Raw genomic sequence first — 69,930 nt, 5'->3', positions numbered from 1 at the left:
TCCTCCAGACAGCTCTTGGTGCCTCTCCAGAGCTAAGCACAGCCTGGGGACCGAATTCTCCCAGTTCCAAGTGCTTGCCCCGGCCTTGCTGCCCTGTGGGGTGGGCGATGCCAGATCCCTCTCACTGCCAGCAGCACCCAGCTCACCCTCTGGGAGCACCACGAAATTCCCTGGGACTGGAGCAGAGTTCCCACGTCCAAACAAAGGGCTCGGGAAGCGGGAGTTGGTGCGGCTCGGAGTGTTGGCTGTGAGCTGGAAACTTTAGACTCTGCGATATAATGAGTCAGATTCTCATTTCTGTTAATAACCCACAGCACTGTTCTGGCAGGGTCACCCAGTAATAAATCAAATGGGAATTCATTCCCGTTTGGAAGCTCTTCCTCACTGCCAGAATGCTGCAAGGAGGTGGGGCTGCAGCAGAAATATGAACCTGGCCTGGAGAGACTTTTTCTACCCCTCCAAGGGAGCCATCAGCCTTGGGATTCACTCACGGGGTTTGTTTGCTCCATCTCTCCATCTGGCAGCTCAGGAAATGTGCTGTGTGAGCCAGAAATATCAGAAAATCACAGAAAAATAGGGATGGAAGTCCTCAGTCTATTCCCAGGGCTGGGAGAGCTAATGAATCATACCTGGAGGGGTTTTGAGAGCCTTTTGTCTGGCCTGTTCCTAAAGATCTCCCAAGACCTCACTCTCTCCAAGCAACCTGGCCCAGAGCTCAGCTGTTCTTACACTCATGTCCACCACTAAGATTCCCTGCTGATATTTAGGACCAGGACGTTCAGTCTGAGCTGTCAGGACTTGGAAAATCAACCATTCCCACCCTCCTTCCCACAGCCTTGCTGGTTTTGAGGAAATGCCACCTTGCCCTGTCTTGACGTTCCCTTTTTCATATGGAAAAACCGATTATTTCAGTTTTTTCCCCTCAGAAGCGACAATTTTTTAGCTCCTAAAACATGGGCAGAAGTGACTGGGAACCCCAGGAATGCATCTGCAGTTGGAGGGATCTGGATGCACTCCTGACATTCCAGCGGCGCTGGGAAATCCCTCCCCGCCCGCAGCAGCACACGCAAAACAATTTTTGCCGTTGCTGTTGGAAGAACTTGGTGAGAGCCAGGTCTGGGTAACCCCAGAGAGCCAGGATTATCCCATTCCAATCAAAACCAATGGGAAAAGGCCCAGAAACTGGACTAGCAGCGACCCAGGGATCAGGAAGCCCCACGGACCTGACGAGGGATGTCCGCGCCCTCTGCCGATTGTGATGCCAGTGTGGAATATTCCCGCTTGCCACCAATCCCAAGCTTTTCCCAACTCATAGATCCACCTGCTGGAGGACCAAAGCTGTTGGCATCACCCCTGGCTGGCCAAAGCCGGACTCACCAGGCCGTTGCAGTTGCTGATGGCCACCTTGGAGCTGAGGTACTGGTCCTGCAGGTGGCCGGCGTAGTGGCAGTCCTCGTGGAAGTCGTGCTGCCAGTCCATGCCATCCCGCTTCCAGTACTCCACGGTGAAGTGCTCGGCCAGCAGGTTGGAGTGCAGGGTCAGGTTGAGCAGGAACTGGGTGTGGTGGGCAGAGACTTTGTAGAAGACCTGCTGCTCCGAGGGCTCGTAGGGCAGGGAGCGCCGAGGCCGCGGCTTCAGCTGCCGGCGCATGTCGAAGGTGAGGAAGTCCCCGTTCTGGTCCACTTGGATGGGGAAGGCGATCTCATAGTGATCCAGGCTGGAGAGGAATTCCTCTGGGGAGGGAAGGACATGCATGGGAATGATGCACGTGGGGATGGCAGCCCGCTGAGGGAGTTGGACACCCAGCAATGCCAGCCCGAGCACGGCCACAGCCAGCGCAGGGTCCTGCCACAGCATTCCAAAAATTGGCATCTCAAGGCTCTGCCCAGCCTGAAGGATCCTTGGGATATTCCCCAACCCTGCAGCCTACAGAGCCTTGGGATAGCAGTTTTTGGAATGCAACTTTTTCCTCTGCGGGTGATGGAGAGGAACAGCCTGGCCCAAAGGGCCTTTCAGGACACCCCGACTGTGGCTCTGGACCTGGACTATCCCAAATCCTTCCATCTCCACTGGGCAGAGGGAATACAGGTTGTGCAGAGTCCAGCTCAGAGCTTTGGGGGGTTATCTGGACCCGGATCCTTCCAGGAACAGACCCAGCAATGAGGGCTCTTCAACAGGAGGCAGAAGGAGCCTTGGGCTGACAGTGGCTCAGGAGAAAAGTCTCCTGTGGGTTCCTTGGGACATCTGCAGCTGCTGACTCTGAGAACACAAAACCAGCACCACCCCAACCCCTCCATCAGAGCTGCAGGGGCCACAGGGACACAAAGTCACTGAAATACCAACCAAAATAGGAGAGAGGGCAACCAGAATTCCCCAAGCCGTGCTGAAAATGACTAGGAGTGGAAGTCAGACACCCCAAATCCCCAGTCACAGATGTCTGTGACCCCATCCTGCCTTCCCAGCTCCCTGGATGGGTTTTTATCAGCTCAGCCTGGCTCAGCAGCTCCTCTGGGGAGCTCCCTTGAGCTCTGATCGTGTGCGGTGCCACCCAGGCTGTGACGAGGGCACTGTCCCCAGCCCCTCCACCGGCTGTCCAACAAACTGGCACCCTCCTTTTGGCAAAAACTCCTCCTTTTCAAAGGAAAATGTCCCAGGGGCTGCCAGATTGGATCTGAGCAGAGCTCTGGCTGTGTCTGACAGCCCTCAGCCCCGGAGGCTGGGGCTGAAGATGGGAAATATCTGTCTGCTGGAGCTCCTCCTGAACCCCTCGTGCCTGGAGGGTTTGAGCCTCCTGAGCCCTCATGGGAGGGGATTTTCCCTCTGTTCCCTCTGGAAAAGTCTTCCTGTGCTTTTTGCATCCCATTTGTTGTTGTTTCCTGAGAAAACAGGAGGGGCTGGGCTGTTCCGGGGAACTTTGCCTGGCTCCACAGCCCCCACCTGCAAAGCCTTCCCGGCCATCAGAAACTCGGCCAGCTCCAAACTGCACCCTCCCCACAGGGCAGCACTGCCGAGTTTCCTTTCCCTCTGTTTTCCAGTGGGGGAGCCTGACAGAGTGCTTTCCTCGGCCACCAGGAACGGGGCAGCCCTTCCACCCTCTGGGGTGAGGGGTGAGCTCCCATCTTTGCTGACCATAAACACTCCTGGCTCCTCTGCTTTGCCAGAATTAATGATTAGGTTTTTAACTTCCAGCTTTCCCTGCATCCCAGCACCTCCCTGTGATGGGGCCGGGCAAACAAGGGCGACTTTTTGCACTTAGAAATGACTTCAGGCTTGGAAAAATTTGCTGTCGGAAGTGTTTTGTTTTCCTTTTTGCCTCTCTGCAGTCCATGTGGGCTTGGAAAAGAGTGAATCAGAGGGTGGTTTGTGCTTGCTGTGGCTACAAAGGGCCTGGGACTCTGGGCTGGAGGCTCTATCCTGACCTGAACGGTGCTTCCAGGAGGAAAAACGTGTCCGGAGCCTGAGGGTGAGGTGGTGTGTGAGAACCTGGTGCTGGTGTAGGGTGGGCACTGGATCTCCTCAGGGATGTCCCTCTGGACACTGAGGCACGGGAAGAGCCCAAGAGCAGTGCCCTGCATCACCAAAATGGTTTGGGAAGTGGTGCTGTGGAGTGGGAATGCCACACATGGAAAAAATAATCATGGAATAGAATCATGGAATGGTTTGGGTGGGAAGGGACTTTCAGAGTTCATCCAATTCCACCCCTGCCATGGGCAGGGACACCTTCCACTATCCCAGGCTGCTCCAAGCCTCATCCAGCCTGGCCTTGGACACTGCCAGGGATCCAGGGGTAGCCACAGCTGCTCTGGGAATTCTATCCCATCCCCTCCCCACCCTCCCAGGTGGGATATTCTTTCCCAATATCCCACCTCAATGTGACATTCCCAATATCCAGCGTCACACGTGTGACGGCTCTGCTGACAGCCTCGTGTCATGTGGACAACAAAGGGAGACTGTCCAGTGCCACAGCTGCCTCCTTCCTCTGCCCTAAAAGATCAGTCCAGGCTCCAAGAGATTTGGATCTCTCCCTCCCTAACCCCGCATGATCCTCCCAACATCCCACATATTCCCAATCCCTGCATTTCCTCACCCCTGCCTTGCTCATGCTCCCCCTATTCCAGCCCACAGCCCTTCCCTCCTGTGCCCTCTGCCCCTCAGGCACTTCCCACTCCATGAGCAGCTCCTGGCCCGGGCTCTGCCCAGCAGGGTCTGCGCTGCAGATAAGCCCTGGTGTTGCCAGAGCCCTGTCAGACCACTGGGAAGGGAGGCCATAAAAAGCCTTTCTCCAGAGAAGCCCGCTCGTGGCTGGGCAGGATGCTGGGTACCCCCGGGGGAGCACAGGGAGAGAGCAGGGGGGAAAGCTGGGAAGGAGGAGGGGTGGTCTGGGGAGAGAGGCACCCCAGGGTCCCACTGCCGGTGGCAATGGAGCAGGGATGGCACAGGGAGGGAAAGGAGCAGAGGGGGAGCTGAGCAAAAAGGGGAGAGAGAAGGGGAAATGGAGGAGGGAGGGTTTGTTCCTCTCTCATGAGCTGCTCGGAGCATGGGAAGGAAGCAGAAGCAGGCTGTGGTGCTGGCACCAAAGGGAGTGAGGGGCTGGCAGAGCCCCAGCTGCAGCCCAGACAGGATTCCCGAGGGATGGCTGTGGAGATGCTCTGGGATCCCCTGGTCCAGGCTGCCCTGGCACCGTGGCAACCTCACTGCATCCTCCAGGGGCCCTTTGTTCAGCCGTGAGCTGGGAACAGCGGGATGAGCCCCACCCGATGCTCTGTGAAATAGGAACGTCTGATCCATCCCCACAGTTACACCAAGGTCCTGCAGGAATTCCCTTTGGATTAAAACCCACCCAGCACTGTGAGCATGAGCTGAATCCTCGGTCAGCTCCCAGAATCCTGCAATGGTTTGGGTTGGAAGGGACCTTAAAGCTCATCGAGTCCCACCCCTGCCATGGCAGGGACACCTTCCACTGCCCCAGGCTGCTCCAAGCCCCAATGTCCAGCCTGGCCTTGGGCACTGCCAGGGATCCAGGGGCAGCCACAGCTCCTCTGGGAAAGTTGTTCCAACGATTCCAGCTGCTCCCTGAGCTGTTACGAGCTGCACCCTGAGTGTCCAGGCTACCTCTGAACCTCTCTGCTGCCTTGGACAGCCCTTCAGCACCAGGCTGCTGCTCCCCACAAAGATAAATTAGAGCTCAGGGCTGACACCTTAATCTCCCTCCTGCACAAACCAAACACGCTGATGTGGAGTGGTGCACGTGGGGCACGGGAATCCCGCTCCAGAGCGGCCTGCGGCCAGTGCCTGGGGTCGGGGATAACACTGCCCTTCGATCTCCAGCTGCTCCCAGGAGATAACAGCGCCTCACCCTCTCCAGAGGGCGTTGCGGGGATTAGGAACTGTCCCAGCAGCCGGGGAGAGGCGTTGGGTGACATCAACAGCCTGACGCCAAAACCAGCGCTCTGCCAGCAAGAGGGGCCCCTGGGGCAGCAGGGACTGGGCAGGGACAGGGACCGGGTGGGGGACAGGACTGGGCAGGGGCAGGGATTGGGCAGGGACAGGCACTGGGCAGGGACAGGGATTGGGCAGGGACAGGCACTGGGCAGGGACAGGCTGCAGCCCTGGCATGGGATGGGTGCTCCCAGCACACCACATCCACCCCATGGCACCACATCCCAACAACTCCACGGGCTGGGCCCCATCCCCAGAGCTGCTCAGGGCCTGCTCTAGGGGAGCACAGGTTAATCCCTGTTAATCCCGGGTTTAATGGAGCTGTGTCACCCCATGGAGAGGGGGGTCCCGGTGCTGGGAGCTGGGATGGGGCCGATCCCACAGCGTGTCCCAGTGGGGCTGCACATGGAGCAGAGCGTGAACTGATGGGCACGGGAGCCCCAGAGCGGCCCCACAGGCACTGCCAGAGCCTGTGGAGAGCAGCAGCAGGAACTGGGTGTCCTTCAGATCCCGACCTGCCTGGAGAACGTGCCCGGCTCCCAGCTGGGGCTGGCTGCTCTGCTGGTGCTGCCTGCCCGGGATGCTGAGGGGCTCTGGCTGCTTTTGTCCCTGTTCCCAGCTCTGCTTCTGCAGCCAGCTCATGGCCCTGGGCACCACGGCCGCTCACCAGCCCAGGAATGCCACCGGCTGTGGCCCTGCCAGGGCTGATCTGGGCACGTGAGGGGTGCAGGGTTACAGCTGTGTGACACTGCCAAGGTTTGAACAGCTTGCATGGATAAATCCCCTGCTCCAGGGCTCGCTCCTCGCACCTCTCTCTGGTGCCTGGTGGCAGAGTTCACGCTGCTTCTTAAGGAATAATCCTACAAATATTGCCATTGATCAGTTTAACTCCCCTTTGTTGTCTGTGAGGGTGGTTTGTACTCCAGGTTGGGCCCAAGGCTCCCCCCTTCCCTCCTAACCTGAAATAAAATCAGGTGCAAAAGCACAAAGCTCTGGACAAGAGACCCACATTCCCCTGTCCTCGCAGTCCTGAGTGCGACTCTGTGTAAACGCGAGTCCTTCAGACACAGACACACGAGACGGGCACAGACACACTGAAAAAACGCGTGCACAAACCAACAAACCAACCCTGCTCCTCCCGCAGCACGTTCCTGTCCGGGCTCAGCTGGGCAGAGGGTTTGGGTGCTCCAGCACCATCCTCCAGCCTTGGACATGCCCAGGACCAGGCACACACTGTGCTCCTCCCAGCACAGCCTCTGATCTCCCGGGGATGTGCTGCTCCCCAGAACGGACCCATCCCCTGCTGCCACCACAGCTCCTTCCTTCCCAAGCCCGTCACAGCTCCGGCCTTGCACTGACCCCGCCGCTCTGAATTCCTCCAAAAGCCACTGAGTGCAACACCTGAGAGCAAAACACCTCCATTCCTTGGGGGCTGGCAGAGAACCTCGGCCAGGGGGGCGGGAGGAGCTGGGCAGGATTAGCGCTGGAGGTGTCTCCACTGCTCCCAAAGTCCCTCCCAGGCCAGCAGCAGTGTGGTGGATCCAGCTCCCTTTCCCATGGGTGGATCCAGCAAGGGTGGATCCAGTGTTCCTCTCCCCACAGGGAATCCAATTCTTCTCCCCATGGGTGGATCCAGCTCCTTTTCCCCATGGCTGGATCAAGCTCTTCTCCCCACAAGTGGATCCAGCTCCCCTCCCCAGAAGTGAATCCAACTCCCCTGTCCATGGATGGATCCAGCTCCCCATCCCATCCCATCCCATCCCATCCCACCCCACCCCACCCGTACCTTGTGACTGGAAGGAGTAGCCAGGGAAGGTGCCCACAGCCAGGCCGAGGGTGACCGTCCAGGTGAGGAGCCTCCAAGCTGTGGCCATGGTCAGCGCCGCTCGCGTCGGAGCAGGGAGATCTGTGCCGGCTGGGAGGGCGCTGTCCCCACATGTCTCTCCCTCGGCCACCCCTTATGTCCAGAGAGGAGTCCCGGGTCCCTCCGCAGGCATCCTCGGCCGCTCCGTGCTCTCCCGAGGCTGGCGGGGTGTGGGCAGTGCCAGGCCAGCACTGAGTGGTCAGCACGGGCTCATCCCCGGCACCGGCATTGCCCCTGCGGGTGAAAGGTGGGGATGAGTGAAGGGATGGAGGAGAAGGGCATGAAGCGGGCAGGGGAATGAGGAAAGCTGGATCCTGGAGGAGGCAGGAGTGGGATGGAAGGAAAGGAGAAGAGGAGGAAAGGATGGGAGACATTTGAGCATGAATTAACCCCATCGGCTCCTGCTCTGCAGACACTGCACTCCCAGGGGTTCTCCCAGCTGGGATCTATCAGGTACCTGCGGAATGGAGCTCGGGATCAGTGGGAATCCTCGAGGAAGCGCAGCCCCGAGAGTGCCTTGGGTTACTCGATCCCTTAAAGAGAGCAGGAAACAACAGCCTTGGCAGGGGGGTGGTGAGCAGCAACCCAGAAATCCCCTCTGCGGTTTCCCCGGATTTCAAACACACTTCAAGGACTGTCATTGCACTGAGGGGAGAGATCTGAGTGTACTGGCTGAGCCTAAAAAAGTGATGGAAAACAAAGGACCCATTCAGGGAACTCACCCTCAACCCCGTCCACAAACGGATCCCAAGATTCCAATGGCATTTGTTCTTTAAAACGCTTTGCTGATTGCTCCGGTGAAAGATTCCTGGCTGGCAGAGAATTCCCACTCAGTCTGAGGCCATTACACCAAACTCACATCCTGCTGGGGGCTTGCACAAAACCTGTGGGGTTTTGTTCCTGTCCAGCCATTCCATGAGTATGGGACGAGTGCAGCACATCCCCCACCTCCCGGAGAATCCCAAATATCCCAGCAGTGGTGCAGCCCCACAGCCAAACACAAACCTCCCCACAGAGGGGACAGATAAAGATCTGCAGCAGTGGTGCTGGAGCAGGGCTGGGAAAGGCAGGATGAGCTCCCTGAGAAAGGCAGGATGAGCTCCCAAGCCTGGGAAGAGGCTGGTGATGGGAGGAGGGTGCTCTTTGCAAAGGTGTCAACAGCCAGGGCCTGTGTGTGGTCCTCATCCCAGTAAGGAAACGCTTGGAATAACATCCTTAACCCCTGCCTTGCTCTGCTCTGGGGTGGTTTAAACAGCCAAGGCTGGGCTGGGCAGAGCTCAGGGCAAGGGATCCAGGTCCTCCTGGGATCTGCTGTGCTCCCCTTCGTGTCCTTATGGGAATCTGAATCCCTGAAAGTGAATTCCTGCTCCTGTTTTCCCATCGTTTCTGTGCCATTTGTGCTGCAGGGGCTCGGAGTGACACCCAGCACAAGCCAGAGGTGGCACAGGGGAGGGACAAATCCAGGAGATCATTCCTGCCCCAAATTTATCATGGAAATCACAGAATGGGTTGGGTTGGGAGGGACCTTAAAGCTCATCTCATTCCACAAGGGCAGGGACACCTTCCACCATCCCAGGCTGCTCCAAGCCCTGTCCAGCCGGGCCTCGGACACTTCCAGGGATCCAGGGGCAGCCACAGCTGCTCTGGGCAAACTCACAGGGAAGGATTTCTTCTTAAAATCTCATCTAAATCTCCCCTCCTTCAGTTTAAAGCCATTAACCTAAATCAATGATTTTTTTCCCTACTAGGCAGAAATGGTGGCAGACGAAACATGCAGCTTTAAACACAACTTGGAGTTGCATAACTTAAAGATTAGGATTTTTCACTGCTCATTTACAGTTAATAATGGCCAAAGATCCTCGGTGAGGCCTCGGCCTGGACTCCCCGGTCCCATCTGGGGCCACTTGCCAGGTTTTCCTCTGCAAAGCCCGGACACAGCATGATGGTGGCCTCCAAAATTGTGCATCCTGCGAGTGGCCCTGAGAATAAACTGCCCGAGGGAAAACTCCCACCTTGAGGGGGGGGAAAACTCCCACCTTGAGCTGCTCCTTTTCCCTGGGACAGGTAACGGGAAGCAGGGAGTGGGGGGAAGAGGCTTGGGGCAGGAATTCTGCCCCGTTGCACCTCACACGAGGACGCTGAGATCTGGTGACAGCATCACCTGTGGTGCCATCCCTGGGTCATGGTAGGTGGGGGCTGCTCTGTGCCCGCTCCCAGCTGCAGGAATTGGGCTGGAAAAGGGAGAAGTTGAAAGCAAAGCCCTCTCCTAGGTCAGCATTTTTCGGCATCTCCCTAAAGCTCGAGATTCCAGCTCTTAAATCCTGTCACGGCTCCAAAGCCCACGGAGCTCAGTTCAAGTGTATTTTCTCCTGGGCTTCACAGCGCTGATTTCCCTTGTTTTCCAGCTGTCGAACCCTTTCCCTCCAGGCTCTCGTTGCTTCCGTGCTCCCCCCGCCTCTCCATGACCCTCGGCGGTGCCCCCGTGTCCCCTGTGCCCTTCCCGGCTGCTCAGCATCCCCCGGAACAGCGGGAGCCGCCGGCGCCAGGAGCCCGCAGCCTTGACCTTGGGGGAAGGAGGCGCGTTCGGAGCAGCACAAGCCGGGAATTACAGCTGCAAAATTCCTGCGGGCCGGGCCGGGGGAAGGGCCCGGCCGCGATCCCTCCCTGCAGGCAGCGGGGAAAACACGGCCCCTTCCCGGCGGTGCTTCATTCCCAAACCCCGAGCAGCAGGAGAAGCAGCCGGAGGAAGGAGCAGAGAGCCGGAGGAGCGCTGGTGCTTCCATCCCTATCAACTTTTCCATAACCTCACTCCGCAGCTTCGCTCCGCGGCCGGACAACCCCGAGGATCGCGGAGCCCCGGCGGGACACGGGAGGGGGGGTCCCACGGGCCGGGCTGGGCGAGCTCGGGGACAGCTCGGGGACACGGGGTGACCTCTCCGGTCTCGTGCCTCCGTCGCTTGGGCCGCTTCCGATTTGCTCCTTCCCAAGGAATTCGTTGTCCTTGGCAGGCTCGGCTCGGGCTGACGCTGCCGGCTCCCGGTGCCAAGGTGGCTTTGGCCGCGTGAACCCGAGGGACGCAGGCGACGGTGCCACCGCAGCGGCCGGGTCACCTCGGCCACCCCAAAAGCCCGCGGGAGGGAAGGGGCTGGGGAAGGGGGGGGGTGGGGGGGGGGCTGTAAAATCCCAGCTGGAATGAAGCGCAAAGAGAAGAGAAGAAAGAGCGAGGCGGATGGCAACTGTTCCTCATTTCAGCCGCGGCGCTGCAGACAAAATTCCCTGGAAGCTCGGCTGCCTGGCCGGCTCCAGAGGCAGCGCCAGGGGAAGGTAATAGGAAGCAGATGGGCGCTGCTCGGGGCCAAGAGGAAGGTTCAAGGTGCCTCCTAGTGCAGAGAAGAGGAATTTAACTGCTTTTAAAGATGCAGGGCCCGGCGGCTTCCAGGTTTCTCATCCAACTTTTGCAAATTATGAGCTCAGGTGTCCTTTTCCCTTTTTTTTAAAATTTTTTTTTTGAGGGAGAAATAAATACAAACACAGATTTCTGCTTCCAGCTTGCCCGGGGGGGAGGGAATACTTGCAGTGCACCCCCTGCCAGGCCTTCCACTGACAGCTTCCAGGCATGGGAGCACTGGGAGAACTGGGAGCAGTGGAGAAGTGAGAGCAGCACCCCAGTGGGAGCGTTGGGAACAGTGGGAAAGCAGTGGGAGCAGGACCCCACAGCTGCACCAGCCCAAAGGCATTTCTGGGCTGTGTTATTTTAAGGAATGAAAGCCTCGAGGTTATTTTATCCTTCTGTAAAACAGGGAATTGTCACCACCCCATAACCACACTGGGGCTATCGGGGTTATCGTGGTGCCACATCCCACAGATTGCTCCCTTTTCGGCCCTGGATGCCCCCTGAGCCTCCCAAGGGGCTGAGCAGCACCTCAGCCCCACAGCAGCCCTGGCAGCCCCTACAAACGGCACCACAGGGATTTCTGCTCCTCCGGCCGCTCCAGGCTGGGAGTTGTTCCACCAGGTCAGAGTTTATCTCTGGGGGGAAGAGCTGTGAGCACCGGGCTGGCTCCACAGGCCTCATTTTCTATGGAATCCAAATTAAACACAGCAGGGACTGCAGGGATCTGTGGCCCAGGGGCTGTGCCAGTGCAGTGAGGGCACTTGGCAGCAGCAGCACCAGGGTTTTCAGGCTTTCCTACCACCCACACAGGTCCCCTGCCACACACTGCTGCTGGGGTCCCAGCTGCCCCCCAGGGCACACAACAGCCCCTTAGTGCAGGTAGCTCCTGGATGCTGATCCCAAAGTCACCTGACACAACAGTCCCCTTGTCACCTGTGGTCACTGTTTCATGGAGGGCCTCAGGTTTTGGCTGCAAACGCTCAGCTGGAATTGACCTTCATCCTTCCAGTGAAGGAAATTTTCCTCATATCCAAGCTGAACATCTCCTGGGGCAACTTGAAGCTGTGTCCTCTCCTCCTGTCCCTGTTCCCTGGGAGCAGAGCCCGACCCCCACCCCAGCTGCCCCCTCCTGTCAGGGAGTTGTGCAGAGCCACAAGGTCCCCCCTGAGCCTCCTTTGCTCCAGGCTGAGCCCCTTTCCCAGCTCCTTCAGCCGCTCCTGGGGCTCCAGAATCACAGAATCAAAGATTTGTGCATAGAACCATGGAATATCCTGAGCTGGAAGGGATCCTCAGGGATGATCAGTGCAGCCCCTGGCCCTGCACAGACACCCCAACAACCCCAGCCTGGGCATCCCTGAGAGCGCTGTCCAAACGCTCCTGCAGCTCTGGCAGCCTCGGGGCCGGGCCCATTCCCTGGGGAGCCTGGGCAGTGCCCAGCAGCCTCGGGGGGAAGAACCTTTCCCTGAGCTCCATGGCCAGCCCTGACCCAGCTCCAGCCGTTCCCTGGGCTCCTGTCCCTGTCCCAGAGCAGAGCTCAGCCCCTGCCCCTCCGCCTCCCCTCGGGAGGAGCTGCAGCCCCCAGGAGCCTCCCCTCAGTCTCCTCTGCTGCAGCTGAACGAGCCAAGTGCCCTCAGCCGCTCCTCAGACCTTCCCCAGCTCCGTGTCCCTCCTTTGGACACTCTCCAACAGCTTTGGACCCTTCTGATCTTGTGGTGCCCAGAGTGCCCCCAGCACTGGAGGTGAGGCTGCCCCAGTGCAGAGCAGAGCGGGACAATCCCTCCCTGGCCCGGGCCATGTTTGAGCCCTTCTCATTCTCTCCGCATCCCTGCTCCTCCTCCCCCCTCTCTGCACACCCCAGGGCCCGGCAGGGACAGGTCCCTCAGAGTTTGTGATGCATTTCTGTGTTTGCTGCTGGCTGGGGGGGTCTCGCCCGCTGCACTCCCCGGGGCCGTGGGTGTTCCGTGCGTGCTCAGCCACCTCCCAGCTCCCTGCTCCCGGCTGCTGGCAGGTTCCTGCACGTTCCTGAGGACGGCATAAACAGCCCCGCTCCCCCCACCAGGCTGCTCCTCCCGCGGCACGGGGTGAGCACGTGGGGGATGCAAAGCTGTCCGAGAGACCTCCCCGGCTTCCAGCAGGAGGAGAACGTCCTGATATTCCCGACAAAACATTTGGCTGGGCTGCCAAGTGGAAAACATGCTGAGCTGCAGATGGCAGAAGTCTTCCCGCAGTCATCTTGCCAGCACGACAGGACTTCCACTGGGAAGTCATTTCTCAGCTGTAGGGGTTAAACCCACAGAAATCAGCATTTTTGCTGCCAGGAGCATCTGCAAGCTGCGAGCAAGGGGTTAAAGTCACAGGTCTGCAGAACACAAAACAAGAATTTGAGCCATAATCTGCTTTGCTGCTCCAAGCGTGGCCTCTCTGGGGCCACGGCGAGTGAAGAATTAGAAACACGGAGTTATCCCTGTTCCCAGAACGCTGCAGCCTCCAGCCCTGGGATGGTTCCTGCCTGCCCAGCCACCCTCTGGCTGCCCTGCCACCCCTCTGCTCGCCCCTGACACCAATCCCCCCCTGTGCAATGCCAAGGGCTCTGCCTGTCCCTTCCCTGCCGGCACCCTCGGGGCTGGGAGGGGGCCCAGGGCGCTCAGTGCAGCCCCCTTGGCTCGCTCGGGTTGATTCACCTCGCCCCAAGAGCCGTTCTTTGCACTCCCCAGTGACTGCGGGTCCGATTTCAGCCCCCCAGGAGGGGAGATGCCGTTCTCACACCGTTCAAATCACATCCGACCCCATCCAAAGGCGCTCCCCAGCAACGCGGGAAATCCAGACTGACACTACCAGTGTGACCCTGCAAGCTGAGGGGTCTGACCCGGGGTCTCTGTCCCCCTGCCAGCACCCCGGTGCCAGCCTCGGTGCCAGGGGCATTCCCTCCCTGCCTTTGAACCACCAGATCCCTCTTGCAGGCTCTCCGTGGTGCTCCACACCCGGCCCTGCTGTGCTCTGGCCGGGCACACCCTGCATCCCTTTGTACAGCGACTTCACGGGGCTTTGGGCTCGCTCCAGCACTGTGTGGGAGGAGGGTTTCTTTCAAAAACACGAGAATTGTTTCACAGTCAAATCTATGCAGTGCAATCGTGGTGAGGAAAGGACTGAATTCCCCCTCACTCCTCTCCAAAATCTTTAATTTTGCCAGCAAAGGGGCAAAAGAAGCCCGTGCCAAAGGCAGGGCAGTGAGAGGAGAGCTGGGAGCAGCGACCTTGCTCTGACACCGCCTGCTTGGCTTTCTGGAAATCCTATCCCTGTGTTACATAAGGATCTGGCCCTATCTGGAACGCCGGGGTCATTGCACTTCTCCAAGTGTGGTAAAATGCTCGGAGGTCCTCAGCAGGAAAGCAGCAGGGAAGTGCCAGCTCCGATCCTCCTCGGGATGGGGAGCTGGGCCCGGGGCAGGGCTCAGCCCTGCTGGAGCTGCCAAATTCCAGCCGGGTGGAAGGTGGGCACTGAGATTCCCAGTGCTCCCATCCTGGGACTCCCTCTGCTCTAGGGAGAGGACTCCACCAAGCAGGTCCACTCTCAGACGGGACTTATGCAAGAGTTTGGAGCCGCTCCATGTGACCCAGACTTGCTGGCACTCTGCCACTGCTCTCCTCGCTGGCTCCAGCCAGGCACAGAGCGGCGGGATTAGAAAGAGCCCAGGCAGTCATTAACTGGGTGCCAGTCATTAACGGAGTGCCAGCCAATAACTGAGGGTGCAAGTCATTAACTTACACCAGGGAGTGCCAGTCATTAACTGAGGGTGCAAGTCATTAACGGAGTGCCAGCCATTAACCGAGTGCATCGCCCGTCACACAGGGCCCTGCCAGTGACACACACATGTCCCAGGAGTGTAGGGACACACGTGTCACCCACACACAGCCAGGGCACTGCTGCAGCTGCCTGTCCGCGTGGGGATAGGGATATGTGGGGTTTGAATGTGGATTAAAAATGGATATACGTTATCTGCGTGTGATAACACCTTATCAGCATGGGGATACATGTTATCTGCATGTGGATAGACGTTATCTGCACATGGATAACGTTACCTGCACGTTGATACATGTTATCTGCATGTGGACACACACACCCCACCTGCAGACAGGTCTGATGCCCACACCTGCCTTGTGCTGCCATCCCGTTCCTGTGGAGATTCCATGCCCAAATGCCATTTTTGTACGCGGCATCTCCATGGCCGCCTCTGCCTCCATGAAATGCTCCCTCTCTGTGGGGTTCAGCACAGCTAGAAGAGAATCCAGAGCTCAGTCCAGAGCTCAGTCCAGAGCTCCATCCAGAACTCAATCCAGAACTCAGTCCGGAACTCCGTCCAGAACTCCATCCAGAGCTCCATCCAGAGCTCCATCCAGAGCTCCATCCAAAGCTCCATCCAGAGCTCCATCCAAAGCTCCATCCAAAGCTCCATCCAGAGCTCCATCCAGAGCTCCATCCAAAGCTCCATCCAGAGCTCCATCCAAAGCTCCGTCCAGAACTTCATCCAGAGCTCCATCCAGAGCTCCGTCCAGAACTCCATCCAGAGCTCCATCCAAAGCTCCATCCAGAGCTCCATCCAAAGCTCCATCCAGAGCTCCATCCAGAGCTCCATCCAAAGCTCCATCCAGAGCTCCATCCAAAGCTCCGTCCAGAACTCCATCCAGAGCTCCATCCAAAGCTCTGTCCAGAACTCCATCCAGAGCTCCATCCAAAGCTCCATCCAGAGCTCCATCCAAAGCTCCATCCAGAGCTCCATCCAGAGCTCCATCCAAAGCTCCATCCAAAGCTCCATCCAGAGCTCCATCCAGAGCTCCATCCAGAGCTCCCGGGCCTGTGCACGGGCAGCTCTCCCTGTGCACCTGCTGCTCCTCCCCGCACGGAGCGGCACCAGGGCTCTGCCAGGAAAGCGCCCCAGGCTCTGGGAAAGGCCGGGAGCGCTCACACCTCGGAGCGGGCAGGGAAGCAGACACCGACCCAGCCACCTGCACCCTGGCACGGCTGGCTCTCCTCTCCATCCCGGCACGGCTGGCTCTCCTCTCCATCCCAGCAGGGCTGGCTCCCGCAGCTGCCCTCCAGCAGTCCCGGTGCTTACACAACCCACCCCCGCACTGCGCCGAGCCCCGGGATTGCACAAACACCCTCGTGTGCCAACACCGAGCTCTGCTCACCTGCAGAACCCCCCCGGCCCTCTCCAGGCGGGAGCTGCTCCGTGCTGGGAGTCCCAGCTGAGGCAGGAGCGTGGTTTATGTGGTTTGTGCAGCTGTCACAGCTCTCCCACGCCAAGTGTTGCACCTGCAGTTTGGCTCTTCGTCAGCCAGGCTGTAGGACAGGGCCATACCCCAATCACAGAATGGTTTGGGTGAGAAGGGACCTTAAAGCTCATTTAGTTCCACCCCCTGCCATGGCAGGGACACCTTCCACTGTCCCAGAGTGCTCCAAGCCTCAATGTCCAGCCTGGCCTTGGGCACTGCCAGGGATCCAGGGGCAGCCCCAGCTGCTCTGGGCACCCTGTGCCAGGGCCTGCCCACCCTCACAGTCGACAAAGATGTGTCTGGTTATCAGACTGGACGTGCTACAGGGGAGGGTAAAGTCCCCCACAGCCGCTGTCACCAGGTGCCGCACCTTGTGCCCCCACAGTCTCAGGCTGGAGTTGGAGAACTCCATTGAACTTCCCCAGAAAAGCCTCTGAGCAGAGCTGTGAGAAGCACTGATGGACCTGCAGTGAGCCCAGGGCTCAGCAGCTCCTTCTGTCACTGTCCCAGCACAGACTCATCCAGCAGTGGCCCAGTCCTGGCCAGGGGGACGGATCCACAGCATGGCCCAGCTCTAGCTCCTTGGGCTGAGCTGGTCCTGCCAGGCTGAATCAAGGAATAAGTGAGGTTGGAAGGGACATGAGGGGGTCTCTGGTCCCATCCCACTCTCAGAACTGGGTTACCTTTGATGTTGGATCAGGACCACCCAGCCCAGGCTGTGCCACGGGGTCACAGGCATGGCTCGGAGGAAATGCAGGGAGCTGTGGAGAGGGACCCTAAAGCAGCAAAGCCAGTTTGGACCTCCCTGTCCTTCAGGAAACCAGGACCAGTCAGAGAAGTGACATCATGGTGACACAGAGAATGTTCCTTCCACAGCAGGACAAACCAAGAGTGATTTGGTGACAGCCAAGGGAACAGTGGGTGCAGGACCCCGGGGGTCCCCTTGGTGCAGGGCAGTGACCCTGACAGAAGCACCCACAGCCCCAGGACAGGTCACCCCATGCCAGGGGAGCCCTGCAGGGACAGGGATGCCTCCTGTGGGATGAAGCCTTGCAGAACGCTTCGGCTGTGGAATCCCTCCAGCCCTGCCAGACCTGCAGATCATGTCCAGGCTCTGGCTCCTTGGGAGCTCCGGGACTCTGCTGGGCAGAGTTTTTGGGCCCTTTTCCCCTCCCTGTAGGTTCTTTACTCAGGGAAACACAGATGGTGTGGCCCAGATGCAGCTCCTTCCTCCATGGCCAGGGAATGAAGAGTCCCTAACCCTGACAGGACTGAACTCATCCTTTGCACTTTCATTTTGGTCAAAAACCACTTCCCACCGAGGTCACAAATCCCACAGGAGGAGGCGAGGAGTTCACTTGCCAGTTTAGCTCAGTTGGGACCAACATTTAGGAGTGATTGAGTTCAAGAAGATTTGCAGGACTGCACAGGAATAGATTCATTTTAACTCATTTTTCCTTTTAAATTAAGCTACCATGGAAGAGTAGGAAACCCAATATTGGTAATGGATGATAAACAGAAGTGTAAAGCTGTGCATATCCCACCCTTGGAAGTGTCCAAGGCCCGGCTGGACAGGGCTTGGAGCAATCTGGGATAGTGGAAGGTGTCCCTGCCCATGGGAGAGGGGGAAACTGAATGAGCTATAAGGTCCCTTCCAACCCAAACCATTCCATGATTCCATGAGAGACACTGAGCAGTCAGACATGGAATATCCCAAGCATTTCCCAGCCTGGGAGGATGCAGAAGGTGAGAGAGGAGCAGCAATGGTGCTGCTGGATGGAGACCCTGCACTTCACACGTGCGCTGATGTTGCTCCGCTGAAGTCGGACGGAGCTAAAATATTCCGGCAGTTTCCCAGTGGAGACTCCCCCAATCCTTCAGTTGGCTGCAGACTTCATTGAAGGCCCTCACAGTAACCAAGGTGGGAAAACTGGCTTGGATGGTGTCCCTTTAAACCTCCCTCAGTGCTGGAAAACAAGGCTGTATCCAGGCTGGTGCTTGTCCACGTGTCTCACTCCCCAGTCGCCGCATGAGTTCCGACCTGCTCACAGATTCCCGGGAAATGTTTGTAACTCCTCGCCCTGCAAACATTTCCTGCAGTGGTGGGGTCAAGCGAAGACCTCTGTGCCTTGTGTGTCTTCAGCACATCTGAGCTGCCATCACCCAGCGATTGTTTCTGAAAACGTGACGAGTTTGGTCCCAATTCTGTTTGTTTCAAGCTCATTTTGTGTTAACTCAAGACCGAGGCAGGACAGGACGTGACAAACACATCCTGCGGTGCTCCTGGCTCAGAAGGAATTAATTGCTGGAAACTTGGCCAGAAAAGTGGGGTTTGGAGCCGGGGGTTTCAGATAAGCTGGAGATAAGGGTTTGCATGGGATCATCCCTGGGTGCATCCTGCGCTGAGGGCCTTTCATGCAGCTGCTCCTTCGGGAAGCGGAGCCCAGGCTGTCCCTGGACCAGGATTTCATGGAATGGTGAGAACAGCAGCTCCTCCCCAGCAGTCCCTGGGTGGCCTGAAGCCATGGGTGATAAGAGAGCCTCTCATGTTTCAGGTTTGAGGAGCAGACACTGTTTATGTTGAGCAGCAGCACCTTCCTCCCCTCGGGGCTCCTCTTCATCCCCTCCGCGGCTGCTCAGGCCCGGCTTATCGGGGCCTCCCTGTGCCAAAGGAAACAGCTCGGCCCCCCCAGCCTTATCCGGGCAGAGCTGATTTGCAGGAGATGACAGCACCTTTCCCATTCCACCGCAGGAGCAGCCGCTTGGGGAATGCAGCTGGAGCCGCCCCAAGAGGCGCCGGGAGGTTTTTGGGATGGCAGGAGGAGGAGGGGAGCAGAGGGTGCTGCCCTGGGGCGAAGCAGGAACAGCGGGAGGCTGAGGATGGAGCAACTGGAGCACTCAGCACGTTCCATATATGGAGAAACTTTGGGAACAACCTCCCAAGAACTGGAGGAAGCCTCACCGATGGAGGCATCTCGGAACAGTCCAGGCAAGGCTGTTCCCAACACAGGGAACATCCCGGCGCTGGGAATCACCTGGGCGTCCCACAGAGCATTTTGGGAGACTAGAGGGGAACAAAGACTTCCCAACCCCCTCCTGCCATGCCCAGCCGTGCCCTGCATCCCACCCTGGCACCGCTGGGCGCTGCTAAGGAGAATAAGACCGAGCACGACCAGAACTAGAGCTCTGGTGGGACCGAGCCGTGTCCAGCACCGGGGATATCGGCAGGGACTGGGGCAGGAACACAAACGCCCCCTGAGGTTTGCATCTTGACCACAAAACAAAGTCCCCAAAAATGGGCCTCGGTGTGCAATGTTACATTTTGCTGCAGAGGGTACCTGCCCCCGGCGCAGCTCCGCACTTCCCTCTTGGTTGATTCTTCCCCTCTGGCAGATATTTGCCAAGGTTATTTTATAAACTCCTCTCTATTTATAGCCCAGCTCCTTCAGCTCTAATGAGATAATCTTCTGGCATCTCACCATCACTAATATTTACTTTGATGTTTAAAATAACATCTTCTGAGGGATTGATTTATCTTTAAAAAAAAATTTAAAAAAACACCTTTAAAACATAATCAAAGCAAAGAAAGAAATGAGTGGAGCAGTGGGGCCGAGCGCCTGGGGATGCACAAGGAGTCGGTGACACTGCAACTTTTTCAGGGCAGACTCTTTATAAATCCTCTGAGCACATCAGGAGGGAGAGAGGCATTGGCAGCTCCTGAAGATGGAGAGAGAGACAGGGAAAGAGGGAGAGAGAGCGCGGGCTGTGTTTATTCTCAGGAATGAAGGCAGCGAGGAACGCTTCATTCTGCAGCGGGGCTCGGAGCTGCTGCTCTCTGTAACTGAGAGCTTCGCCCCGGGCAGCCCAGCAGAGGAGATTTGGGGTTTAGAGCAGCAAACATTCGATCCCTGGGTTAATGCAATTAAAAAAGTGCAGCCGAGAGGGGCTGGGGGAGGCGGGGGAGCAGCGCACGAGATCCCGGCTCCTGCTGCCTGCAGCCACTTTGAAACACAAGCCTGCGTTTTTATGGAAACTCTGAATGTTGGGGAAGGGTGAACATGGTTTTCATTCTCATAAATGTTTTTCCAGCGTGCAAGGCTCTCCGGGCTCATTCCTTCTCCAGGGAGACGGTTCTGATTTCAAAGAACATTCGCGTTCCCTCCACCCCAGACCACCCCACTCCAACCTCAAAGAGTCTCCTCTGGTAAAATTATTTTAAAGAGCGTTTTACCTTTTCGAGTGCTTTCCCTTCTTTCTTCTTTTTTTTTTTTTTTCCCTCTTTTAATTCCTTCAGCTTCTCTCTCTCTCTCTCTCTCTTTTTTCTCTTCTTTTCCCAGCAGCAGCCAAAAGCTCCTCTCTCCCCCTCAGCCCTGCGCGTGTCAGAAAGTTTCCAGGCTGAGGGTTTGTGTCGCCTTCCTCAAGAACCTTCTTCTGTCAGACCCAGGCAGAGCTGGAGCTGGAGCCTTTGCTAAAAAGTCTCCTTTCAGGAAGTGAGCAGTAATAAGAGAGCGGCTCGGAGGCAGCACATGGATAGGGGCTGCTCGAGAAAAAAAAAAAAAAGAAAGAAAGAGGGAGAAAAAAAAAAACAACAAACCAACAACTTTGCTCAGGAATTTTGCCAGGATTATCCAAAAGAGAAAAAAAAAAAAAAAAGGAAAAAAGAAAAAAAATCCCCAAACCCACAAGGCTGGAAAAGTCCCGCCCTGACTGCTGACATCAGTGCAGAAGGCAGGTCTTGGCTGAAAGAGTATAAAACTAATCAGCCTTTCTGTGGAGGAGCAGGGAGGGAGCTCGGGGCAGCCCTGGAGGCGATGCCGGCGGCTCCCCGGTGGATAAAACATCCCAGGAAAAGCCATAAGCAGAGAGCCCGTGCTGATAGTGCGGACAAAGCAGATAAAGCAAGCCAGGATTGGTTTTGGTTTGGTTCCCCCCCCCAACAACAAACACCACCCCCATCCTTCATTTTAACCGGAGCTTTCCAAATGCTTTTAAAAACCCAGGGAGTGTGTGAGGAAATGGCCTGAAAGGCAGCCGTGCTCACAGCAATGGCAGGGATTGGCTTTGAATCGAAAAAAAGCCCTCAAGAACTCGCCGATGTTTTCAGAAGTCCCTTCCCTCTGCAGTTACATCATTCGGGCCCCGCTGGCTCCGCTGATCCCGGCATTCTCCTGTCCTGCTGCCACCGTGGAGTGTCCCACCGAGGACAACCCACCTCCAAAGTGGAGAATAAGCACTGGAAATAACCAAATGCTGCTTCTTTCCAAACAACCCCCGCGCAGGACACCTCAGAGATCAGCAACAATGAAAGGCAGGAGCTCATTTCCTCCTCCCTTCTGAAGGCGGCTCTGGGATTCCAAAGCTGAGGAGAGAGAATTACCTGGCAGTGCCGCAAATGTTGGAAAAAGGAGACTTTCCGAGCTGCCCTGCTTTTCCCTGGGAAGAGAGAGGGGCCCTGGGGAAAGGATGGAAGCTCCAGGGTGTGGATGGACCCCCAGCCTGAGCCCTCTCTGGGGACAGAGCAACCCCAAAACCACCCCGGAGGTGCCTTTTCTTCCAGGAGGATTTGAATGAACAGTTAAGGGGTGCGAAGTTGCCAGGGGGAGATGTAACATATATAAATATATTATCTATATGTATTAAAGCAAACTCCCTGAACCTGAGACCCCGGCAGGGGATTGCAGGGGGGCTCCGGGGCAGTGAGAGGGGATTTGCACCCCTGGGCAGTTGGCGTGGATGCCAGGACAGCCCCTGCAGCCTCGTGTCCTGCCGTGACCCTTCCAGGCACTGCCAGCGCCAAAGCCACGGGAGCTCCTGGCCACGGTCCCTGGTGCCACCCAGGCTGCCCCTGCACCAGCCTGCAGCCACCAGACCGTGAGATGGGGATGGAGAAAGAAAAAAGCCTCAAAGGCCTGGCCAGCTCCATGTCCTGATGGGATGCTGGCCTGAAAAAAACAAACCAAAGGGATGAAGGAAAAAGCAAGAAGCTGTGGTATTTTTGTGGCAGATCCTCCTGGATCCTCTGCTGTCAGCAAAGCAGGATGAACCTGAGAAGGAGTTGTGCCAGCCGTAATTCATGTTCTGCCATGAGTTTGTTTAAAGCCTTTTTTTGAAGCCCTCTGAATGCCCCTCCTAGGATGGAGCAGCAGCAGGAGGTGCCCAGGAGGGACCTCCTGAGTCCCCCAGCATTTTGTGCTGCCTGGAAGGTTTCCTGATCCGAATAGCCCTGAAAAAACAAGGAAAACATCCTTTGCTCCCAGGAGGAGCTGGCTGAGGGTGGGAGATCACAGTCCCCAGCTCCACTCCAGCCACTCTCTCTGTCCAGACTGGAAAGGGCTGGCTCTGCTCTGGAAAACTGAGTTCAAAGGGACTGGGATTGATTGCTGGGCTGGATTTTGGGCCAGTTCCCTGGCTGGGTGGACAGAGTGGTTTCCTTCCTCCCCAGGCCACGCTGGCCATTGTCTGAGCCCCCAGAGCACACCCAGAAAAGAGCAACTGAACAAAATATTTGGGGTTTAATTGAATGGTGCTGCTGCTGGCCAAGGGAAGACTAATTGCTGCGAGCGTGGCCCGGTGCCATTCCAGGGGTGTTCTGTCTGCTGGAGCTGGTCTCAAACACACTCAGCATGGAACGAACAGGGACTGAGGGGCAGATTCCCAGTTTTCCTTCCCCGGAGAGTGGCTCTGTTCTGCCAGACCCTTTGGAAAACTTCTTTTCCGTTGATTTGCAGAATTTCCAGTCCCTCCTGGGTGGTAAATACAGAGTTAGAGACTCCTGACTTAAAAGGCAAATTCCCCCAACCCAACACTGCTCTGAGAACCCTCAGATTTGCACCAGACCAGCTCCAAAACCGGGCTTTACTCCAGTCTTGACCTGTCTCTGAGGAGGGGATGGAGCTGCACAACCCTCACAAGCCAAGACCTCCATCACCTGCACAAATCCTGGAAAACAGGGAATGGTAAAAAGACTAGAGGCTCACAGCAAAGAGGAGGAGGTGATAAATAGCATAAAGAATAGGAATTTTCAGTCCCTAAGGTCGCTAGAAAGTTTATTTTCCAGATGAGTTTGTTATCAGAAACCGCCTGAAAATCTGCCTGAAAAAATGGTTTTGCAGGCAAGAAACAACCCCCAAATTTCATCTCCAAAATCACCTAGCTCCTTCCTCCCCCTAGGATGAGGAGACGATGCTGAATTTCCAGCAGATATTTGAAATCCTCGCTGTCTGGGGCGGGGGGATGGAGAGGAGCGTGCCTGGCTCCGGGAGCAGCCCGGGGACACTGCACCCTCCTGTGGCTGCACGGAGCGCGCCGGGTCCGGCCGGGATGCTGGGATCCCTCGGGGATGCTGGAAACACCCTGGGATGACGGAAACCCCACTGGGATGATGGAAACCCTCCGGGATGCTGGAATCCCTGCTGGGATGATGGGAACCCTGCCAGGATGATGGAAATGCCGGGGGGATGATGGAAACCCCACTGGGATGATCAAAACCCTGCCAGGATGATGGAAACCCCATTGGGATGATGGAACCCCCATTGGGATGATGGAAACCCTGCTGAGATGATGGAAACCCCGCTGAGATGATGGAAACCCTGCTGGGATGCTGGGAACCCTGCCAGGATGATGGAAACCCCATTGGGATGATGGAAACCCCAGGGGGGTGATGGAAACCGTGACAGGATGATGGGAACCTTCCGGGATGATGGAAACCCCACTGGGATGATGGAAACCCCGGGGGGATGATGGAAACCCCCTGGGATGATGGAAACCCCACTGGGATGATGGAAACCCAACTGGGATGCTGGAAACCCCGTTGGGATGACGGAAACCTCACCAGGATGATGGAATCCCTGCTGGGATGATGGGAACCCTGCCAGGATGATGGAAATGCCGGGGGGATGATGGAAACCCCACTGGGATGATCAAAACCCTGCCAGGATGATGGAAACCCCATTGGGATGATGTAAACACCCTGGGATGATGGAACCCTGCCAGGATGATGGGAACCTTCCAGGATGATGGAAACCCCACTGGGATGCTGGAAACTCCGGGAGGATGATGGAAACCTCACCAAGGATGATGGAAACCCCATTGGGATGCTGGAAACCCCCTGGGATGATAGAAACCCCCTGGGATGATGGAAACACCCTGGGATGACGGAAATCCCCTGGGATGATCAAAACCCTGCTGGGATGATGGAAACCCCATTGGGATGATGGAAGCACCATGGCATGATGGAAACCCTGCTGAGATGGTGGAAACACCCTGGGATGATGGAAACCCTGCTGGGATGATGGCCTGAACCCCAGGGAAGCACAAAGACCGACACTTCCAGGCTGATTTGGCGCTTCCCGGTGGTGCTGGATGACGCCCAACGCATCCACCCCGCACGGCACCGAGGCCAGGCCTCATTTGAAGGCTTGAAAAGGCTGCAGACTCCGTCCCAGCTGCCATTAGGACGCACAGGGAACGGTGCTGAGGCGTGATGGGGTAATTCTGTGTAAGCATTCTGTACATAAAATGAAATATTCTCCCTCCCTTGCTATGTCTGAACTGCAGGGCCTGGGCAGAGTTCCCAGCTCTGGCTCTACATCACAGCCTGGCCCCAAGTCCATGTTGGGACAAGCTCCTTGGCCACAGACTCACCCTTTTTATGGCTGTTCAGCACCCAACACAACAAAGCTCCATTCAGCCCTTCAGCTACTGCAGCAATAAACAAAGTGCTCGGCTTTGTTTGGAGCCCAGAGGCTGCAGGTTGAGAACCTTCGGGCGAAACAAGAGGGGTTTTTTTTCGACCGGGACACAGACATGTGAACTAATTGCCCAACAGTAAAGCTGGGCTTAATTAGTCCCAGGTGTTAAATAAAATAGGGTCGGTGTTTCCCAAACGTGTAACGCCGGCTGGAAGGAGCCACAGGCTTTGAGAGCGGAGCCATCAAGAAGTGATTGTCCAGATCGTTGTGCCTGATCCCAGAATTTTGTGGGGATTTTGGGGCAAAGGACAAACATTCAGGTGGGTTTTGCTGAGGGCGCTGCAGGGGAGGGGTGTTGGGGTGCTGCATTTTCCCCTCAGGATCTCACCTTGTCCTTGGAAAAAGCTTTGTTGTGGATTTCTGGGTAAATGTCGTGAACAGCTCCAGGTGAAAATGTAAACAAAGGGCTCCTGGGGGGATTCGGCAACGACATTCCGTGGGGCAGAGGGATGCTCAGGGACACCTTGTACTCTGCCAATCCAACCTTATTCCCAAATTCTTTTATTCCAGTCAATCCTGAGCATCACTAAGCTCATCCTGCTGGGATCAGGGCCTTCCTTAGTCCTGACTTCTACAGTACAATTTTCTGCCAGAAAAAGCAAAAAACTTTGGGATTGTCCTTGGGACACTTTGTCCTTGGGACACCTCTTTGCATTCAGCAGGAATTAGTCGTGGCCAGGTTGGAGCATCCTGATCCGGTGGGAGATGTCCCTGCCCCATGGCAGGGGGTTGGAACAAGATGGGCTTTAAGGTTCCTTTCCAACCCAAAGCATTCCATGATTCTGTGGTGCTGCAGCCTTTCTCCAAGGCTGGCCCTTGTCCCTGTACCCATCAGTTCCAGGACAGGTGGCAGCGAGATGGGGATGAAACATGGGGATTTTTCCTTCTGGAAAGGGAGACCTGGCCCTGAGGAGCAGCTGGAAACCCTGCAAAACATAAACACCCTTTGGTGGCACTGGAGCTGGACGGTCCCCAGCCCAGCTGTCAGTGGTGGGACCAAAGCTGGATGGTTCCCAGCCCAGCTGTCAGTGGTGGCACTGGAGATGGAATGTCCCCCAGCCCTGCTATCGATGGTGGCACTGGAGATGGAAGGTCCCCAGCCCAGCTGACAACATTCTGGCCACTCTGGCACTACAAAGAGCTGATCACTGAAATAGGGAGGAGAACCAGGCCATGAGAGGCTTCTTGGGTTCCTGAGCCAGCTCTGGTCCATCAGAGCTCCCAAGTAGGCCTTCACAGAGGGCCTTTCTCAGTAGCTCCTGGCTTGGATGTGGAAAATCCAAAGAAATTCAGTTTTCCTTACTCCTCCATGATTTCCAAGAGGCACAGCCTGGTGTGATAACGGCTCTGACAGGAGTGGGCAGCCAGGGGGGGGTCGGGCTCTGCTCCCAGGGAACAGGGACAGGATGGAGGAAATGGCCCCAAGCTGTGCCAGGGGAGGCTCAGGGTGGACATCAGGAGGAATTTCTCCATGGAAAGGGTGGTCAGGCCTTGGCAGGGGCTGCCCAGGGAGGTTTAGAGTGCCCATCCCTGGAGGTGCCCAAGGAAGGCCTGGAAGTGGCACTCAGTGCTCTGGGCTGGGGACAAGGTGGGGATGTGGCACAGCTTGGACTCGATGATCTCAGAGGGCTTTTCCAGCCCAGCTGATTCTGTGATCCTGTGGCAAAGACCCTCATGCACAGAGATTCCCTTCCCACCAACATCTGCTTGGTTGGAGCTGCTCAAGAAGAGAACTTCGCTCCCCAAGCAATGTCTCCCCCTAAAACATTCATTTAAACAACAACAGCTCCTCACCACCTCCCTCTGATCTGTTCTCTTCCACAGCAGACCCCTGCCCTGGCACGGGGAAGATCTCAGAGCTCTTTCACTCCTCAGAGCAGCACAGCTTTTGTTTGATCTCCTTTCCTTTCCTGTGAAACAAGGAAATAGGGTCACATTTCAGAGAAACCCAGCTAGAGGTGGTTTGCGAATGCCGGAGCTCTCACTGGATGCTGCGGCCTCTTCTTTCCCAAAATCGGCACAACCCTCACTCAACAGAGATTATTTTCCCTCTTTTTTCCTTTCCTGCTTCCCAGCTGCTGTAGGGGAGCCCCTGAAGCCGCTGTGTTCCTCAGCAGAGCAGGTAAGAGGCACTTTTTGATCACTGCTGGTGTCTTGGGTGGCGGTTCTGTCATGGCTGCTCTGCTCCCTGCCCGGTGCCTTTCTGCAGCACCAGGGGGTTCGGAGGGAGGATCCCGTGAAATGTTGGCGTTAAGATTCCAGATTAATTCCTCACGTGACCTTTCTCTTCCCACTGATCACTCCACTGGAAAAAAACGGACTTGAGTTGGGGGCATCACGTCCTTTTGGAGGCTGAGGGGGTTTAGACGGGTCAGAAGATGAGGGGATGATGGCTCGTGGTCCAACATTCTTGGCCAGCCATCCCCGTCCCTTTGCCTCTGGACATGGCATCAGAACTCTGGAAGCTTCTCTTTAAACTTCCTGCAGGCCTCAGAGGCACCGTGGAAAGGTTTAGGGTCTCAGTGGCAGTGTAGGAAGGGTTAGGGTCTCGGTGGCAGTGTGGGAAGGTTTAGGGTCTCGGTGGCAATGTGGGAGGATTTAGGATACCTGGCACCTGCTGGATAATGCTCCAAACACTCCGGAGCACTTCAGGGATTTGCTGCTGGCCATCCTTACAACAAACAAAAATCCAGAGGCAAAGTCACTTTTATTTCCTTGGATTTCTTTGGCATCTCCTCTGCTGCTACTCGGTGAAAACAGGCACAGCTCCAAATCAGCCCAAACACAGTCTGGGGTGTTAGGGAATAACCTGGGACAAGGGAAAGGTGGGTTTGAACCTCAGAAAACCTTTGCTATCCATTAGACTGGGAATAAACCCCACAGGGACACCAGGAAAGCCCATCCCAGGGAAGAACTGGAGAAGGGATCAGGCTCCTCACTGGCAGGGGGTGAGCAGAGGGATCTGTGGGGCTGTGCTTCCTGATTTATTTATTTATGATTCTGCTGTTTTCAATCCCTCGTCCTCCTTTTCCCTCCTGGGAAGAGGGACCCAATTCTCTGGAAAATTTTCTTATGCTGCCAGGAATGGGGTTTCCTAAAGAAATGTGGGTGATGCCATGGTAGGATTTAGAGCTCACACATATAAATATAAAACTTTAAAAGTTAATTCCCATTAAGAACTTAGGAAAGAGGCTTTCCTGGAAACTCTCAGATAACCAGGACGATGCCATAGTCTCTCTGTAAAGCACCCAGCTCCACAAAAAGCAGAAATCCTGGGAATGCCCAGCTTCCATCCATGATGCAAACCCACTCAACCAGGCACAGAGCTTGAGCTGCAAAGGTCAGGAAGGACAAAGATGTGTCAGTTAAGCCGAGCTTTTCCTCACCCAAACCCTGAGCAGGTGGGACTGGAGTCACAAAAATAGAGAGGCTGAAGGCAAAGGGTGGCAATGAAAGGATTTCTTTCACCTCTGATATTTGGGGTTGAGTTGGGTAGCGTGGCTGGGAAGAGAAAGGAGCAGGGAGCGGCTCTTTGTGGGGCAAAGCGGGAAATTCTGGAGGGTTGGAAACACTCAAAAATTCAAATAATTGTTCCCGGGTGATTGAAGGCCTCACACATTTTGTTTAGTGCTTGATTTCCCAGGAATTTCTGTGGACTCATAGGGAGGATTAGATGGTTTCAGCAAATGGATGGGTTGGGAATTAAAGCTGTGGAATCCCAGAATGGTTTGGGTTGAGAGGGACCTTAAATCCCATCCAGTGCCACCCCTGCCATGGCAGGGACACCTCCCACTGTCCCAGGCTGCTCCCAGCCCCAATGTCCAGCCTGGCCTTGGGCACTGCCAGGGATCCAGGGGCAGCCCCAGCTGCTCTGGGCACCCTGTGCCAGGGCCTGCCCACCCTGCCAGGGAACAATTCCTGCCCAAGATCCCATCCAGCCCTGCCCTCTGGCACTGGGAAGCCATTCCCTGGCTCCTGGCCCTCCAGGCCTTGTCCCCAGTCCCTCTGCAGCTCTCCTGGAGCCCCTTTAGGCCCTGCAAGGGGCTCGGAGCTCTCCCTGGAGCCTTCTCCTCTCCAGGTGAGCACCCCCAATGTTTAATGCTTGGGTAACATAATACAGGCTTTAAGTACATCCTAAAGTATAGACATAGATACAATAAATACAGTTAATATAATATAATGAATAATATTAAAAGATATTGAAAGATATTGAAAGATATTAAAATATATTACATTATATTATATTATATTATATTATATTATATTACATTATAATACAAGCTATCAGTCTATTGCTTAGTCCCTAGAGCAGGAATGTGCATTTTTAAACACAGCTTTGATCCCTGGATGTGCTGATTTAGCCTTGTAGTATCCCAGAGGCACCAGGAAAGGCTCTGCTGGGTGTGGGATTGAACGGGCACAGCAGAGAGAGCCCAGCACATGGAACAGATCCCATGGGGGCCATGGGCAGCTCCCACAAAATCCAAACAGAGCCCGGCATCAAATTCCAGCCTCAGTGAGGGAGGCAGCGAGGGTAGAACACGAACCAGCCCGAGATAACTCCATTTGCCCACATCCCACCCAAATCACTGGAACAAAACCCCTTTGCCATCGTAATTAAAAACAAACACAATGCCCTGGCCAGATCTGACCCTTTCATTTCCCTCTGCCTCAGCTTTCTACTTGGAAAATAGGGATGCCAAGCTGCCAGTGAGGGGAGCATTGCCACACTCAGGGAATGTGGGAGCAGATTCCCACCGCCCCTGGCAAATCAGCGCTCGCGTGCGGGGATGTCCTGACCCCGCAGAGAGGAGCACTTCTTGCAGCACAGGAGCTCATGTGCACCCCTCTCACTTCCCAGTTGTCTTCATTTCCCTCTTCAGAATTTCCTCTTTGGGAATTTCCTCTTTGGGAATTTCCTCTGGCCACCCTGTAGTCCTGCCCAGCCAGGATTCCTGTTTAATCCCCAGAAGACAGATGAAGACAGGAACGCTCTCTCTCTGCTTTGAAAGAAAGTTCGAGCACTGCTCAGGCAAAGTCTGAGCTCCCACTCCCTGGAGACCCTTCCAGAGCATCACCCACCACCAGGACATTCCACACGTGGGATTTTGGGCCCTCAGCTGGATCCTGCAGAATTCCCTTCCTTGTGGCAGGTTGGATTTCAGCCTTAGGTTCATCTTTCCTCTGTTAAAACTCCAACCAGAGCATCTGATGCTCAATAAACGTCCCTGCTCCGAAACTTTCTGTTTTAATTTTCCCCTTTCTGACCTTCCAGCCAGGAGATTCCAGTGCAGGCTCCATCAGTCCAGGTTTCCATTGCCCTGGCTCTTCTCCACAGAGCTGGGAAAGCGTTTCCTGGGGTGTCAAACATTCCCTGGGCAATCCAGGAGCCATTCCCCACTGCCCTGGGAGCAGCAAGAACCAAAGGGGGAATGTGGGGACCTCAATTCCCAATACCGTGACATTTGCAGCAGAAGCAGGACCTCAGATTGCTCCTGACCCCTGGGGTTCACCATCCCAGCATCTCCCAGTTCAAGCCAAGCTTGGCCAAGCCCTGCTTTGATAAATCATAGAACTGAAGCCTCTCCAGCCATTCTTTGGCTTCCAGCAGGATCCAGGAGTCCCTCAGTGACAGAATTCTTTCAGCAGGGACAGATGCACCCAAACCCCACAGGATAAATGCTGAAAAATTTGAAACTTTATGCAGGGCTTGTCACCTGAACCTTGGGAGACACCCACAGTCATTTTATTATTTTATTTTATTCTCTTTATTCTTTTTATTCTGAATGAGCCCGAAGTTCATGGCAAAGCAACCACTTCACCTCCTGGGTGCCCCTGAGGGGACGAGACAACACAAAATTCCTGCAGGGAGTTCAGGACTCAGACAGATTTAGGGCTCTGGCACAAGGAATGGGGTAAGAGGCTTCAGGTAATGCCAGATTTTTCTGAAAATCCCACGGGATTTTAGAACAGCACAAGAACTTCAGTTCTGAGCCTCGCTGGCTGTACAAGAGGAGGTGTAAAGGTGACCAAGGATTGTTCCTTCACAGCCCCAGATCCCAGATTCCTAGAGCTGGAATGTCCTTCCTGGGGGTAGAACAGTGCTAACACAAGTGTTTTACCTGGGAAAACTCCAGCCCATTGCTGGGAGCTCCTCTACCTCCCTCATCATCCTCACCCTCAGGACAGGGATCATCAATGTCACCCCTCAGCCACCCCGAAATCCAGAACTAATGTGGCACAAGGGCAGAGCAGCAGCAGCACCTCTGCAAGGAGCAAAGCTCTCCTCACCCTGGACAAAACCTGGGCTCAAGCCTTGGAAGGGACAGGGAACAGGGAAATGCTTTTGGGAGAATCCCTCCAGGTGTTGCAGGTGGGAGCTCTGAGCTCCCAGAGCAGACAGGAGCAATTTTAAATCTTTCCTGGACACATCCAGGGAACGGCTGGAGCTGGGTCAGGGCTGGGATGGATCCCAGGGAAAGGTTCTTCCCCCCGAGGCTGCTGGGCACTGCCCAGGCTCCCCAGGGAATGGGCCCGGCCCCGAGGCTGCCAGAGCTGCAGGAGCGTTTGGACAGCGCTCTCAGGGATGCCCAGGCTGGGGTTGTTGGGGTGTCTGGGCAGGGCCAGGGGTTGGATCAATGATCCCTGAGGGTCCCTTCCAGCTCAGGATATTCTGGGATGCTCAGAAAATCCTCTGCTGCAAGAGTTAAATCCCAAAGCAGAACCTTGAGCCTCCCAGTTCACCCACCTGGAGCCTTGGCAAGGGCTTGGAGTGGCTGGGATGGAGTGAGTGGGACTCTCTGGATTCTGTCTGGGGCTGGGTTGGGCAGCACTGGATGAGAAAACTGCGAAGCAGAAATCCCTGAGCAGCAAAAGCACCATTTCTGGGGTTGTTTGATCCACCAACGACACCAGGAGTGCTCCAGCACCTGCAGAAAATACGTGAAGCCTCAAACCTTCTTTTGTGACAATTTCACCCAAACCAGTCACTCTCTCCCAGCACTTCAGAGATGTTTCTGCCTGTCAGGAATTAACTGGACAGCAAAGACAGGCAGAGCCTGAACTGGAAGAGATCCCAGCCCCAGCATCACTCAGTGATTGACTCCAACCCTGAGCTCAGATCTCACAGAAAATACTTCTGCCTCCAAGATGCCCAACACAGCCACATTTTTCTCAGATTCCCTCTTATTTTGGCCAAAAAAACCCCCAGGGGCTGAGTGTTTTAAACCCTAAAAGTCTCTTGCAATACCAACCAATTTGTGCCTCTGGAAAGCTAAACAATTCCTCAGCTGAGCCTCTGCAGTAACTCTGGTGGGCCAGGGAAGAACAGAGTATTCAGGGGTTTGGCTCTCCTGCTTTCTGTCTCACTACAAAACTCCCAGTGCTGCTCTCTGAAGCAGAGTGAACCCTTAGAACTCGATTTTGGAAAGGTGCAGGCAGCACTGAGCACCCTGGAAAGCAGATCGCAGCCGAATCTGTTGTTGAGATTTGCAGCACACGTGGAAAGTGCTGGGTTTTTCAGTGAAAACCATGACTTTTCCTGTCAGACGTTTGTGCAGATCCAGTAGATTGCTCATGAGCACGTCCATGTACGGTTCACCCCTCCGTTTTTATCTGGGTTCTGATCTTTCACACACAGGGCTCCGGAGGCAGAGGTGGGAGTGCCCAGCAGAAATAAAATATCCCAGCCAGAGCTTTGTTTCATTAATGCAGCCCTGGGGAGGAGTGTGAGACTGAGCACGTGTCCACAAACCGGTGGAAAAGCATCTCCCAGTTTCTGTAGCAAGGTCCTGTTGTCGTGGTCACCTCCAGGCCAGAGGGGGAGGGATGGAAGAGGGTCCTGCCAGAGCCAAACTGGGCAGACTGGGCACAGACTCCAGAGCTGTGGCTGAGCTGGGAAAGCATCCAGGAAATCCTGCCCCGAGGAATGCCATTTGGATGCAGAGGCAGACGAGAGTGTGGAGAAAAGCCCCACAGCCACAGTGGAACGGGGCAAGGGATGCCAGAGGGACGGGAGGAACGCTCAGGGGTGCTCGGGGCTGTCTGTGCCTCCCCAAAATCAAATCACAGGGGTTAAACAGCTCCAGGCCCTTCTGGGAACTCAGCTGGGCCCAAGTAGGGCAGGAGAGGCCCTGCTCAGCTGCCAGGGCCCTGCATTCCCTGGGATGTGGAGGGATTTCCACCCCGGCTCTGCTGGAAGTGCTGAATAAAAGCTGCTGGCTCTGTGAAGTGGCTGGGGGGGAAATAAGAACTCTGCTCTCAGTGCCCCAAAACACTGCCAGGAACATCCCCCACAGCTTAGAGGGATCTCCAGCATCAATCCCCATTCCTCTGACCACAGTGTTCTCCCTGGAAATTCATGTCCGTGGGTTCTTGCTGTCCCCCAGGTCCAGCTGGGGCGGGGGAGCACAACACGAGGGCCCCAAAGGTTTTCTGTGGGGCAGCATTAACTCTCCCCTGCTCCTTCTAGTGTCCCATCCAAGAGGGAAATGCTGGGTTTTGCTTGCCATGGGATGTTCAGCTGCAAGGTCACCTCAGAGTTTTTTCTGCTGGGTGGAAAAGTGAAGGGAGAGGTGGATTTTGCCCATGTGAGAACAGCCTGAGCACGGGCAGGTATTGGTCAGTGCAACCTCCCCTTGAGAGCACAGGAAGGACAAACACCAGGAACTCACCAGACCGTGCAGAATGAGGGGTTTTTTTTCACCTCGGTCCTGATGACTGAGTTATAAAAAAGTGCCAGAGAATATTTACTGCTGTGCACGGGGACGGCTCCACTCTCCTTTCACACAAAAACACCACTGAAAATGTCACCAGCACGAGCAAAATCCCTCTGTGTTCGGTGTTTTCCAGTTTTCCACAAAAGACTGATGGAACTGGAAATCACATTGGCCCCAGAAAAACACTGGAAGTAGGATTTTCCCCAGTGGAACTCAGGATTGCAGGAATTAGACATGGGAAAGTCCTGTGAGCTCATCCCAGGTTCTTCCTGCCCGGGGAGGATTGTTCCCATTCCCTGATCCCCTGGCTGGCAATGGGACTTCCACTCTCCCCCTGTCCCACATCCTGATGAATCTTCTTGCTTGGAAATGTTTCTTGGTACCCAGACTTCCTTTCCACTCATTAATTTCTTCTGCTTTATCCCTTTATCATCTTTATCAGCACATCCAAGCCAGTTTTTCCTCTCTGAAAGAAACTTGTGCTCCTCAGATGCTTCTCCTTCACTCTCAGATGTTCCCCCATCGCTCTTGGCCAACAATTAATGTTCATCCCCATCCCCCAGGGCTGAGCCCATCAATCAGCCCAGCCAGGCCCTTCATCTCTTTCACTGCTCTCTCCTGAACTTGTCACGTTTCCAACACTTTGAGGCTCAAATCACCCTCCCAAAAGAACTCATTTCAACCTCACCACTGTGCTGGGAACATGGGACTGAGCCCCAGGGCTGGTGTTTATTTTATTCTTTCATTTTTAAACTGCAGGGGACGTTCAGGTCTGGTCTGTGCAGACTGAACTCCTCTTGCTGTGTCTGAGGAGCAGTGAGAGCACCCAGGGCTCCTCCAGCTCTTCCCCCCCTGGCAGCAGCTTTCACCCTCTGTGCCCACAGGAATATTCTGCTATAAAAAGGAACCCAACACATTCATTTTGTGGTGCTGGGAGCTGCTGGTGGCCCCCTCACCTGGGCTTTCAAAGATTGAGAAGCCCCGTGACTCACAGCCAGCAGAGCCCCCGGCACTGCAAGCACAGAGAAGCTGCTTTGGTGTCTCAGCCAACTCCAGAGCTGCACATTTCTGTATTTCTACATTCCTAACCTGCCCAAAGCCCCTCCAGCAGGGCTACAGAAGGCTGTGTCCCTGCTCCAGGCACTCCTGGAACACAGGAGCTGCCGTGCCCCACTGGAAGGGGAGGATGGAGCAGCTCCAACATCTGCTGCAGATGTTCAGAGACCACAGTGGTCTGGGGGAGCTGGAACTTCCACCTGGCACTGCCCCAGGCAGAACCCCCTGTCCAGTGGCCGTGGGCAGTTCTGGGGCAGCTCAGGGCTCAGGGAAGCTTTGGTGTTGTCCAAGCAGAGGTGACCAACACGTGGCACCGACAGAGCAGCAGCACAACAAGCTCAGTGCTGGTTTGGGTGGCAACTGCTGGGTTTGGGGTGGATAATGGGGAGAAATTCCTTACTCAGAGGGTGCTGAGGCCCTGGCACAGGGTGCCCAGAGCAGCTGGGGCTGCCCCTGGATTCCTGGCAGTGTCCATGGCCAGGATGGACGGGGCTTGGAGCACTCTGGGACAGTGGAAGGTGTCCCTGCCCATGGCAGGGGTGGGATGGGATGGGATTTATGGTCCTTCCCAACCCAAACCATTCCATGGTTCTGTGGTTCCCTGTTTCAATTCTCCTCTCCAGGAGGGACTTGCAGAGCTGCAGGGGTGGCTCTAGAGGAGAGCTTTGAACCAGAAATGTACAAAATGCCACATCTGCACAGAGATGCCACCCCGAATGAGAACGCCTTAAAAATCCACCTTGGGAAGCAGGCAGAGGAGAAGGGAGGAGAGTTTGGACAGAACCATCCGTGTCTGGAATCAGCCACCACGCAGAGCCAGAGCAGAGCCTGTGCTCAGCAGGGAGGTGTCAGGGAGACACAACAACCATTCCCCCTCAGAGCTCAGTGGAGGCAGAATCCCTGAAGGACGGAAGCCCAGCCACGCCGATCGCTTCACGCGCGCGGTGCCTTTATTTTCAAACGGCAGCGGCGAGGCGAGAGCGCAGCTGTTCGTGCCCCAAAGCCACTGCCACTTGTGGTTGGAAATCGAGCCCTGAGCCCCTCCGGCACCTGGAGCAGGGAGCGGGGCAGGGGTGAGGAGGGCCCGCTGCTCAGGGCAGCTCCGAACCTGCTCGGCACCTTCAGGAGGGCCCAAACCAGTGCAGGCCAGGATGAATTTGTTTCCAGTGCTCTCAAAGCCCTCTGTGTCACCTTTCCTACACCCTGGTGAGGGCTGTGCTACTTGGAGGAGTAAGCAAGTAGTAAAGTAGCCGAGGAACGGGCTCAGCCACAAGCTCCCCCTCAGTCCCTCACGTAAATATCTCGTTTAACCTTCCTGCAGTCTGACACTCCCCAAACCCTCTGTGCTGGCAGGGGTCAATTTCCAGGCCCTTGAGGTTGTCTATCAGTTGTCATTTCAGCAAAGGGTGATGCAGGGAGGCCAGGGAGAAGCAAAGGAAAAAAATCAGAGCCCTTCTCCTCCAACTTGTGCACAAACTGCTGCAGTTTCCTGTCCTTGGCTCCTGCTCGATCCCAAAGCCAGAGGATCTGCTGGATTTCTGACTCCTCTCCATTTGTTGTCAACACTTTGGTGGCAGGGATGAGCTCTGGGCTCCCCCAGCCCCAGAACAAAGCTCCTGGCACGATCTGTTGAGAGGCAGAGTTCTCAGCCCCCAGCAGCACGGGGGATGCCAGGCAGGAAACGGGGGGGTTGTGTTTAATTCTGTGCCACAGCCCCTCATTAAAAACCATTCAGGACCAATGGCTCCGGAGCCAGGAGCGCTTCCAGGGGCTCCACAAAGGCTCAGCAGGGTGTGTCCACAGCCTGCCCAGCTGAATCCACAGGGCAGCCTGAGGACAGCACAGGGACCTGGCTTTACACACAAGTGTCCCAGCAGTGCCAGCCCGGGCCCAGCGCTCTCCTGCTCCAGAGGGAAGCTGCTCACCAGGGACATCTGGCTTGGGAGGAGATGCTTCTACAAACCACTTCCAGGGGCAGCTCTGAGGGCTTCTGTCCCTGCTCTGAGCCAGCCCCTGAAGCCTCTGGCAGAGCTCTTCCCTCTGCAGGGCACAGGGATGGGGGCACTCGGGCCTGTCTGCACCTCTTGGTGCTCCTGAAATATTGATGTCAGCTGGAGTTGGGACAAAGAACCACACTCGGTTCAATTTTCTGTGCCTGTCATTGCAGAATTTTGGGAAAAATATTCTTCTTTAGGAAAAAATATTGTTCTTTAAATTCTCATCTATCAGGAGCTGCCAGGCTCCTACCTGGGATAAATAAATGTCCAGGGATCTTTTCAGAGGAGATAAGGAACTGATACCCTTTTTTTTAGGGAAGGGGCTGAGAATTTTGGTTCAACTCCTGCAAGCGGTGGCAGAACTGGAGCCGGCTCTGTGGCCCAGTGCAAAGTCACCCAGGAACTGCCCTGTGCCAAGGAGAACAGAGACCCCCATGCCTGGATGTGCCTTTCCATCCATATTCCCACTCAGAGAACACCCAGACAACCCAGTTTCATCAGAGACAAGTTCTTTCTCTGCTAGAAAGAGCAGTGGGACCCCACAGACACGAGCACATGGGAATAGGAACAGAGCCTGTGCCCGTCCAGAAGGATTCACACAGCACCTGCACCTTCCAGAGACCTCTTGGTGCCGTGTCCTCGCTGTGCTTCGGCTGCTCTCTGCCTGTGAGACCTCCTCTGGTGGCCGTGGCCCCACAGAAATTCCTGCCCCAGTCTTTGTGGGAAGGCACCTGAGGCAGCTGGGAAAACGCAGAGGAAGCAGGGTGACACCAAAAAGCTGCTTTCTGGGAACCAAAAAACTGCTTTCTGGCAGTGCCAGCTGTTAGAGAAAGGCAGCCTGAAGCGAGCGGGCACAGGGCTGTCCCCAGCAGCAGCCCCAGTGCAGGTGGCCGTGTCCCTCCGCAGCTCCCTCCCCTCCCCTGCTCCCGGAGCAAATCGCTTCCGCTCATTAACAAATCACCCTGAGAGAAACAATCCCCAGCAGCACCTGAAGGAGCCCAGGCCTCCGGTGCCATCTGGGGACACCAAACCGAACCCGCCTGGCGTGGATTTCCCACGCTCTGCTGCACCCGCTCCTGCCTTTGGGGCAGGAGGAGCATCCTCAGCTGGGGCAGAGTCCGAGTGGCCAGGTCAGAGCAGAGCAGGAGGGAGGATCTGGGAGGTGGGAGCAGAGGTGACACGAGGCAGAGGTGACAGAGTGTCAGGAAGGGCTCTGTGAGCAGTGTGACCCCTCCAAGAGCCACCATGAGCACCAACTCGTGGGAATCGGTGTTTAACCGAGCTGAGGGTGCCAGGGCAGCCTGTGCAGCTCAGCTCCTGGCTGGGAAGTGACAGCAAAGCGGTCACCCCTGAGTGGGTCAGCACGGGCTGGGTCCAGCACTCGTGGGGCTGAATCACATCATTGCTGAGGCTGGGAAAGGCCTTTAAGGTCCTTTAATCCAAGGGTAAACCCAGCACTGGGAAAGCCACCACTAACCCTGTCCCCAAGTGCCACACCTTTTAAATCCCTGCAGGGGTGGGGACTCCACCACTGCCCTGGGCAGCTGTGCCAGGGCTTTTTAACCCTGCTCCTAATATTCAGTCTGAGCCTCCCTGGCACAGCTGAGGCTGTTTCTTCTCGTCCCATCATTTTACCTGGGAGAAATGACTGACCCCACCCGGCTCCACCCTCCTGTCAGGGACTTGTAGAAGGGAGAAGGTCCCCCCCAAGCCTCCTTTTTTCTGAGACTCACAAGCACTTGAGCAGAACCATCCCCTCAGTTTTGGATCTCTGCTAACACTGGAATGGGGGTGCACGAGGTCTCTGGAAGGGATTTAAAAGGGGGTAGAGGGCACTGAGCTCCCCAGGACCAGCTTTTCCCTGGTCCTGCCACTGTCAGGAGCCCTCACACATCACCAGGTCCCTCCGTGGGCCTTGCAAGTGTTGTGGAATTCAACATTTTTCCTTCTGAAAAGGCCTGGGGATTGTCCCTGGGGCCAAATGGCTCCCACATTTCACTTCAGAGCGGGAGCAGGACATCAGGAAGGATTTCTTCATGGAAAAGGGTGTCCAGCACTGGAACGGGCTGCCCTGGGAAGTGGTGGAACACTTTGGAGGTGTTCAAGAAACAACTGAATGTGGCACTCAGTGCTGGGGTTTAGGGGACAGGATGGTGTTGGGTCGAAGGTTGGACTCCAGCTTGGAGGTCTTTTCCATCCTCGGTGATTTTTTATGAGCATTTCTGCAACAGGCAGCGCTGGGGCACTGAGGACTTGGTTCAGCGCCAGCAAGAGCAGACCAGGTCCTTGGTGGGAGTCAGGGAGGTTTTCCTGCGGATTTACTGTAAAGTCACCCATTTTGGGCGGCTGTGAGTCAGTGAGGCTCCCTGAGCAGGAGAGCAGATCGTTATCTGCACACGCAGCCGTGTCTGTGACACAAACACAAACGGGCTCCGCTCTCACAAGCTCCCACTCCCACACAGCTCAAGTGTTAATCAGGAGCTGAGCAGCTCGGGCTTAATGAGCAGCCAGCAGGGAGGTCAGAACAGCAGCTCCAGGAATGTGAGTGCTCCTAAATCTTGGGAAGAGCTGCCACGGAGTGCACAAATAATTAAACATTAGTAATTAGAAGAATGCAGCCAGGTCAAAGCAAAGCGAAGTTTTTCAGGTTTTTCTTTGAACTAAGGAACGCTGCATTGAATCAAAGTTATTGCGAGTTAAATCAAAATTATTGCAAGTTTTCTGTTATTTAAGATTAAAAAAAAACCAGCAACCCCTGGAATCCTCCAGGAATCTGGTCCTCAGTTCCTCCTCTTGCACAGTCCCAGCCAGTCCTGGGATGAACGACCTGGAAAGGCAACTTGGACACTGCAGGAATTATCCAACCCTTCTTATCTTCACCCATAAATCAGGAACAAGAGAATGAAATGCAGGGAAGAGGTGAGGGCCAGGCAGAAGGTCCCTGGCCGTGCCCATCCCCTCTGGAGCAAACAGCCCTGAACAAAGTGCATTTATCTGGCATTAAATGCAGGTGGGCCCAGGCACTGCACCACGAGAAGCAGCTTTGTGGCCATGTCACATCAGGAGGGGACAGCAGAGACCGGGGGAGCTCAGGACAGAGCTGGTGCCCCACAGCCACCCTCTGCCTCCCCCTGTGGTGCTGTTGCAAGATGGGCAATCCCAAAACTGCTGCATTCCCTGTCCACCAGGAATGACCCCAGAGCAATCCCAAACCCGGGCTGTGTTAGCAGGGATTATTTTTGCTGTGTGGGATCATTGCTGCCAGGACAAGGAGACCCAAAACATGGTCCTAACAGGATGCTGAACCTTGCCAGCACTGACTCCAGTTTCACCAGTACAACCCCCCAGCCCAGATTTGCACCAAGTGCTGTTCTGGGAAATTATAAAATCAAACCAGTTCCTGTTGGTTGTCGTCTGATCTGAGTGAAAACGAGTGGCCAGCTATAAATAGATCTGAGTGATATCTCCAGGGCTTCCTGCCTGCCTTTCCTGTGTCTTGGGGCACAGACCAGACTGATTTCACGTGGGAGTTGTTTTTTGGGTGCATCTTCACTTCATGACACCGACTTGCCAACGTGGCCATCACCAGAGGAGCCCTGGGCTTCCAGCCCTGCTCCCCGTGCCCAGCTTGTGGGAGCACCCAAACCCAAGGGAAAACCCAGCACCTGCAGCCCACGGAACACAGATTAAGCTGGAAAAATGAGCTTAATTATTCAATTAATGATTTAATTCCTGTCAATGGAAATGAATAATGGTGGAGGGTCCCTTGCACAGGTTCTTTCAGGTGTTGGTCCATGGAATTGGTTCTCATTCCTGGCTGCATCTGAGAGCGTGGGAGAACAAAGTTGAAGGAAGTTTGTTGAGGTCACTCAGGGTTGCTCAGGTCCACTCAGAGGTGGTGCCAAGGAACAGAGAGGGAGTTTGGAAGAGGAATTAGAGGAGACCCTGAGCTGGTGCATGGGCAGTAAAACCAGCCAGGACAGCAGGACAAATATTTAAAAGTAAGAGCTTTAGAGGGATTATAAATCTCCCTGTTCAGATCTGCTCTCAGGCTTCAGCGGGTGACTTCCCCTCATGTCTGGGGACCGGGAAAGTTTTTCTCAGCACAGTAATTTCCCACCAGGGTTCATCTATGGCAGCAAGGTTTGGATGGCACAGCCTGACCCAACCTCTGAGCCTGGGGTCCCTCTCCTATCTCTGAGAGGGTTTCTTCACTGCCAGCTCCGTGTTTGGAGAGGTAAAACATCCTGTTTATAACAGAGCACCGTGTGTGGGCAGCTGGAAATTCTGTGAGGGCTCGGATCTCATCAATGACTTCTGCCCTCTCATTTTCACCTGGCTGAGCCACTGACAAAGGTGTTCCATTCTCTGTGATGTTCTGCTCCTGGACTTTCCCGAGGAGGGACTCAGCAGGTTTGGGTGCAGGTCTCATGGCTGTTTATCCCAGGGGAAAGCAGCAGCTCACGGAGGAGGCCGTCGACCTCCCCCTGCCCATTCAGCATTTCCTCTTCCTCATGAACGTGACTCATGAACCTGATTGCAGCTAAACCCAAAGGCTGCCATCCTCACTGCTCACCTCCTTCAGCTCGTTCTCCTGGGATTTTTTCCTCCCCTGGGAGCAGGCTGAGGTTGGGCAGAGCTGGCAGCGAGCTGGTCTCAGGAGCTGAACCCAGCTCTGGGAACCAGTCTGGGCTTTGATGCCTGGAGGCATCAGGGGATTAGGATGCTTTGCTTTGGTCCCAAGCACCAACCCCAGTTTGGGTTTGAGCCTCAGGGTGTTCCCATTTGTGTTCCCTTCACCTCCATGTTCCAGGCTGGCAGCTCTGCCAAGACCCCACTTTGCTCCATTTGGTGAATTTGGTGACAGGGTCTTCACAATTTGGGCTGATCTGAGCTGTGCCTGGGACGGTTTCTGCTGGTCCCTCACGCTGACTGTGAACCACTGACGCTTCCTGTTGTGGTTTCCTGCCTCGGCTGAGACGCCTCCTCTCTGCTCTCCCTTCCTGTTCTCATCAGGGCCACTTCGGGCCTTCATGGGGACAGCAAATCGGTAGAGGAGGCTCTGGTTGCCATAAATCCAGCTCCTGGCAGGCCTTTGCTGCTGAGGGCTGAGCAGGGCAGGGTGCACAGGGCAGAACAGCTCCTCCTGAGCCCTGTCCAGCACAGAGATCCAGCCAAGCCCTTCCCAGCTCCAGTGATCCCAGGGGATGGCAGGAGGCAGCCCTGTGCTGCTGAGAGGGATGAACCTGGCTGGGATGAGCCAGGGTAGGGCTGACCACCAGGGCAGAGCTGGCCACATGCCCAGGCACAGCTCTGGCCACTGCCTGGGAGCAGAGGCCACAGCAGTGGGCTCGGCCCATGGGGAAGTGACTTCTCCCACCATGTCCAGAAATGAGAGTCAGATTAGGAAGAATCAGGGCAAATACCCAGCACGCTGCCCCAAAATCTGATATTTTCTTCACTCCTCACATGAGTGACGCATTTGCAGGAGGCGCAGATGGAGAAAATCTCTCTGATCTTTTTGGGGTCATCATCTGCGAAGGAGCAGCCCCAAAGTTCAGGCTCCAGGGAACAAATGAGACCCTTTGGTTACGATAATTTTTCCATTGATTACAGCAAATTGGGCTCCGTCAACACCCTCTGGGTGGGATTTTAGATGATTCAAGATAGTGATACGAGCCCTGTACAGACACAAGCCCTAAAGCTCTTCGGCACCAGGGGCTCTGCAGGGACTTGGTCAACAAAGGGCCCTCTCTGCCAACGGGATCAGAGCATCAGGAACCAGCCAGAGCCAGGTATTGTGGGGAAAAATTCCATAGATTGTCTAAAAAACAATTCAAGGAAGGTTTCTTCTTGTTGTCGCTGACTGATGGTTGATGTCTGCCCAGAAGCACTTGGGTTTCTCTCCTTCCACTGTGCTTGGTGCAGTTGTTTATCTAAATGTTGTTTTAGACATTTCATATCCACTTCGTGTTTTACTCTTAATGCATTTAAGGTTTTGGCCTCCTAGAGCTCCATGGCAAAACTCATTTATTCAGAGAGGCCAAAGAATTTCCTTTGATTGTGAACAGGGCTGGAGAGAAAATGGTAGGAAGTCAAGGCTAAAAACATCAGGATGGATTTAAGGAGCACATTTTTAATGGAGAAGGTAATTAACCACTGGAGGAATTTACTGTAGGATTTGGGCAATTCTCTATTGCTTATGATCTTTAAATCAGGATCAGGTGGATTCTCTATTCCTTGGGATCTATAAATCAAGATCATGTGGATTCTCTATGGCTTGGGATCTTCAAATCAAGATTGGATGGATTTTTATTTACACTTTCCAGCTCAGTCAGGGTGGGATGGAGGAATCACTGTGGGATGCTGTGATGTTTGGAATACACAGATAATCAGTAGAGGAACTTCTAGATGTAAGGAGCACATTTTTAATAGTGAAGGTAATTAACCACTGGAGGAATTCACTGTAGGATTCAGTGCATTCTCTATCGCTTGGGATCTTTAAATCAAGATGGGATGGATTTTTATTTGCACTTTCCAGCCCCGGTGAACTGGGATGGAGAGAAAATGGTAGGAAGTCAAGGCTAAACACATTGAGATGGATTTGAGGAGCACATTTTTAATAGCGAAGGTAATCAAGCACTGGAGGAACTCTCTGTAGGATCTGTGGCATTCTCTATTGCTTGGGATCTTGAAATGGAGATCGGGTGCATTCTCTATTCCTTGGGGTCTATAAATCAAGATTGAGTGGATTCTCTGGAGCTTGGGATCTTTAAATCAAGATCAGGTGGATTTTTATTTACCCTTTCCAGCTCCAGTTAGGGCGGGATAGCGGGATGTGGGATGCTGTGATGTTTGAAACGACCCCACAGAGAGCCAGCGGGAGAACCTCTAGACAGGAAAGCCTGAACCCCAACTAAACCATTTTACAAAACGATGCCTCAGGGACGAATCTTCCCTTCCAGGCTGAGCCCCAGCAGCGCGTGAGCCATCGCGGCGAGTACGGGCGGGGAGATGCCGGACGCCGCCGCCCACCTGCCCTTCTACTACGGCAGCATCGCGCGCTCGGAGGCCGAGGAGCACCTGAAGCTGGCGGGGATGGCGGACGGGCTGTTCCTGCTGCGGCAGTGCCTGCGCAGCCTGGGCGGCTACGTGCTGTCCATGGTGTGCGACCTGCAGTTCTACCACTACCCCATCGAGCGCCAGCTCAACGGCACCTACGCCATCCTGGGGGGCAAGGCCCACTGCGGCCCCGAGGAGCTCTGCGAGTTCTACTCCAAGGATGCCGACGGGCTCTGCTGCCCCCTGCGCAAGCCCTGCAACCGGCCCAGCGGGGTGGAGCCCCAGCCCGGCGTCTTTGACAGTATGAGGGACAACATGGTGCGGGAATACGTGCGGCAGACCTGGAAACTGGAGGTACTGGGCCTTTCCAGGGTTGGGGTGGGAAGCCGTGACCTCTCTGGCACTGTTGTGTCCCGCTTGCAGCATGGCAGAGCAAGGTCCCTCTCCTTGCAGGGTGCCGGCACTGAGAGGGGTCTGAATCCTGCTCTTTCCCAGTTTGTTCTTCAGAAACTGGTCCAAACATCTTCCCAAGCCTTCAGACCCGTCCTTGGAACAGCTGGAGCTCACTTTGCAAGCCTTCCCCCAGGCGTCCTTCTCCTCTGCAGGCATGGGATGCTCCCTGCCTTAGACCAGAGCTCTGATCCCAAAACTTAACAGCCAACTTCAAACCCCAACAAACCCATCCCAAACCCCAGCAACCCATCCCAAACTGCAACAGCCTGTCCCAAACCTCAACAAACCCATCCCAGAACTAAACCAACTCATCCCAAGACCCAGTGACTCATTCCAGAACTAAACAAGCCCATCCCAAACCCCAACAAACCCATCCCAAACCCCAACAAACCCATCCCAAATCCCAGCAACCCCATCCCAAACCCCAACAAACCCATCCCAAACTCCAACAAACCCATCCCAAATCCCAACAAACCCATCCCAAACCCCAACAACCCCATCCCAAACCCCAACAAACCCATCCCAAACCCCAACAAACCCATCCCAAATCCCAACAACCCCATCCCAAACCCCAACAAACCCATCCCAAACCCCAACAAACCCATCCCAAATCCCAGCAAACCCATCCCAAATCCCAACCATGGAGCTCCAGAGCACATAAAGACATGACCCCCATGCCATGGACATGTCCCTGGCACTGATGGTGGCAGATTCTCCATGGCAGATCCATACCAAACCTGGTGCTAGTAATGCCAAGGTTGTGGCTTCCATCCCCATATGGGCCATTTTCTTAAGAATTGGACTTGATGATCCTTATGGGTCCCTTCCAACTCGGAATATTCTGATTTCTGGGAACAGCTCTCATGTGAGGCACCTGTGCCTCCAAGCCTTGTGCTGAAGATGAAATAAAACCAGACTTAGGCTTCTGCTCAGGTCTTTGTCACTCTTTGGAGTGCATTTTTTGCCTCTCTGGAGGATTTTTTTTGGCCAGTGAAGGTTTTACCCATGAGAGCTAGGCAGGGGGTGCTGGATCAGGCCTGTCTGTTAGTTAAATTTAAAAATAGCCACAACCAGGTTCCTGTGTTTTACTGCAGACTGGGATATCTACAATAGATGCATAAATCAAAACTCTAAATGACCCCACTGGAAGCCATGGAAGTCCCTTCTTTCTGCCTGTACCACCTCGGCTCCTCAGACACTTCCAGTGGTCATTTTGTTGTTTCGTTGGAAGGGGCTGCCCAGGGAGGTTTGGAGTGCCCATCCCTGGAGGTGCCCAAGGAAGGCCTGGACGTGGCACTCAGTGCTCTGGGCTGGTGACAGGGTTGGGATGGGGCACAGCTTGGACTCGATGACCTTGGAGAGCTTTTCTAACCTGAATCATTCTGGGATTCTATATTTTGTTTGAAGTCCTCAGAGAAATATGGCTCAGGCATTGTCCTTATGGAGCCTTTCTGCAGAAGCTCTCTAAATTCGGCCTATTTACACCAAATGTGTTTGACAGAATGAGGTATTTTATAGGGTGAACGAGGTGTTCTATAGGGTTTCTATAGCGCAATGAGGTGTTCTGGGCTAAAATGAGGCATTTTGTAGCAGAATTCTCTCCCAGAACCGGGGATTCTGTAGGGTTTCTCCCCAGAGCAGATCTGTGGCCACCTGCAGATAACACAAAGGACATCGCCACCTCCTGGCAAAGGGACAGTAACGGTTTAACACCGGAGTGAGCCCGGGGAAAGGAACTCAGGGTCTCTCCCCCGTGATTTCCAGACTGCACCGATCTTGCCAAGTCCTGGTGTCTGTGGGTAGTGAGCAGCCAGGAGGGCAGGGGCACCAGAAGGGTTCTGCTCTAAAGAAAAGCATGGAGCCATGGAATATCCTGAGCTGGAAGGGACCCTCAGGGATCATCAGTGCAGCCCCTGGCCCTGCACAGACACCCCAACAGCCCCAGCCTGGGCATCCCTGAGAGCGCTGTCCAAACGCTCCTGCAGCTCTGGCAGCCTCGGGGCCGGGCCCATTCCCTGGGGAGCCCGGGCAGTGCCCAGCAGCCTCGGGGGGAAGAGCCTTTCCCTGGGATCCATGGCCAGCCCTGACCCAGCTCCAGCCGTTCCCTGGGCTCCTGTCCCTGTCCCAGAGCAGAGCTCAGCCCCTGCCCCTCCGCCTCCCCTCGGGAGGAGCTGCAGCCCCCAGGAGCCTCCCCTCAGTCTCCTCTGCTGCAGCCGAACGAGCCAAGTGCCCTCAGCCGCTCCTCAGACCCTTCCCCAGCTCCGTGTCCCTCCTTTGGACACTCTCCAACAGCTTTGGACCCTTCTGATCTTGTGGTGCCCAGAGTGCCCCCAGCACTGGAGGTGAGGCTGCCCCAGTGCAGAGCAGAGCGGGACAATCCCTCCCTGGCCTGGTGCCCCCCAGGACACGGTGGCCCTTTGGGCTGCCAGGACACAGTGGTGGCTCAGATCCAACTTGGACCGACTAGGAACACGAGGAGGCTGAAGGACACCCCACAAGCCTGACATGAATCTTCCCCACATGAATGTGGTGCCTTCTCTCTTCCCTCTCCAAAGTCAAAGGGCTTCAGCTGGAATCAAGGCTGGATTCAAGGCCCTTTAATTACGAGACCTTCCAAGTTTCCTGTCTGCCCCACACGAGCTGTGCTGAAGCCATCAGCAGTGCAGCAGGATGAAGGGAGGTCTCTTTTCCTGCTCTTTCCCAGGGGGATGCCCTGGAACAGGCCATCATCAGCCAGGCTCCACAGGTGGAGAAGCTGGTGGCCACCACAGCCCATGAGAGGATGCCCTGGTACCATGGCAACATCAGCCGGGAGGAAGCGGAACGGAGGCTCTACTCGGGGGCACAGCCTGATGGGAAATTCCTGTGAGTATCCAAACCCCTGGAAGATTTGGGATCCCTGGACTTTTTATCATTTCCCACCCCCACTGCCCTGCTGTTACTGGTTTCACACGGCAGAGGAGGATTAGCTGCAGGTGCTCAGAGTGGTTACAGATGTTTCAAAGATGGGCTGAGCCCCAAATATGTTCTTGTCCATTGTCTGCCCCCCATGAAGAGCCAATCTGGAGTTTCATTTGTTTCTCACATTTAAATCTCTCTGTGAAGTGTGGTCGTTGCTGCACAGGATGATGAGGGATGGAGGGTTCAGTGGAGGAAGGTATTAAACACTGACACACTGGCAATGTAAGGCCCAGAAAACACAGGAGAAAGTTTTGTTCTGCATCTCTGCCCAGGTGAGACAGCGTTAATTTAATTTAATTATCTCCTGGATGAGTTAGGGAAAGAAAGAATTAGCTGGAGAACAGCTCTTCAGGAGCTGGAGTGATAGGACAAGGGGGAATGGGTTGAAACTAAGAGTAGGGTTAGATGGGATCTTGGGAAGGAATTGTTCCCTGGGAGGGTGGGCAGGCCCTGGCACAGGGTGCCCAGAGCAGCTGGGGCTGCCCCTGGATCCCTGGCAGTGTCCAGAGCCCCAGTGGACGGGGCTTGGAGCAGCCTGGGACAGTGGAAGGAACTGGAACACTGCGTGTTCTTGAAGGTCTTCTCCAACCCAAACAATTTTGAGATTCTCTGGTTCTATGAGAAGGGCGAAAATGTGGAGGTGAAGGGTCCCTCCTCAGCCTCTTCAGAGCAGGGCTGGAATCAGCTGGAGAGGGTGCAGGAGACCGGCAGAGCCTGCAGGTGAAGATCCCTCCTCAGCCTCTTCAGAGGGTTTTGAGATGGTGACAATTCCAATGAACCCGGCCTTAAACTTTTGCTCAGATCTTCCTTGATCTTTGGAGTGGAGTTTAGGCCTCTCTGGGGGTTTTTGCCTTAATGGAGGCGTTTTTTTACCTGAGGTAGCAGGTACTGGATCAGGTCTGTTATTTAAATTTAAAAATAGCTCCAGGCAGGCTCCTGCATTCTATTTTGGACTGGAACATATAGAATTGATGCATTTTATACAGGGACACCTCTGCCCACCCACCACTGACACCGTGACACTCCTCAGCGTAAAACCAAGAGCTGCTTTTAACAATTCATTAATAATTTTCCTTCCTGCCAGGCTGAGAGAAAAGAAGGAGAACCGTGCCTATGCCCTGTCCCTCGTCTATGGCAAGACCGTGTATCACTACCGGGTGGATCACGATAAATCCGGGAAATATTCCATTCCTGAGGGCACCAAGTTCGACACGCTCTGGCAGGTACCGAGCTGGGTGTGCTTGGAAACTGAGGCACCTTTCCCTTGCTTTGAAGTGTTATCAGATCCCTCAAAACCATCAGGATAAATAAACCCCTCTAACACCATCTTTTTAGTGTCAGCAAGTCAGGAATTATTTTATTCCTGGCCAGGGTTTGTGTGTGTGGCCGACGAAATTCCGGCCTCCACGCAGACCCCGATCCAAAACTTTTGTCATTTATTTGTACATTTATATGTTTATACTTATTTATATGAACAAAGAAATTCATGTTCAGTAGTTCTAAATGCCATCATAACACCGAGGTTGTGGGTTTGCTCTCCATTAATAATTAATAATCATCACAGTTGATCCCCATGGGTCCCTTCCAACTTCGAATATTCCGTGATTCTGTGCTAATTCTCTTTCATTAGTTATTGTTCTATCCTCTATTTGGTTATTAATGTCTCTGCTTTTCTGCTAATTAGACCATATTTTTAAATCTTTTTAGTCTTTTTTTTCTCCAGCGGGAACTTTCCAATGCCTGAACTGAACTTTTTTCAGTCTCTTTTTTTTCTTCTGGTTCCTCCAAAGTCTCCTTGTGGTCCATAAATTCTGTGTTCCAGATGTCCAGCCTCAATCCATCTTCCCCTCCCAGGCTTTGTTCATTGGAGTAGATCAGCGTTAGTTTACCAAAACTTCAAATTCCAGTAATTTTCCCAAGCTGTGCTCCTGCAGAAGTAGCTCATGACAACCTTGCTCCATGCTGGCTGAGAGTAATTGAAGAATAACACACTATTTGTAATTAATACTTCTATTGGTTGGGATTAATTAATTAAAACAATTAATTTTAAAGTTAAACCATGAATTAAAATTATCCAGGGAGGGGATGCCGGAACTCCCTCCTGGCCAGGGCTGTCTGAGGGACAGTAACCCCATTTTGCTGAATTTTCTGAATTCCCAGGGCTGTTTTCATTCAGAATCTTATTGAAAACAAAGATTTTTGGGGCGTTTTTATGGCAACAGAACCGTGCCAGGCTCCTGATTGCAGCTGAAATCTGAGCCAGCCAGGAGGGGAAGGGAAAGCCTGGTGTCCCTGGGGTCTGGTCCCAGGGCTGGGCTGGTTGTGCCCAGCCTGAGTCAAGCCTGGATCCAGTGGTGCTGCCGTGAAAAACTGCCTGGGATCCACGGAACAAACCCTGGAGTTCCTCTGGGAAAGGATGAGCTTTCTCTCAGGATTTATCCCACACACCAGGGCCTAAAACCCTTTCTGGCTGGGACAGCAATAACATTGCACTGAACATGCCCTACTTGTGCTGGAGAATTTGTCTTTCTTTGGGCCTTATCAAATTTCCCAAGTTCTTCCCAGCTCTGGCAGATAAATCCAGGGCTGCAATCACACCCTGGGACATCCTGAGTGCACAAGCAGAGGACAGAAGCAGTCTGGTCCCTGCCTGCCATAAATCTGAGAGGAATCATTGCCCTAAGCCACAAAAGTTGCCTTCAATAGTAAAAAAAAGAGATGATTTTCTCCTCACAATAATCTCTTTTTCCTCCCACCCCTTTCCCAGTTGGTGGAGTACTTAAAACTCAAACCAGACGGGCTGATTTTCTACCTGAGGGAAGCCTGCCCCAACCCCAACATGCCAGGTGAGCTGACACCTCTTAGTGCCACCCCTGACCTCGGTTTGCCACCCACTGGTGCCAGCTGGAGCAGTGCCCGCCCAAATTTCCCTTCCTGTGCCCAGCCTTGCTGGGGAGGGGGCAGTGAGGGCTCTGCTCCTCTGGCAAACTGGGCCAGTGTCCCGTGGTGGTGTCACTGCCCAGGCCTGAGAGCAGGAGCAGGTGGGGGGAGTCAGTGGCCAAAGGGATTTGGTGCCCCACAGACAGGCTCTGAGCGTGACCTGATTTTTAGGCAGCAGGAAAATCCGTGTCCTGGAAGGCTGGGCTCTGCTGGCTCTCAGAACACTCAAAACCAGCGGGCACTTTGGGTCCACGTGTCACAAATGTCACTTCAGAGCCTGCCCTGCCCTGGGGCACAGCTCAGCCGGTCTCTGCCCCAGTGGTGGCACTTTCCCTGAGAAAATTTGGGAATAACAGCCACATCCAGACACGTTTCCACACCTTTCTAGGCTAAAGCTGTGGAAACTTTCCTTTGGGGGGTGGAGGGGCTGTGATCAGACCCAGGCACCTTCAAGGACTGGCCCCTGCTCGGACCCTGCTTGGGGCAAACTCTTGATAACAAACTCCTGATAACAGACTCCTGATAACAAATCCTCTCTCCTGATTTGCAGCCTCTGCAGCACCAGCTCCACCCACCCACCCCTCCGTGAGCGTAAGTTTGGGGGAGGCTCTGTTTTATTGGGACCTCAGTGGTTTTAATGTTGCTGCATTTCAAGCTTGGCTGATCAAACCCTTCTCTTCAAACCCTGCTTTTGTCTAAGAGCTCAGGAGCTGCACTGGATATTAAGCCCAGCTGGGACGTTGTTCCCTTTCCAGCTTGGATGGGGATGGGGAATAGCTGGGCACAGAGAGAGCTGAAAAGGGTTTCCATTCATCCTGAACTCCTTGCAACATGTGGGCCTGTCCTTGGGGAGCTCCATCCCTGCCCTGCTCGCCAGGCAGGAGCGAGGAAGCCGTGCTGGGATTCTGGGAATGCTCAGCCCTGCTGCTCCCGCTGGCCCCTGGCCAGGGCTTTGTGCTCCCTCTGCCCCGGGGAATGTCTGCACTCAGTCCCCGAGTGCTGAGCTGTGCTGAAACCAGCGGGTCTGGGGATCCCAGCGGGGGCTGAGTGAGGCCTGGGGGCTCACCCAGCACCTCAGGGTGCTTTCACAACCCACAGTGGCCTCCAGGCTGCTGGGCACTGCCCAGGCTCCCCAGGGAATGGGCCCGGCCCCGAGGCTGCCAGAGCTGCAGGAGCGTTTGGACAGCGCTCTCAGGGATGCCCAGGCTGGGGTTGTTGGGGTGTCTGTGCAGGGCCAGGGGCTGCACTGATGATCCCTGAGGGTCCCTTCCAGCTCAGGATATTCCAGGATTCTGTGACCCTGGTATTCCAAGCTGTGCCACCCTGTGGCTCTCTGCTCTGGGGACAGTGGCTGCACACTGTCGCTGTGTGCTCACAAGGCCGCTCTTGCCGTGCTGGGTGTGGGCTGAGCTGCCTCCAGGCTTCCCTCCCCTTCCCGGCTCTCTGCGAACTGCGGAGTCCTGCCTGGGATGGGGGAAGCTGAGGGGACAGAGAGCTCCCAGGAGGAGGCTGCTGTGCTCAGGGTCCCTGGGTGCCCCCAGGGCCGGATCCCTGCTGTGCCCTGCCCTGTGGGAGCTGACTGGAACAGGAATGTTGGCTCCAGACCACAGCCCAGGGCCTTTCAGCGGGGTCACCAGCCGGGGCTGTGTTGGGGTGTAATTTCTCTGTCCCCTTCCCCTCCATTTCCAATGGAAGCGATTTCTTCTTTATCCACTTTCTCCTCATTTCTTTTCCAGAGAAACCTGGGCTCTCTCAATGCAGACGGATACACCCCAGAGCCTGTCGGTGAGCACCTCCAGAGCCCCCTCCTCCTCACAGGGGACAGGACCGGGCATGTCCCAGGAGCCCGGGGGCTCCCTGGAGCCCTGCTATGAATCCCCTTTCTTACAAAAGCACCCAGGAGCATCCCAGACATTTCGGGGTCCTGAGCCCACACCGGGCTCCCAGGAAATCAAGCCCTACCCCCATTCCTTGCCTTACCCAGGAAATGAAGCCCTGTCTTATCCCCATTTCCCACTCAATACTCAGCATATCCATCTGTATTTCAGTGGGGTAAAGCCCTGGCTGGGGCTGGCAGGGTGGGTATGTGGAGTGGGAATGCTCAGTGATCCTCCAGGAGATGTGGAGTGGGAATGCTCAGTGATCCTCCAGGAGATGTGGAGTGGGAATGCTCAGTGATCCTCCAGGAGATGTGGAGTGGGAATGCTCAGTGACCCCTCCAGGAGATGTGGAGTGGGAATGCTCAGTGAACCCTCCAGGAGATGTGGAGTGGGACTGCTCAGTGAACCCTCCAGGAGATGTGGAGTGGGAATGCTCAGTGAACCCTCCAGGAGATGTGGAGTGGGAATGCTCAGGCCCCTCTCCCCATCCCAGCTCCTTCAGCAACCAGAACTGGGAGAGGCCCTGGGTTGTGAAAGGAAGGGAGGTGCCCAGAAGGGATGAGAAATGCTGGAGGCGAAGGTGAATTGGCCAAAAGAGCAGAGAAACCCTTCCCAATCCGTGAGGGAGAGTGGGATGGGGAAGGGCCGGTTTCTAACCAAGTGTTCCTCTTGGGAAGGGGCAGGAAAATCCCGCCTGCTGCCCATGGACACCAGCGTCTACGAGAGCCCCTACAGTGACCCCGAGGAACTCAAGGACAAGAAGCTGTTCCTGAAGAGGGACCACCTGATGATCGATGAGGTGGAGCTGGGGGCAGGAAACTTTGGCTGCGTCAAGAAGGGAGTTTACAAAATGAGGAAGTGAGTGAGGGTGCTGGGGAAGGGGGAGGAGAGGCACCCGGGCTGGCCTCGAGGTGTCCCCAGCTGTCCTGTTTGTCACTAGATGGGCCCCAAAGTGACAATGTAGTGGATGAGAAATGATCTGGAAGGTCAGGGATGATGGATGTGATGGTGGAGGCACTGCCCCTAGAAGCGTTCAGAAAATGAGCAGATTTTGTGGTGGGGTTCAGTGGGGATGGTGGTGTTCGAGCAGGGGTTGGACTTGATGATCCTGGGGATCTTTTCCAACCTTATCAATCCCATGGTACTATGATATGATGCTGTGATTCCGTGGCTTTCCATGGATTTTCACTGACTGCTGCAGTGCCCTGGGTAACCTGCACCACACCCCCAGGCACGCAGCTGCCACTTCCAAAGGGACTTGCTGGGCTCCGAAGAACAACTCCACGTTCCTGAGGCCACCTCTGTCCATGTCAGGCCAAAGCAGTGACACTGAGGAGTTGTGCCACCCTTGGCTCTGTTGCTGGTTGTCTGTGATGGTCTTTACCTACTTGTGCCTCAGTTTCCTCCTGGAAAAGTGGCACTGAGGACCTAGATCGCAGTGTGGGAGGGGAGGTGTCTCCAGATCAGGGATGGCAACTTCTGGCCTACACCCACAAGGGTGAGGTGACCTTTTCTCTCCATCCTGGGACACCAGAATGGTGCAGGGCTCTGCCAGAATAGGATGTTGAGAGGTCAAACGGTGTCACACAAGAAGGGATTTCCATTCCTGGTGATGCCTTTTCCTGGTCTTAAAATCAAGAGTCAGACACAGTTAGAAGGGGGAAAGGGATTTTACCTTGGTATTTATTTTAAGGATCCTTAGGTGCACACGTCCAGGTCATGTGCATCGAAATGCACCCCGCCAAGTCTCTCCCCCAAAGATTGGGTATAACATTATAGGTGTTACTAATTAGCATATCTATCAAAAATTCCCAAATGAGAGGCTCAAGTGAGCCCTCCTCCCCAAGGAACCTTCCCCTGGATGGTTCTATCTTGGTTTACAGAATGTGTTCTGGAGAGGACCTTGGGGTCTGGGGCACACCGATCCCTAGCTACGAAGCTTCTAAAATGTTTAGTCTCTCAGCTTGACAAACAAGTCCAAGAATGTAGGCAAAAAGCACTAAGAATACAGAAGTTGTAAAAAGGTATAACAGGGGTATAAAAGAAAAGGCAAAAAAATCTTCATGGCATCACTGGCTGTGACCGCTGAATCCAGCTGTGCTCAGCCCATCCCACGGCTGTTCCCCTGTGCAGGAAGCAGATTGACGTGGCCATCAAGGTGCTGAAGAGCAACAACGAGAGGACAGTGAAGGATGAGATGATGAAGGAAGCACAGATCATGCACCAGCTGGACAACCCCTACATCGTGCGCATGATCGGGGTGTGCGAGGCCGAGTCGCTGATGCTCGTGATGGAGATGGCTTCTGGAGGGCCTCTCAACAGGTTCTTGGCTTCCAAGAAGTGAGTGTTGGATGAAATGTGGCTGATCTTCTGTGTTTCTGCTCAAAATCTACTTCAAAAGCTCGCCCCTGTAGGAGCAGGGGACTCCTCCTCCACCCTTGTAGGAGCAGGAAAGTTGAAAAGAGCAGGAGGAGAAATCTTTTCATATGAGGGACCAGGGGCTGATGCTTCTGGAGCAGAGATCTCTGTGTTCATTCTCCCTCGCAGCTGGAAAAGTCAGAGGGGACCACAACAGGTCCTTTATTGCTGAATTCTCCTTCCATCTTCCCCAGGGATGAGATTACAATGAGCAACATCGTGGAGCTGATGCACCAGGTGTCCATGGGGATGAAGTACCTGGAGGAAAAGAACTTTGTCCACAGGGACCTGGCAGCCAGGAATGTCCTACTGGTCAACCAGCACTACGCCAAGATCAGTGACTTCGGGCTCTCCAAGGCTCTGGGAGCCAATGACAGCTACTACAAGGTGGGTGTGAGCACAGCAAAGGGTCTGGGGCAGGAACCTCCTGGCTGGGAGGATGAGATCCCCAGAGACTTGAGGATCTGGGCTGCTCGTGGACCCCTCTGCACAGCATCAGGCTCTGCCTCACTGCTGTGACATTAAAGGGGCTTTGCAGAGCTCTGGTGACGAGGAGGATGCAGAGGCAGCCAGGGGGAGGGGGGTGGTGAGGGGCAGGGGGGTGAGAGGAGCCAGAGAAGAGAAGGGGATGAAGAGTGAGCCAGGGCTGATCTTCCCAGCAGTGCTCAGCTGAGGGAGAGACCCCACCTGGAATTCTGTGTCCAGCTCCGGGGCCCCCAGCACAAGAAGGATGAGGAACTGTTGGAATGAGTCCAGACAAGGCCACTAAATTGGTCACAGGGCTGGAGCCCCTCTGGAGCCAGGCTGGGAGAGCTGGGGGTGCTCACCTGGAGAGGAGAAGGCTCCAGGGAGAGCTCCGAGCCCCTTGCAGGGCCTAAAGGGGCTCCAGGAGAGCTGCAGAGGGACTGAGGACAAGACATGGAGGGCCAGGAGCCAGGGAATGGCTTCCCAGTGCCAGAGGGCAGGGCTGGATGGGATCTTGGGCAGGAATTGTTCCCTGGGAGGGTGGTGAGGCCCTGGCACAGGGTGCCCAGAGCAGCTGGGGCTGCCCCTGGATCCCTGGCAGTGCCCAAGGCCAGGCTGGACATTGGAGCTGGGAGCAGCCTGGGACAGTGGGAGGTGTCCCTGCCCATGACAGGGGATGGACTGGGATGGGATTTAAGGTCCCTCCAACCCAAACCATTCTGGGATTCCATGGTTTAAGTGAGCCCTGGGGGCGGGGGGCAGGAGGAGGGGGGCACCGTGGGCATTCAGCACCTGCCCAACAGGACAGCAGGGCCTGGGCTGGGCTTTGGAATTCCCGTTTTAGGTGATTTTTCCAGCGATGTGAGGTTTGACACAAACACTGAGCAGAATTCAGGCACAGCTCCCAGCACTCCATGCCTCAGGCTGGAAATGTCCCTCCTCACTTATCTGCAGGCCAGGACAGCAGGGAAGTGGCCCTTGAAGTGGTACGCCCCGGAGTGCATCCTCTTCCACACGTTCTCCAGCAAGAGCGACGTCTGGAGCTACGGTGTGACCATGTGGGAGGCCTTCAGCTACGGGCAGAAACCCTACAAGGTGAGGCAGAAACCCTACAAGGTGAGTCAGGAACCCTACAAGGTGAGTCAGGAACCCTACAAGGTGAGGCAGAGCCCTACAAGGTAGAGGCAGGAGCCCTACAAGTGAGGCAGAGCCCTACAGGCTGAGGCAGAGCCCTACAAGGTGAGGTAGAAATCCTACAAAGTGAGGCAGGGCCATACAAGGTGAGGCAGAGCTGGCTCTGTCACCGATGGATGTCACAGTCACAACAGGGACACTCTGGAACTCCAGTTCCTATTCCCTTGAGTGGGTGTTCCCACAGTTGGACACACAGGAAAGGAGACTTTGGGAAAGGCACAAAGCAGGTTGGATCCTGCAGCTTTGTGTTCGTTTTAAGAGAGAAGAAACAGAAAACAAACAGAATTGATTTGGGTTTGAATCAAAGCTGAGCTTCTTTTTGATCCTTCTTCTCTTTGATCCTTCTGCTCACTTGAGAGATAAAAAATCACTTCTCATCCACTGCTGGGCCTGTGCTTGGGTGGGGCCTGGAGGGTGGGGTGGGCAGGATGGGTGGGATGGGGTTGGCAGAATAGGAGGGATTGGGCAAGTAGGATGGGCGGGATGGGGTCTGCAGGGTGGGTGGGATGGGGTCTACAGTGGGTGGGAAGGAATTGGCAGGATGGACAGGATGGAGTGTGCAGGATTTCTGGGAGTCTGGATGGGATGGGATGGGATGGGATGGGATGGGATCTGCAGGCTGGATGGGATGGGATGGGATGGGATGGGATGGGATGGGATGGGATGGGATGGGATCTGCAGGCTGGATGGGTCAGCAGGGTGAGTGGGATGGGGTCAGCAGAATTGATGTCACGGAGTAACCACGGTGGGTGGGATGGAATGTGGAGGCTGTGCAGAATGGGGTCTGCAGGATGGCTGGGATGGGGTCTGTGGGATGGGATCTGCAGGGTGGCCTGGCCACAGCGTGGGACACCAGCTCTGGCTGCTGGGATGGGAGCAGTGACTCTGCCGGGTGCGGGGCGTGTGTGGGATCAAATCTCCACCCCAGGCCCAGCTCTAAGCTGTCTCCTCTAACCCTGCTACCAGCTCTGAATGCATTCACCCCTTTCCCACTTGCTCCCATCCCAGAAAATGAAGGGCCCTGAGGTGATCAGCTTCATAGAGCAGGGCAAGCGCATGGACTGTCCCCAGCAGTGCCCGGCAGAGATGTACGCCCTGATGCAGCAGTGCTGGACGTACAGGTGAGGATCCCACCACGGTCCCAGCTCCATCAGAGTCACCAAACCCCAGCGTGGGATTGGAAATTTGGGTTGGAAGGGACCTTAAAGCCCATCCAGTGCCACCCCTTGCCATGGGCAGGGACACCTTCACCGCTGTCTGCATGGTGACAACACAAAGCAGATGGTGTCTCCTGCCTTGGTTCATGATAATTCCCCAATCCATATTATCCATATCCCCTGTATTTACTATCAGACCCCTCCAGCTACCTGTGCCAATCCTGGAAGATCCCCAAGGCTCCGTGTCTTTGACCCTCTCCATCCCAGAAAAGTCTCAGCTGCCTCCTGAGCCCTGGCACAGCCAGGCTGCTGCTCTCCCCCAGGCCCTCTGTGTGTTCCCTCATTGTATCAGGTCACTTTTGTCCTCTCTGATGACTTTATTTGTTCCTCTCTGCCCTTGCAGATGGGAAGAACGCCCAGGATTTGTGGCTGTGGAAAACATCATCCGCTCCTACTACTACAGCATTGCTGCCAAGCCCGAAAATGGGCCAGAGACAGCGGACAAGGCCAAAGCAGCTCTTCCTTGAGATTCCTTCTCCACTCCTCCACCTGCCCTGCACGGACCTGGAAAGGCTCTTTGTGAAGTTTTGCTTTAACCTCTCAAATGCTGGCTCTGTCCTCAGCAGCTGCAGAACTGAGGGTGTGGGGGACGTTGGTGTCCCCACAGACAGGGACACCCAGCTGTGCCTCCCAGCTCCTCCAGCCTCACCCAGCCCAGGAGTACAGACAGTGTTAGAGCTCCTTCCCACCCAATTCCAAAGCTATCCCAGGACCTCAGAGCTTTGTGCCTCCCAGGCTCACCAAGGATGAACTGTGTTGGCTCCAGAAAATCTGGATTTTTCTTGACAAACAATCCTGTCCCAGGAAACCACCAGGTGCATGTTTCTGGTGGGGTTGGCACGGGGTGGGGCACAGCACAGGGAGCCACCGAGTCCTTTTCCCCTCGGATTAGGGCAAGGAGCAGCTGGTTTGCTGCTGGGATGGGGAGGAGCAGTGGGACAGAGCTGGTTTGTCCCCCTGCACCCCTGGCCAGCACGGAGCAGGTGTCACCCAGCCCTCCAAGGTGGCTCCCAAACAATTCCAGGACCAATCCCTCAGCTCCTGGATCCCACCTGGCCCCTCTGTGCTGATGAAATGTTGTTTTTCAAGCTTAAGAACTGGTCACCCTATAAATAAACTATTCCATGTTCTGAACATCCCATGCCTCAGATCATTGAACTTGGAGAAATTCTGGCAACTGCTTCAGGCTGGCTGCCAAAAATCCCCAAACCCACTGGGGTAACAGAAACCTCCAACGCTGCATTTTTAGTGCCAGAAAATCGCTTCGTTCTCAGCTCTGGGTGGGGATGGGGCTGACAAAATCCCAGCCTCCACACAGCCCCCGATCCAAAATGTCCTCACCTTCTTATACATTTTTAGCAAACAGAGCAGTGAATGTTCATTGAGGTGTAGCAAGGTTAGCTCAACAAAATTCACTGTTTTAGTCACTTTTCCAGGCTGTGTTCCCACAAAAGGAGCTTTGCTGTATGCTAAGAGTAATTTAAGAATAGCACCTTGTCGATAATTAATATATTGGTTATGATTAATTAACTAAACCTTATTTTAAAAGCCTTATCATTTCCAACAGGCTGACAAGAAAATAATTGTGATTTCCCTCCACTTTAGGCCAGGATTTCCCTCCCTGATGCTCTCCTTGCCCAACCTGGCGACCTTTGGGCTGGTTTTACTGCAGAGCTGGTGGGTTTTTTGCAGGTTTTCTTGCAAAAAAAATTGCTCAGCTGGGTCTGCTGTGATCCCACCTGCCCCCAGTGCAGGGCATCGGCCGAGGTGGGGGCTGAGCTGCAGAGAACAGAGAGGCTGTGAAGGCTGGGGGAGCAGAGGAAGGAGGAGGTGGGAGCCCTGCGATACAGTGAACACAAGAATTTATCTCTCACCATCTCCTGGTAGTTAAAGCCACAGAGCAGCTCCCCCTCAGCACCTTGTCCTGGGGTGAAACAAACAGCCTCAGGCCAGGGCAGAGGTCCAAAGCCTCGGTGAGGGGGGCATTTGGGCTGAAAACAAAGTTCTGGGGAGCATTCAGGTAATTAACATTATCAACATCTGAATTAAGCAGTCACAGAGCCCGGTTGGATGAAAAACAAGTCCTAAATTTCCTTGCTTAGGCTGAAGCCTCCAGTGACACCAACTCTCTCAAGCCCATCAACTTGTCCTGGATGTTGAACGCTGGATGTGTTATCCCTCCCAGCAGAGAGGAAAACAGGTACCCGAGGAGAACCTGCCTTGTTCCCGTTTGTTCGGTCACTCAGTGCAGACAGGAAAAAATTCTCCTCCCTGTCATGTTTTCCTCCCAGAGAAAGCAGCTCTTCAGCCGGAAAAGAGAAGGCTCAATGTGTTTTCTACTTGAAAGCCACTTCCAAAACTTTTTGTTTAGGCTTTGTTTTCAAAACAAATCCGTTTTCTGGTCTGAAATGGTTTCTTGCAATGAATTTACGGTTAGCTGGAGGCTGCTGGGTTTTTTCAAACAGGGAAAGAAAGCAGCAGAGAATTCCCGGAGAAACTTCTGGTTTTGTTGGAGATGGATTTGAGTGTGTGTATCCACACCCCGACAGACAGGACATAAATCCCTTGGGATTGTACCAGAGGACCAAGGAAAAGGGTTTATCCTGCCTGGGCTGGGGATGGTTTGGGTTGGAAGCTGTCTGTTCCCAGAGCATTGGAAAATATCAGGAGTTGCTGGAAGGGGGAAAAAGGAGTGAGACAAGCAGGACCTGAAGTCACAGGGCTCAGAGAATCTTTGTGATCCCTGCTTTTGGGATGTGCAGGGTCTGACAGCCACCCCTGAGGGGAATTTCCTTGGAACTGAGGCCCTGATCAGCCCCACTCTGCCGTTCCAGAGGGACTCAGCCCCCTCAGTGGGAACATCTCCGGGTCTCCAGCCCTGCAGTCGCCTTTCTGCCACCCACAGCAGGGATTTATCCAGCCCTGCCTCTCTCCCCACTCCCTGCTGCAGGTGGAACACCCTGCTGGACCTCCAGCCCCTTCCCTGCCTGATGCCAGGGATCTGGGCTTGGATAAGAGCAGTGACCCTGATAAAGGCAGCAGCTGGAGAGCACAGACTTGGAGCTCTGTGGCAGCTGCTGCTCTTCCAGAAACTTCCCCAAATCCTCTTTTTTCTTCCTTCCCTCCTTCCCTGCACTCATCCATCTCCCTCTGTTTTACCCAAATCTTTCAGGCTCTTCTTTTCCACTCCCTGTGTTGCAAGGGAAGTGACACAGAACCGTGCCATAAATCAAGTCCCTCCTGATGGGAGAGAATTTTCTAAAAGTCCTTGCAAGGAGTTTCAAAGATAAACCGAGACTTTTCCTTGGTTTTCAATGCTTCCAGACAGTTGTTTATTAAGTCTTATCAGAGGAACAGAGCCACCAGCATGACCCAGGTACAGCATAGAGCACAGAAAAGCAGGAGTGAAGTCTCTCTATCAAGATTTACACAGCCTTTTAAAGATATTTTAACCAATAGTTACTAAAAACGTACATTATTTTCACTTTCCTACCAATTATTCAGTAACACGGGCAGGAACTGCAGAATTTTCTATCCAATCAATCCAAACTACTTTTAGTGCAGAACATGGAGTAGTAGAAGAAGGAGAAGAAGGTTTAGAGAACAACAACAATCCTCCATTTTGATATTTTTTACTCTTATCTATTTACTACAAACAGAAACCCAAAACCTCTACATTTTTCACTCTGTGGCAATCTTACATCGTAGTCTATCACCTAATTCACACCACTGTATTTCCTAGTTCTTGTCTGATCATTGGTAATTTTTTCCAAGGTTGGAGATAAAAACAGTGCTGTTCAGGGGAGTAAGAACCCTTAAAAACAGGCAGAGAAATCCTCTGGGCACTCTGGGTTCCTGCAGGGAAGGGATGAACTTCACCTTCTGAGCACCCACAGAGACAACATGACCAAGTGTGGGTACCCTTCTGATCATCCCTGTGACACTCATCAGATCCCCCACCCTGATCTAGCTCATCCCAGCCTCTCTTATCACCAGGACCCCTACCTTATCACCAACACCCCTATCCTATCACCAGGACACGCCTGGTTATCAGCTGCACACAGCACAAGGACAAAGTGACCTTTCCATCCTTCTCAGGTTTTGTTCAGCAGCACAAAAATCGGACTAGAGCAGCTCTGGGCTCACTGATCTCTGTTTCAGAGCTCTGAGGAGCTCCCTGAGCCCATGGAAAAGGAGATTTTCCAAGCCATTTTCCCTTCTCCCACAGGGCTGTCCCATCCCTGGCCAGCAGGAGTTGTGTGGGATCAGAGATTCACCTGAATTCCACAGAAAAATGTGAGATTTGGAGGTGTGGTTTTGGCAGGCCCAAAGCTTTCTGTGCCTTCATTTCCCTGCTGGTCAGGGATGGGACAGCGCGGTGGGAGAAGGGAAAATAGCCAGGAATAGCTTGGAAAATATCCTTCAGAAACCCTTCAGGTGGATTTTATTTTTTTAATCAACAACAGAAACCTTGGAAAAGAAGAGAGGTGCTGGTCCTGGAGTCACTGGTCCTTATAGAACCATTCCAAGTTGATGATGCTGTTGGAGAGTAGGAAATCCATCCTCACTCATCTCTTCCACCTTCCAGTGACCCCCATGTGGGGACAGGAGCACCCTGTGGGGTGGGGACAGGCACTGGGACACTGCTGGCAGGTCCTGCAGCGAGGCAGGAGGTGCAGAGAGCATCGGTGACACTCCTGTCACAAAGAGAGGCTATTTTTGCCCCTAACTGCCAGCAAGCAGCACAGGCAGTGGCAGTGTGGTTTCAGCAGCTGATTCTCTGGGCTGGCTCTTGTGGCTGTCACTGCTGAGCTTTGGCCACTGGGAGGTGTGCTCAGGGGACAGTGCCTGGTGTCCCCACGGCCCCCTCAAGGCCTCTGCTCTGCTGAGGTGGCACTTTTGGGGCCTTGTTCTTACAACCTGGAGGAGTTGTGGGTACCCAGAAATTTGGCTCTTGATCTGAGGTCCCCTTGTGCCCCATCCTCCTTCTTCTCCTCCACTTCTGGCCTCTCCCTCCGGTGACCTCCAGCTCTCCCTCCTGTGACCTCCAGCCTGGGCTTGTGCTCTGGGACAAAGTGAGGGACGCTCGAACTGAGCAGAAAAATAATCGGGTGCCAACAGGTTCAATAACTCCTTCAGTAAATACATTTTGCCATTAAATGGATGAATTTAATTCATCTACGAAGTCGTTGCTAAAGGAATGGCCTCTCTTTGCTCCCCTGGCTCATCCACCAGCCGGGAAATCCTGCGGCCACAGCTTCAGGAAGGCCAGGGCTGTGTGGGCAGGGGGCTGAGCTGGCAGGGTTTGAGGGCCCAGCTGAGGGCCTGGCCACGGCCTTGCTTTGTTTCCACCGAGAGTTCTGACGGAATAAAAACCTTTCCCCAGAACTCTTCGGTTGGGCCTCGTCAGCGTTTTCAGGTGGAAAACTCTTCTGTTGGAAAATTCCCGTCCAACCCAAGTCATTTATTCCTGGGGTCAGTGAGTGGGTGGAGAGCACGGTCCTGGCAGGGCTGTGGCAGGTCCCACATCCTTTGGTGTGACGGAAACAGGGATGTGGTGGAGCAGCTCCTTCCCCAGCTCTTCAAAATCCACGTCCACATCATCCTGGGCAGGATTTTGGCCACGTGTCAGCAAATTTTGGGAAATCAACTGGAATGACAAACAGTCAACAGCCCTTGGCCTAAAAAGAATAAAAACATCTTGTCGAGGTGAGAAGCATCGGAGGTGGGGGTTGGTGTGTCCTCATCTTCTCCCTGGGAACAAGGGATGGGATGAGAGGAAACGGCCTCAAGCTGCTCCAGGGAGGTTTAGATTGGATATTAGGTGGAATTTCTTCATGGAAAGGGTGCTCAGACATTGGAAGGGGCTGCCCAAGGCAGTGGTGGAATCCCCATCCCTGGAAGTGCTCGAAAAACCTGTGGCTGTGGCACTTGGGGACACGGATTAGTGGTGACCATGGGGCTGTTGGGTTGATGGTTGGGCTTGATGATCTTAAAGGTCTTTTCCAACCTCAATTCCATGATTCTGTGTGAAATTCTCTGATTCTCTGCCTCTGATTTATCCCTCTGCCTTTCCTGCTCCCAGAGCCGTGATTCCAGGAATACACAGTTAATCCTTGGGGAATTGGCCTCATTGTTGCACAGCAACGCCCCAATGTAAAATAAATATTCATAAATATGCAGGTTTTAATACATTTTGTTCTACTGCAGCAAATCTCACAGAAAATGATCATTTTATTTGCTAATAAGAAGCACCTGTGCAAGAGACACCTTCAGGAAGGAACTCAAGGTAAAAATAGAAGGGAATCACAGAAATAAGGCAATCACAGAAATAAGGGAATCACAGAAATAAGGGAATCACAAAATCTACTGTCATGCTCAAGCTGTTTAAACTGAAGATTTACCTGGTAGCTATTCACCGATTTAAAAAGCAAAATAAAAATGCTGATTGGAAAAAAATCTTTGCAGTGACTAATAAAACATCTCCTCCAACCAGTGGAAAAGGGGAAAGTGGTTTCTTTCATGTGTTTTTGCTTCAACAAAGAAGAGAAAAAAGGAGGGAAAAAGTGTTTGATGGATTAAAAATGGGTTACAAACAGACACAGGAAGGCAGATATTGATTCCTGCCAGCAGATCCCCAAATTCAGCACTCATTTTCCCAAATGTGAAGCAGCAAAGACTCAGCAAAGAGGAAAAAATACTGTACAGAAGGCTGAGAGCTGCTATTTAGGGCAGCCTGTTTAACACCCCAGAGCTGTGCTGGCACAGTCAGAAAAATCACAACTGAGCCGACACTGGGAGGAGCTGCAAAGATACAGCAAAGGTGGGGAAGGGGCAGAGGAGCTGCTAAGAAAGAGCAGAAATAATGACACGGGCTCAGATACTGGAAGTGGAACGAAAGGAGGAATTTTTGGGGTAGAATATAAAAATCTACTCGCAGACAGAGCAGGGAATTGAGCAAAGGGCGGTGGAGCCTCGGCACAGGGAATATTTCAGAGGATATTCCAAGTATAAACAACAGGAATCATGTTTTAAAGGGGATTTTACTTTGCTGTTTTTCATTCTGGTTTCATGTCAAATCATCTGGTTTATCTCTGTTGTTTTAACTTCAGAAATGAACCAAAAAATCTCTCCTCTAGGTTTGCTTAATTCACTTTACTAAATCAAGGATTTGATTGTAGCTTCCCCCAACCAAGAATTGCTGCTCTTTCCATTAGGATTTGGGGATTTTTGACCTGTTTTCTCTGGCAGTAGAACAGGCAAAGGCCATTCCCCTGAAATGGGTCACACTTGCCTCCACATCCAACCTGTTTTGCCCTCAGGGATCAGAGCCCAGGAGAAGATGAAGAAATCCAGCTGGACAGGATGGAAATGGGAGCTCACACTGCTGGAGAAGGACACTCCTTCCACAGTCGTCTCTTTGTCCCTGGGACCAAGATGGATCAAGATGCCTCAACACAGTCCCAGGCTCAGGAAAACCAAAGTAAGGGAAAATCAGATTCATAGGCAGAGTTAATTGGAGAGGGAATGAAGTGATGGGAATTTGTGGAGGTCATTCTTCCCAGCAAGTCAATGGAAGGAGGATGTCAGTGTTCCCTTTGAGCAGTTTCCAAAGGACAATGTGACTTAGGGCAGATTTAATGCTCATTTTCCCTTCTGGTATTTTGGGTTGGAGCCTTCAAAGTGGGGAATGACATCCCTGGGGCACCTGGGAATTGTCAGGTGTGTCCTGGTGTGTGGGGGAAAGGTTTTGCGTGTCTAAAATCACCCAGGGCTGTGTCCTGCACACAGGGACAAAGCTGGGCCTCTGCTGGCACTGGGCCTGCACGAGTTGTTATGATGGAATCATGGAATGGGTTGGGTGGGAAGGACCTTAAAGTTCATCCCATTCCACCCCTGCCATGGCAGGGACACCTCCCACTGTCCCAGGCTGCTCCCAGCCCCAATGTCCAGCCTGGCCTTGGGCACTGCCAGGGATCCAGGGGCAGCCCCAGCTGCTCTGGGCACCCTGTGCCAGGGCCTGCCCACCCTCACAGTGTTTGTGCCCCTTCCTGCAGCATTCCTGTCTCCCCAAATCCACACCATCCCCTCTGCTGGGAATGGCCAAGGGGACTCTTTGGGAACCCTGTGGGTGTGAATAACCCAGTGGAAAACCCTCTGCTCCCAAAGCTGCTGCAGTCAGGGAGCCACGGGGCTCTTGTGCTGCCCCATTCCCTCTCCAGGGGTGGAAAGGGATCATCCTCCAGCGAGTAACCCAGGAGTAAAGTGCTGGCACAGCCCAGCCCCGGGGTGACACCGAAGATGTCACAGTGGTTTAATCCCAGGAGTTGCTGCCAGCCCTCCAACAATGGCTCAGGCGTGGCAGAAGGGACCAGGGAGCTTTCCAGCCCCTCAGGCCGGCTATTCCCCAGGGATGAGTCCTGCCAAAATCCTGGGCCAGCTGTGCATGCCAGCAAATCCATCCCAATTCCAAAGCCCTCCAAGAGCAGAGGAGTGGGAACCCAGCTCAGTGCTGGATCATCCCTGCAGCCCAAACCCACAGCACCTCCCCCAGCTGTGTGAACACCGAAGGTCCCTCTCCAATTCTGGCTGAGTTTCCTTTTCTCCTATGGCAGCAACTTCCAGAGCTTTTCCCTACAGGATGGGTTTTGCTTCATTTCGGATAAAATGCTATTAAAGCCCTGCAGGAATTGGCAGGATGGGCTGAGGAGCTGCAGACAGGCTCTATTCTTCTGGGCAGCTGGGGTGGCTGAGCACTGAGGGCAGCTCTGCCCTAAAAACGCTGTCGTGGCACCTCCTACTCCCTCTCAACATGCAAATAATGCACTCAAATAATGCCAGTGATTAAGGTTAAAATAAAGGTTAAAATAAGGTTAAAAAAATTATAAACCCCAGCTGAGCTGGACTCAGGGTGGTGGCAGAGCTGTGATTTGGTTTTTGGGGTTCAAGAGGGTGAAGAAGCGCAGAGGGAGGAAAGCCCCTGGTGCTGAGGGCAGGGGAGGAGCTGCGGTGGCTGCTGTGGGCACTGGGGGAGCTGAGGGTTTGAAGATGAGGTTCAGATGCAACATCTCAGCAGGAAAGGTGAGACCTGACCCTGAAAAGGAGCAGCTCTGAGGGGGGCTGAGCCCTGCCTCAAGTTAGGAGGGGAAACAGAGCAGGACCACATGATTTGAACCACAAAAGTCCCCTGAGGAGGGGGGGGAGATGTTCCTGCAGAGAAAAGTCTGGTGGTGCCACAACTCTGTGGAGTTGCTTTGAAATTCTCAGCTTCTGGCAATGATTTTGTCAACAGAACACAGCAAAAGGGTTTTGGGTTTGGAGAATTTCTCTTTGCAACCTTTGGAGGGTTTCTTCAAACCACACGTCTGGAAAGTAAAGAGTATTTTGGGGGTTTTTGGCTGCGATGTTTTGATTGTCCAGGCTGGAAACTGCTGGGGAGAGGGAGAACAACTGAGGGTGGTTCCCAAAGTGCTGTTATGAAATTCAGTTTGAATTGAAAATTGAGGGTTGCTGTGGAAAATTCTCCTTGGTGAAAATTCACATTTCTGTGGAAAACCTGTTTTGAACAAAATATTTCACAGGGCTTTTTGTCATGACAGACTGCCCAGGGATGAGATGACCTGATCCCTGAAAATCTGAAATGCAGGAAATCTCCTTTTACACCTGGATGTGATGGGCTCATCCCTGTTCCCTGCACTTCTTTCAAATCACTGTATTTCCTTAAAAACACTTTTTATTCCTCTTTCCAGAACAATCCATTTTAAATGTTGCATTTCAACTCCAGCTTCTGGAGCTAGCAAGGATCTTTATGCCACAATCTCATTCCTTCACAGGTAAAAATCATTTCTTGCAAAATTGGCTTTTTCTGAAGGAAAATTTCTATATTGCCAGACAAGAAAAAACACCTTAAAGCATTGTATTATATTGTATTATATTACATTACATTATTTTATTTTATATTATGTTATGTTAAGTTATATTAATTATATTATATTTTATTATAATACCAACAAAAAGATGGGAGGATGTGCTTCTCAAGATAAAAACCTAAATTCGATCAGACCCTTACAAAAGTCTGTTTCTCTCCATTCACTAGAAAGGGAATCTTATAGGATCTTTCCATATGGAGAAACCCTTCAGGAGCAGATGTCGAAAGTTAAATGCAACCAGGAGTCTCCTGATTCCCACTTTTGGGAGCAGTAAGAGAGAAGAGTGACCTCTACAGCCCAGCCCTGATTTCCTGGGAAGAAAGATCCTCTCCCTTGCTCACTCACACTCATCCTCTCAGCACCAGTGTAAAATAAAACAGAATAAAGTAAAATTTAAAAAAAACCAGCTGACCGCCACTGCTGTGAATGAGACTGGAATCTCTGCAGAGATTTGGATGAGATATTGGGAAGGAATTGTTCCCTGGGAGGGTGGGCAGGCCCTGGCACAGGGTGCCCAGAGCAGCTGGGGCTGCCCCTGGATCCCTGGCAGTGCCCAAGGCCAGGCTGGATATTGGGGCTTGGAGCAGCCTGGGACAGTGGGAGGTGTCCCTGCCCATGGCAGGGGTGGGATGGGCTTTAAGGTCCCTCCCAACCCCAACCATTCCATGATTCTGTGATCAGTCCAGTGAGGATGATCATTATCAGGTGGCAGATGTTTCCTTGCTGCTCCTGCCTTGGCAGCACCAGGATCTTCTTGGTGCTTTTCCATCCTGCTGGAATGCAGGCGTGGAAGTGTTGCCAGAGGTGTAAAACCTGTGCTCACCCTGAGGACAAGGAGCTGGCTCTGCTGAGGTCAAGCAGAAATCACCTCTGGGCTTTGCTGCACCTTTCCCTCTTTGTGCAGCTGCCAGGACCCTCTGACACCTGGTGGACACCAAACAGGACCTGGGCTGCACCCAGAGCCGGCTGGAAAAAAAAAAAAAAGAAGGCTATTTCATGCTTGGGTTTGAATCCTCCCAGTTGCAGGGGAAGTTTTTATTCATAGAATCATGGAATAGTTTGGGTTGGGAGAGACCTTAAGGATCATCCAGTGCCACCCCTGCCATGGGCAGGGATGCCTTCCACTGTTCCAGGGTGCTCCAAGCCCTGTCCAGCCTGGCCTTGGGCACTGCCAGGGATCCAGGGGCAGCCCCAGCTGCTCTGGACCAGGAGCAGATCCAGCACCTGCCTCGGACTCCACGGGAAGCTCAGGGAGAGGTGCTGCGACCCTCTGAGCTGAGGAATTCAGAGAGGGAATTTAACTGACTGCAATCAATCCATTAAGTGGGGCTGCCTTAGCACAGGTTTTGCTGCGTGCCAATGGTTGATTCATCAACAATGAAACATCTCCAAACCCCAGCCCTGAACGTCCCCGTTTGTTTGTGCCACTCTGTGTGTGCCAATCTCGTTTAAACTGAGATTTAACTTGACATTTATTCTGGTTTTATGGCCGCATCCATCAAGCCCTTCTCATCTTCCTCCTCTCCCTCTCCATGTCCCACCCCACGGGGGTCCCGTGCCACCCTCAGGGCGCTGCTGTCACCTCTCTGGGGCTCCTCACTCTCTCCTGGGTGACTCCACACCTTCCGCAGCGCTTTGAAGCTCCAATTCAGCAGCAAATCCTCCCCCTCGCTGCCTTTTGGCTGCCGATGTTGACGGGAAGCTCGAAAGCAGCGCTGCTGCTGCAGGGGCACCTGCCCTGCCCCCGCTCTGTCCCCGCATGTCACCGCCTCTTACGTAATCGCGACATCGCTGCAGCTTCCCCGGGGCTGCTCGTGCAAAAAAAAAAGGTGAAAAAGAAAAAAAAGAAGAAAAAAAAAAACAAAGCCTAAAAAGGACCCAGGGCCATGTGTGGGGGTGCGGGGCTGTCCCAGGGGCGGGAGGTGAGGGACACTTGGGGACGCGTCCCCCTCTCGCCCTGCCCGGGGGGCTCCTGCAGGAGCCGGATGGTTCCAGGGCTTGGGGCCCGTCCTCAAGGTAAGTCCTGGCCAGGAGCTGCTGGGGAATCCGTGGGGTCGGGGCTTTTCCAGGTGTTGGGGGGCAAAGGAGGCAAAAGAGGAAACCATTGCTGGGTTTGTCCGCAGAGCCGCGGGGCTCTCCTGGGACGGGGAAAATCGCTGCCTTTTAAATTTTTTTTCATATATTTTTTCATTTATTTTTCTTCCTTCTTTTAAAATCTTTCTATATTCCCCCTCCCCTTCCCCCCGCACTTTCTCCTTTTCATGTTTTAAAATCTTTTTAAATCTTTTTTCTTATTCATCTTTTTTTCTTTTTCCCTTTTTACTTTTTTCCTGTCCTCCTTTCCTCTCTCTCCCCCCTCTCTTTATTATCTCTTTGCACCCTCTGATTTCCCTCAGCTGCCCCCGAATTTCTGTCTCCAAACTGGCACCCAAGCACCCTCCCTTCCCACTGACACCTGGATGCCCAAATATTCACTGTTCTGCCATGTTCCTCCCAAATTCCTTTCCCATCCTCAGAGGTGGTGATGGAGGTGCTGATATTTGTAGCTTTTCTTTTATTATTCCACTTTATTTTCCTCATTGTCAAAGTTGGACAAGTTTTTGCTACCTGTTCTTTCCACTGTGCTTATTTTAGCAGCCAGCATTGCTTTGGATTTCAAGGAAATTTAAGAATAAATAATTATTCTGTTGATTAAAAACCTGTGAAAATGACATTTCTTGGGCCTTCCCAGACTAAAAAAGTCTTTACTGGGTGCCCACCCAAAGGTTGGAACCTCCAGTTCCGCAGGTGACAAAAGTCCTTGGTTGTAGCAGAGAGAATAAAAAACTTAAATTTTTTTTTAATATTTTCGATTTATTATTTTTTTGGCCATTCTAAATTTGAATGTTGTTGTGCAGTGGCTTCTGACTGGCTGGATTTCT

At 54.0% G+C, this 69,930-nt stretch overlaps 2 protein-coding genes across 2 annotated transcripts in view; one reads left to right on the top strand and one right to left on the bottom strand.

Moving 5' to 3' along the window:
• Positions 1–20,239, bottom strand: part of ADAMTS10 (ADAM metallopeptidase with thrombospondin type 1 motif 10) — a 60,510-nt gene extending 40,271 nt beyond the window's left edge. Inside the window, exons 1-3 of the mRNA XM_082297709.1 lie at positions 20,202–20,239; positions 7,226–7,537; positions 1,378–1,733 (exon numbers count right to left, since the gene is read on the bottom strand). Of these exons, the coding sequence (XP_082153835.1) occupies positions 1,378–1,733; positions 7,226–7,313 (444 nt within the window). The 5' untranslated portion in view covers positions 7,314–7,537; positions 20,202–20,239. The remainder of the gene's footprint in view (positions 1–1,377; positions 1,734–7,225; positions 7,538–20,201) is intronic.
• A 23,265-nt stretch (positions 20,240–43,504) lies between these two features.
• ZAP70 (zeta chain of T cell receptor associated protein kinase 70) lies at positions 43,505–57,547 on the top strand (the record flags this gene model as incomplete). The annotated part of the gene is made up of 12 exons (XM_082297790.1): positions 43,505–43,906; positions 46,710–46,870; positions 48,051–48,189; positions 49,734–49,812; positions 50,457–50,497; positions 51,643–51,691; positions 52,464–52,644; positions 53,920–54,126; positions 54,399–54,591; positions 55,624–55,764; positions 56,872–56,984; positions 57,424–57,547. The coding sequence occupies 12 exons, from the start codon at positions 43,505–43,507 to the stop codon at positions 57,545–57,547; spliced, it is 1,830 nt and encodes a 609-aa protein (XP_082153916.1).
• Between the last annotated feature and the right edge of the window lie 12,383 nt (positions 57,548–69,930).

This window comes from Coloeus monedula (genome assembly GCF_965178545.1).
Source record: "Coloeus monedula genome assembly, chromosome: 27".
NCBI classification, from domain to species: Eukaryota; Metazoa; Chordata; class Aves; order Passeriformes; family Corvidae; genus Coloeus; species Coloeus monedula.
This window is presented reverse-complemented; position numbering and strand designations above follow the sequence as displayed.